Source organism: Mauremys reevesii, linkage group 12, assembly GCF_016161935.1.
Source record: "Mauremys reevesii isolate NIE-2019 linkage group 12, ASM1616193v1, whole genome shotgun sequence".
NCBI lineage: Eukaryota > Metazoa > Chordata > Testudines > Geoemydidae > Mauremys > Mauremys reevesii.
In genome coordinates, this window is record NC_052634.1 from 49,566,169 (window position 1) to 49,627,116 (window position 60,948).

At 56.1% G+C, this 60,948-nt stretch overlaps 6 non-coding genes across 6 annotated transcripts; 5 read left to right on the forward strand and 1 right to left on the reverse strand.

The window, feature by feature from the left end:
- Nucleotides 1-624: 624 nt before the first annotated feature.
- Nucleotides 625-698, forward strand: TRNAT-UGU. The gene has a single exon. It is a non-coding gene; the product is annotated as a tRNA-Thr (tRNA).
- A 21,322-nt stretch (nucleotides 699-22,020) lies between these two features.
- On the reverse strand, nucleotides 22,021-22,102 carry TRNAS-GCU. The gene has a single exon. It is a non-coding gene; the product is annotated as a tRNA-Ser (tRNA).
- A 3,772-nt stretch (nucleotides 22,103-25,874) lies between these two features.
- On the forward strand, nucleotides 25,875-25,948 carry TRNAT-CGU. The gene has a single exon. It is a non-coding gene; the product is annotated as a tRNA-Thr (tRNA).
- A 5,120-nt stretch (nucleotides 25,949-31,068) lies between these two features.
- On the forward strand, nucleotides 31,069-31,141 carry TRNAK-UUU. The gene has a single exon. It is a non-coding gene; the product is annotated as a tRNA-Lys (tRNA).
- A 7,202-nt stretch (nucleotides 31,142-38,343) lies between these two features.
- TRNAN-GUU lies at nucleotides 38,344-38,417 on the forward strand. The gene has a single exon. It is a non-coding gene; the product is annotated as a tRNA-Asn (tRNA).
- A 2,429-nt stretch (nucleotides 38,418-40,846) lies between these two features.
- TRNAN-GUU lies at nucleotides 40,847-40,920 on the forward strand. Its single transcript has one exon. It is a non-coding gene; the product is annotated as a tRNA-Asn (tRNA).
- Nucleotides 40,921-60,948: the final 20,028 nt, after the last annotated feature.

The following is a 60,948-nucleotide window of genomic DNA, read 5'->3' on the forward strand; positions in this document are numbered from 1 at the left end:
TCCCAAGGTGTGTGTGTGATTCTTTGGACAGGTCTACACTAAAAAATTAGGTTGGTGTAATTACATTACTTAGGCTGGCAATGCAGTTCTATCAACCTAATCCTGGTGTAGATAGCAGCTCAGCTGTCAGAACTTTCTGGAGCTATGAAAGGGGAGGGGCCCAGCCTCTGTAGCAGGAATGCAGGGCAGGCGAGTTCACGGCAGGCATGGTGGGATACTGGTGGAGGCCAGTTATGGTGATATAATGACCAGCAGCATTTACACTGACAATTTGTCACTTCAAGTTTGCTGCACAAAGCTCTAGGCCTCTCATCGAGGTGGTTTTATTTTGTCACCAAAACAGGGCAATTTTGTCGCCAGACGTGGCATTGCAGTGTGTGCACCAGCCAAAAGCTGCCGACCGAGGGAGCGTTGTGTGTTTTTCACACACCTGAGCAATATAATGATGCTGAAATAACTTTGTAGTGCAGATCTGGCCAAAGATATACACACACAGACACACACACACACACACACCCTCACCTGCTCCTCTGCTTTGCAGAATCCAAACACAAGCAAAGCTTGTCAGGCCCCGGTGGGGATGGCAGGGAGTCAGGTGTGGCCAGACACTGAGTTTTAGCCACAGGCACCATGGCTTAGCTGGCTAAAGCACCTGCCTTGTAAACAGGAGATCCTGGGTTCAACTCCCAGTGGTGCCTTGTTGAGTACCTCTTGGGGCACCTGGTATTGGCTACTGTCAGAGAACTAAATGGGCTTTTGGTCCAGCCCAGTATGGCTGTTTAAATTATACTGATAACAGAGTTACTGAAAGTCTGAGAGTTAAGAGCTGATAGGTCAGTGGTCCAGCCCATCACAGATGACCCCCTCCCTCTGGGACAGGGGCAGGTCTGGGCTCTCACACCAAAGGGCTCATTGTGGCTGCCAGAATCTGTGAGCGGCTCATTTAGTTTGCACCGACGGTGCACCGTGTGTGAGAATGAAAATCCTAAACCGCCCTTTGAAATAACAAATGCAGCAGGACGTGTTATTGTCCCTGCCCCAAAGCAGACAGACCAATGGAGAAATGCCGTTGAGTCCAGGGTAATACTCCACTGCCATTTTACCTTGTTTGCTGGCTAAACTCCCTCCCTAACTTGAGGACTGAGCTTGAGCTGAGATGTCTACACTGCAAATTTACCACCCCACGGCCCTAGCCTGGGAGCCTGCACTGGTACGGGGCTGCCGTGGGTGTTTCATCACAGTGTGGACATAGCCTGGCATTATGTCTACACTGCCATTAACACTCCCAAGTCACTATTCTCAAACCCTGGGTCAGTTGATTCAGGCTTGTGGGGCTTGTGCTGCAGGGTTATAAAATTACAGTGTGGCCTCCGAGACCCCACGAGGGGTGAGGGTCTCGAAGCGTGGGCTCCAGTCTGAGCTCCAGGATCCCAAATCAGATCATCCAGGCCAGCCAGGCCACAGGGATTTTATCACAGTATAGATGCCCTCTCAGGGTATGTCTACACTGCAATGTAAGCCCAGGGGTAAGGGGGTGGTTCTCAACCAGGGGTCCTGGGCCCGCTGGGGGGCCACTAGCAGGTTTCAGGGGGGCTGCCAAGCAAGGCTGGCATTGGACTCGCTGAGGCCCAGGGCAGAAAGCTGAAGACCCAGCGCATGGGGCTGAAGTCCGGGGCCCTGAGCCCCACCACCAGGGCTGAAGCCAAGGCCTGAGCAATGTAGATTTGTGGGGCCCCTGTGGCATGGTACCCCGAGAGGGGGAGAAAGTGCCCTGAGGCCTCAGCCAGAGGGTTGAGCCCTGACACACGACTGGCTCAGAGGGTCTCTGCCAGTCAGGAAGGGGGAGCAGCGAGGGAAGCCTGGCAACTGATGGTTGGAGGGGTGAAGAGGTTTGGGGTATGGTGGGGGAAAAAGCGCCTGGGACTGGATAACCTGGGGCTGGGCAGTCTCCACAGGGGACACTGGCTCCTCCTCTGCCCTTTCCACACCCTCTTGCGAGTCGATAATGACCACCCTGTCCCCACCCCCAGTGGCAGCCGTGTCTCAGGACTCTCCCAAGCTGCACCCACTAACTCTCTTCCCATTTGGGGTCTAGCTCCGGGCAACAATTTCCCACCAAGATGAACCCAGCTGGCTGCTGCCTGTTCTGGTGCCACAGGGTGGGTGAAAGGCAGAACAGCAGCACTTCTCAGGCAGAATTTATTTTCTTCATGCAAAAAAAAAAAAAAAGAAATTCTGCGCTGGACGTGAATTCTGTGCGTACGCGGTGGCCCAGAATTCCCACGAGTAACTCACACCCGGCACAAACATAACCTGCTCACTCCCATCTCTTCTCCCTGTGCGTCGAGTCCCAGAGCTGCTGCTGTCATTAATGCACACAGGCTTTCACTCCCGTCAGTGCTGGCACGACCCAATCCAGCTACAGGACTGAACCCTTATTCTCCCATCACATGGGGCAGTCTCAGCTCAGGGGGAGATGAGAGGGGAAGCGGGTACAAATGGAAAAGACTCGTTGTAGCCCTGTTGGTCCCAAGTTATCAAAGAGACGTATTTTAATTGGATCTAAAAGAAATGACCTCACCTACCTTGTCTCTCCAAGAGATCTGAAAGTGGCAGAAGGAGACAAACAGGAAGACAGAGCTCAGGACTCTAAATCAAACATTTTCAAGCCCCTGGAAGAAACAACATTTCCCTTCTGCTCCAGGTATGTTTGTGTCCTATATGAGGGACCACCCCATTCCTCTCACAGCAGCAAGGGGAGACTGCAGCCAGCCCCAGATGGTCTTTCCCCAGCCTGGGATGTGTGTTGTGAGGACGTTTGTGTGTGGTGGGTGCACGGGCTGGGTACAGCTAGACCCATTTGCAGACTGGAAAGTCAGGGCAACTCCAGCACAGCTTGGGGGCTGTGGGCAGGGGTAGCAGTTCTGGAGCTGGGCCTCTGTCCCCATAGGTCCCATGGCAGATGGCTCTGGCAGCATCAAGTGGGTCCGTCGCTGCAGGGGAAGGCAGGGGCACTGTCTGTGATTGGGGTGAGGATTGGAGGGAGGTCCATGCTCAAGAATGGGGAATGGAATTCACCTCCCCACCCCTCTGCAGAGCCCAGCAACTAGGGATTTATCCAGTGAAGTGAATTTCACTCTGGGTGACTTTGAGCCGGCCACAAAAAGATCCTTGTGCCTTAGGTTCCACAGTGGCCCCAGGAGTCGACTAGTTCTCCCTCTCCAGACTGCCGGGGGCAGCCAGGGATAATTAGTGGGTTATGGGAATTAGAAGATGAAAATTCACTAAGAACAATGATATTTGTGTGTTTATTATTAAATCCCCAGACACCCACCAATCCCAGTCCTCCTTCCCATGAGCTATAAATATCTAAGGGACTCAGCTATGGATCCTGCAGTCAGTTCCTGCCCTTCCCCGCTTTCTAAAGCAGCACTTTTAAGAACAGGCCAGGGAAACATGTAAATACTTTGAACCAAATTCCAGAAGCTGCTGAGCATGGAGAAGTTAAAATGAAACCAAGGTTCCGTCTCTCCAAGGACCTGGCCCCTACTGCAAAATTACAGACACTCCCCAGAAATCTGAAATGGCCACTTCATAACTGATGGAAGGTTATTTATCTATTGACTTCTGGGAATCACCAATAAAAAAAAGCAACTTAGTAAAGGTGATATTCTGAGAAAAGATCTCATGTGTCTTTACAAGTTGGTATAATCTAATCTGGAACTTTATACACTGAAATGCCTAATTCATAGCCCTACGGCAATTGCCTGGTGTCACTACAGGGCAGAATTAAGGTTGGTGCCTTAGCTGTGAATTTCCATCCCCTAGCATATTGCAATTGCTGTTAAGTGGGTTTGACAAAATTCACTTAGTCTATTTCTTTCTGTTAATTTCAATTGACAGCGATATTTATTTTTAAGCCCTTTTTTCAATGTTTACAATTTCAATGTTCAGAGCTGTGGGAAGTTATGGGGGTCATCAGACAACAATTATTTAACAACAGTAACTGTTGCGATTCCAAAAGTCAAATCATAGAACCGTTCAAAGAGAAATTGTCAATGTCACACGCAAAATATACAGTGTAAATATCCTTAAATCAAACTCGACTTTCTCCAGAAGCATTTCTGTATATTACCTATAGAAATAGTTTTTCATCTGTGTGCGTACAGTGAAATCAACATTTACTGCAAGTTATTCATAACGATCCAATCCTTTCAAGCGTCATTTTAAGTAATGAAGTACTTGAATTCCTTCACTTCCTGGACTGTAATGCTTCATTTCAGGATAATTACACCCTCCCTGTGATTTATTTTACTCTTAGTACCGTAACCCCCTCGTGATGTAGCTTCTGTCTGGGAGCTCTGCTGAGGGCAGTAGCATGATCAGAAGGTGACACTCTGACACGCTCCCCGAAATCTAAATAGCCCCAGTGTGAGACAGTGATTAACGCAGGTACCTTAGGGGCTGCAGCGCCAACCCCCTGCCTTGACGAGGAGGGTGAAGAATTGCAGTAAAAATCGGTTAGGCTGGCAGAGGGCACAGCTGATGTGGGACTGGGAGCCAATTTGTCCAACCGGACTAAGTAGAGGCACTTCAATGTATTTTCCACCATTAAACACCCTGCCATGTATTTAATTTAGAAACTTTTCCTTCACATTTAAACACCTTGGAGCTAAGCTGGGTTGATGCATTTCCACTTACAGTGGTACAGTTTTAATTAGGTGCTTAATCAGATGCTCATGCAACACAAAGCAGTCAATAATTGGTGTGCTTTCATGAATTAACTTGTCTTGTGCTGTGCATCGCTTTAAAAAAAAGATGGTGAGAGGGAGTGTCAAAATTTTAGGCATTAAAAAATGGAAATTAGGTGTCAGTTCAGTTCTCATACGTTTAGCCCTTTGGCCCTCAAAAGTGCTTTTGGCTCTGTGACATTGCTTTATCCGCCCCACCAGAAAATGCTGTAGGGAACCAGGTCATTACAGCCGACCTTCACGAGGTACCGTTCTACCAGCTAGGTGCTAAAATTCAAATGGTTCTGTTTGTTTATCTTTCATTCCGCTTTGCAATTCTTAGATCCCATTTACAAACTGGAACTGAAATAACCAAGGCAAGTTAAGAAGGGAGCGGCATCGGGCATAGGTGGGGGTAAAACAATAAAGGGAAAGAACTGACTATGCAAAAAGGAACATCCCAAACTATCAGACCCCCAGACTCCCGTCCAACTGAACCCACCCCAGCCAGGCATATCAAGCTGGGCCCGTGAAAAATCGCCCAGCCTGTGTGGCAGCGAATGCTGCGTGTTCCAGATGGAGCTATGGTGTGTGCGTCTGCTCTGCTGACGTGCTGCCTTGGTACGGAAGGCACCACGGCCACAGGGAGCAGAGACATGGACTCCTACAAAACAAAATCCCAGATACACCTCCAACATCCCATCCCCTTCCCCACCTCCCCACTGTCTGCCATCCTCTCCCCAACCTCCGCATGGCCATTCTCAGCCATTGCTAACAGTTCCTTCCAGCCTTCAGCACTATAAATAAATAAAACATGGTGTTACAAACGGTTGATGGTGCCAGAGAAACCTGGCATTTGATACAGGCATCTGATACAGTTCCACATGGGAAACTAGTTGTTAAATTGGAGAAGATGGGGATTAATATGAGAGCTTAAAGGTTAATAAAGAATTGGTTAAAGGGGAGTCTACAAGAGGATCATACTGAACGATGAGTTGTCAGGCTGGAGGGAGGTTACTAGTGGAGTTCCTCAGAGATCAGTCTTGGGACCAATCTTATTCAACATTTTTATTAGTGACCTTGGCACAAAAAGTGGGAGTCAGGCACAAAGCTGGGAGGGATTGCCAATGTGGAGGGCAAGAAAATCATACCAGAAGAACTGCATGACCTTGAAAGCTGGAGTAATAGAAATGGGATGAAAATTAATATTGCAAAATTATGCACTTAGGGACTATTGACAAGAATTTTTGCAATGAGCGGGGGACTTATCAGTTGGAAGTGATGGCGGAGAAAGACCTAAGTGCATTGGTTGATCACAGGATAATTATGAGCTGCCAGTGTGGTGTGGCCGTGAAATAGGCTAATGCAGTCCTAGGATGCATCAGGCGAGGTATTTCCAGTAGACACAGGGAAGGGTTAGTACTTCTGGCCTTAAAGTCTGAGAGTCTATAAACTGTGCCTTGCGTTGCACAGACACTGATGGAGATCAGGGCCCCATCGTGCTGCACACGGCAGAGACCCTGACTGAGATCAGCACCCCCACTGTGCTGGGCACTGCACAGACAGAGAGGGACAGTCCTTGCTCAGCTCTGGAATGGTCTTACAAGGGTGGCTTGGAGTCTCTGTCCCTGGAAGTTTTTAAGAGCAGTGTGACGAAGTGGGGCTCTTCTTAATGTTTCCTCTGAATACTGTGTGGGTGCCTCAGTTTCCCCTAGGCATTTCTTAAGTCTCCAGTGTGCATAAATGGCCAACACTTTGTATCCTAGCAAAAAATGGCTGGGGCCCTTCCCCCCGCAAGGGGATGGCTAAAGGTGAACAGAGAGATCAGGTGACCTCCTGGCCCGGCAAAGAGACAAAGCCCAGAGGAGGAGGGGCTGGAGGGGGTTTCAGTTTGGGAGCTGGCTGGGGACGAGGAGTGAGGGCAGATGTGGGAGTCTGCCTCGCTGGGCCCCAGAATGGACCCGGCCGAGGGGTCCAGTTCTCTGTATCTACAAGCTCAGTTTTAGACCGTGTTCCTGTCATCGAATAAACCTCTGTTTTACTGGCTGGCTGAGAGTCACGTCTGACTACGAAGTGGTGGGGCAGGACCCTGTGGCTTCCCCAGGACCCCACCTGGGCGGGCTCGCTGTGGGAAGCGCACAGAGGGGCATATGTTGAATGCTCCAAGGAGAGACCCAGGAGGTGAAGCCGTGGGAGCTTCTTGCCCTGAAGACAGTCTGCTCCGAGGGAGAGGAGGCTCCCCAAAGTCCCGCCTGGCTTCGTGGGGAGCAGTTCCAGAGCATCGCCCGGGGACTCCGTGACAAGCAGGTAGGACAAAGCTCTGTCAGAGGGAATCTACACAGACTTGGTCCTGCCCCCGCAGAGAGAGCTGGACTTGATGACATCTTGAGCTCCTGCCCAGCACTACATGTCTCTGATGCTATGAAATAGATACGTATAAAACACAACGTACAGAGTAAAACCCACAACGTCAGGCAATTCAGAAAAAAAAAACACAGCATAAAATGACAATACAAAGGAAAATAAAACAACACAATGCTCACTAATACACCCTAGGACCAAATTACACAATGAAAAAGAGCTCAACTCAAACCAGCACGACACAGGCACAAAATACACTGAGGCAAAACAAATGCACCATAAAACTATGCAACACAACATGGTGCAGTCACAAATGGCACCATGCAAAACAGCTCAGCCTAGAACAGGGCACAGCACAAAACAGAAATATTTCAGTGTAGGCCTGGAAGGGATCTTGAGAGGGCGTCTACTCCAGCCCCCTGTGATGAGGCAGAACCAAGTATCCCTAGACATTCCCAGACTGGTGTATCTCTAACCTGGTCTTAGAAACCTCCAGTGAAGGAAATGCCACAGCCTCCCTTGGAAGCCAATGCAAGGCAGACACAGCCCCAAACAAGCTGTACACACACGCTGGGCTTGGGGTTAAGGGGAGAGGCAAGAATTCAAACAATCTGGGTTCAGTTCCCGGTTCTGCCCCAAATTCTCCATGGAAACTTGAGCAAATTACTTCAGCAATTTGAGCTTCAGTTTCCCCATCTGTAAAATGGAGTCTCGCCTCCCACCATTGGCCTATTTAGCCTTTGAGCCTTTTGTGGCAAGGCCTCTCTGTCCCTGTGGGCACGTCTACACTGCAGTCAGACACCGGCGGCTGGTCTGTGCCCGCTGACTTGGGCTCACACGGCTCAAGCTGTGGGGCTGTTTAATGGTGGTGTCCATGTTCCGGCTGGGGCTGCAGCCCAAGGTCTGGCACCCTCCCACCTCGCAGGGTCCTACAGCCTGGCTCCAGCCCGAGGCCAGACATCTACCCGGCAATTAACCAGCCCCTTCGCCTGAGCCCTGTGAGCCTGAGGCAGCTGCCATGGGCCAGCTGGGGGGTTTTAACAGCAGGGTAGAGATACCCTGGGTGTCTGTTCAGCACCTGTCACAATGGGGATCCTGATCTTGGTCGGTGTCTGTGCAGAGCCCTGCACAACAGGGGGCCTGATCTCAGTTGGAGCTCTGCAAACCCTAGCATTACAGGATCCCGGATTTTGTTTGGGGTCCCTGGAGCATCTGGCAAAATGTGGGGCCAGGATCTCTGTCAGGATCTGTGCAGTGCCCAGTACAGTGATGGGACGTGATCTGGGTTGGGGTCAGTGCAGGGCCGGACCCAACGGGGTCACAGATCTCAGTCGAGGTCTCTGAAGTGCCCAGCACAATGGAGGCAGCAGTTTGGGTCGCAGTCGTGCGCTGCCCGGCACAAGGGGGGCTGTGATCTCGGTCCAGGGCTCAGTTTTACCTGGCACAACAGTGGGGTCTGATCTCACCTGGGGTCTCTGCAGCGCCTGGCAGAACAGGGCCATGCTCAGTGCGATAAGAGCCCTGATCTCAGTCACACACCTGGAGAGAAAAGCGGGAAGATTTTCAAGAATTCAATATCAGTATTTCAGAACTGAGGAGAAAATGGGGCAGAAACTAAATATTTGCCAATATAAGGGACAAGCATCAACAGGTGGGGAGATTTTGTGTCACCGTTCAACCATTTAAGAGAAAAGGGGAAATTTGAGGGGATTATACAGCGATATTGAATCAGCAACAGAATGGGATGGATTCTTGCTTCATATTCCCATGGCCGGCAGGGAGCCCTGGGTGATGTGGCTTTCACAGGGGACAGGAGTGGGGCCGGAGCCAGAAGGTCACTGGCTTTGGGGAGGGGCTGGCACTGGGGTCTGGGAATGTGACTAGCAGGTGAGGGAGGGGTCCGGGGGCTGCTGGGTTGGGCAGGGTGGGGAGGGGAGTAGCTGGACTGGGAAACCTGGGGCGGGGCTGTCGCCCTGGGGGACGCTTGCCCCCCCCGTCCTGGGCCTTCCCAGGCCCCGGTGCCAGCAGAGAGAGCCCCCCCAGCCCAGCCCAGAGGTGTCCCTGTCTCAGGGCCCCCCAGCCTCTGCCCATTCACCCTCTGCCCAGCTCAGGGATCCCTCGGGGGAACCATTTCCCACCCGCACAAGGACAAATCCCTGCAGGGGAAATGGGGGAAACCCCCAAACCCGAGCTCTGAACTGGCCATTGGCGAAGGGGAGAGAAAATGGGGCACAATCGGGGAGCAGGAACTTCTCAGGGGTTGGGGAGGGGTCACCCTGGGGGCTGCTCGTGGCTCTAGGGAGAAAGGGGGCGGGGGTCCCCACGGGGGGGCAGCGGTAAATCCGGGGGGGTCTCAGCCCCCCCCTTTCTCTCCCCGCTCCCCGGGGGTCACCGGCTCCGCCCCCCCCCGGCCCTGTCCGGGCTGCACCGACACACCCCCGCCCCTTTCCCAGCCCCCGGGACCCTCCCGCCCCGGGCTCGCCGGCAGCCCCCGCCCTGGCCGGGCTCAGGGGCGCTGGGCTCCGGCGGGGCAGCAGCTCGAGCCCCCAAGGGAGCAGGTCCCCTAGGTCCCCGGGTCCCCCCCCACGACACTGGAGCGGAGTCACCGCCGGGACCTGGAGGCTGAAGCTCCGCAGTGGGGGCGGGGCCTGGGGCGGGCCCAGGGAGGCGGGGCCGGGCGCGGGGGGGTTCAGGGGCCCCGGCACAGACCCCCGCTGCCCCGCCGGGCTCCCGGCTCACAATGGAGCAGCGCGCGGCGCTCACCCAGCAGCTGAGCACGCTCCGCCCCGCCCCCGCTCTGCGCATGCCCAGAGCCGGGAGACACAAAACTCTTCTCCGGCTCCGGGAGAGGCTCCAACGGCCCCGCACGAGCCAGGCAGAACAGCAACGGCCCCGCGCGCGTTCGCAGTCCGGCTCCGCCTCTCTCTCAACGTCACTTCCTGTCCAGGGAGCGCGATAAACTACATCTCCCAGCCTGCCCCTGGGGCGCTTCCGCCCTCCCCAGCCCAGGGAAGGGAGGCCCCCGGGGCCAGCCTGTCCCTCCCCACCGCTCCTCCTTCCCGGCCCCGCCCCTCTCAGACCCCGCCTGGTCCCGGGGAGCGGCAGAGCCGGGGGGGGCTCGTGACCCCCCGTAATAACCGGCCCCGAACAGCCCCCGGCCCCGGCCCCGGCCCCTCCCGGCAGGAGCGTGTCCGCCCCACGCGTGTCCCCGCCCCCCACGCGCTGCGCTCCGGCCCCGGCCATGGCCCCGCTGCCGCACACAGGGCGGGGCCGGGCCGGGGGCAGGAAGGGCGGCTCCTCCCAGGCCTGGCCCCGCCCCCGGGCCCTCGCAGGGGTTGGGACCCGCGGGGAAGCGGGGACCCGGAGGGGCAGGATCGGGGAGGGAGGCAGGAGCCGGGAGCGCACAGAACCGGGAGCATCAACCCCGGCAGCTCCGGAGAGACCAGACGCTGCTGCCTCCATCGGGAGCGGGGAGCGGAGCAGCTGCTGCTTCCCCAGCGGGGTCGGGGTCGGGGGGGTGGGGAGCCCGACATTAACCCCTCCGGGCCGGGCGGGGGTTTCTCTGGCTGCAGTGGGGCCAGCTCAGGTCGGGTTCTTGTGGGGTGGCTGGTGGGTTCCTGCTGGAGGGGGAGGGGCAGTAAATACTGACGAGGTGGCAACTTCTGGGGAGTTAGGTCTGGGGGGGGGGGCAGGGAATCCGCTGGGTGAGGAGAGGGAGGGGACAGAGTGTGACAAACCTGCTGGGACTTGTTTAACGTGGGCCTAGATCCTCAGAACAAACGCTTGGGTGTTGGGGGAGAAAATTCCCTAATTTGTGAAACAGGAAACAGACAAAGCAACCCCCGGGTGGGGCTGGGAAAACTGACCAGACTTCCAGTGCCAAACCCCTCAGCCTGCGAGCCAGGGGCTGGTGTGACATGGAAAGGGGCACCCACCCGGGAGGTGTAGGGAAGGTGTCCTGGCCCCTCACATCCAGCTGCTGGGGAGGGTGTTGGGTTCCTACCATGGGGCTGGATCAGCCTCTGGCTCGGAGCCGTGTGATGGATCTGCTGGCAGAGACAAGGGGTCTCTCTTTGTTCTCTCACCATGGTGCCCCCCCCCCCCGGCTGCTCTCGGCAGCGTGGGGATAGGACTGTGCTGACTGTCTCTGTCTCAGAGCTTCCATTTGATTGGGTCCTTTCCTCCATGACTAGTGGGGCAGCAGGTGTTGGACTCTTGCTCTTTCAGGGGCCGGTGACCTTCGAGGAGGTGGCTGTGTATGTCACCAGGGAAGAGGGGGCTCTGCTGGACCCCACTCAGAGAGCCCTCTACAGAGACGTCATGCAGGAGAACTATGAGAATGTGACCTCGCTGGGTAAGGATTCCCGTCCCCTCCCTTCTTAGAAGGGGAAATGAAGAGTTAAGGTTCATGGCACCCCCACAATGCCACCTCTGCTCTGCCCTGTTTCAGCATCACCCCAACATGCCAGAGAGACACACACTAGCCCTCTCCCCTCCCCGGTTACAGAGCGCTCTGGGAACAGAGCAGTGCAGCAGAAAGTCTCACGACTTCTCTGTGCTAAGATAATATTCAGGTTCGTCTCCGTCATAGCAAATAGAAGCTTCATCCCCCTGGCCTGCTCTCCGGTCCTGAACCTCCTGCACACAGACCAGCTGAGACTCGCAGTGTTACCACCTCTTTGCCCTCAACCTGCGTTTTCCTTTTGAGTCACTGCTTCACTTACCCCTCACTAAGCCCCACAGATCACTCGAACATACGCCCCCAGGGTGCTGACAACCCCCATGGCAAGAACACGCCCTTGGGCACCTTTGCTGACACAGCCTACAACACTCAGCACAGAACTGAGGCAGAATTGGCCCCCCAGGTTTCACATGCACCTCTCTGCATTGCACAGGCACAGCTCTGCCCAGCTGCTCCAACCCATCCCTCCGTCAGCCAGTCACAGCTCCAGCTGGCCCCGTGCACACAGCTGGAGGCATGCGGATAGATGCTGGGATTCCCACCTGTGAACACAGCACAGACAGTGGCACGTTCTCTTAGTCTTTCCTCAGATCGATTATAGGTTCATAGCTTTGAAGGCCAGATGTGACTATTAGGTCATCTACTCTGACGTCCTTTATACCACAGACCATATAATTCATCCCGTTACTGCTCCATTGAGCTGAATACCTGAGTCCCTGTGGCAGTTTGTTAACCTTTGCACAGGCCACACAGAACCATCCTCAGTGGTTCTTGCCAGCTGCAGGGTTAAGGGTTGGGGGCAAAGTTAAGGTTGCATTGGAGGGGGGGCGTTTATATTAACTTCTCATTTCCTGGTTCGCAGAGGTTTAAGTTTAGTCACCATCTATACCAGAGGTGGGCAAAGTACCCTCCTGCCTCCCTTGTTTTCTTTCCCTTGAGCAGGGTTTCCAGTTTCCAAACCCTACGTGATCTCCCAGCTGGAAGGAGGGGAAGAGCCGTGGGTCCTGGATCTTCAGGGTTCAGAGGAAAGCGAGATCCTGAGAAGTCCCTGGACAGGTGAGGAAACATGAAATCAACCCAGAAACTGTAAGTGCCTGAGAGAACCAGCTGGGATTCCCCACACAGACTCTGTGAGCTCAGGACAGTCCCCAGCAGATCTCACTCCTGGCTTCCTACAGATGATGACTGACAGCTTGGCTGGAGCTCCCTCCCTTCCTACTGAGTGTCTGGATGGGATGTGGGCAGGGCCGGCCGTGGGGACATGGCACCCTGGGCAAACTTGCATTTTGGTGCCCCTGGCTCCCATGGGTATGGCACCCCCCCATTCCCTCTGTCCCCCATGGGCTCCCCAGGCTCCTCCCCTCCCTCCCCCAGCCCCTGCACTGTGCCCCCTTCGCTCCAAATACCTGCTCCCTTCGCTCCTAACACCTGCCCCTCCAGCCCCTCCCAACCCCTGCCCCTCCTGTGCCCCTAAGCCCTGCACTGTGCCCTTTCACCCCAACCCCTTCCCTCCCTCCTGTACCCCTAATCCCAGGACTGTGCCCCCTGCACCTCCCACCTTCACCCTGAACCCCAGCATGGTGCAGACCCCTTCACCCCAAACCCTGCCCCTGCACCTCAACACCTGCCCTCCTGAGCCCCCAGCCCCTGCAATGTGCTCCCTTTTCCCAAATACCTTCTCCCCTCCTGCACCCCTAATCCCTACACCCCTTCAATCCTAACTTCTGCCCCTGCACTCCAACCCCTGCCCCCTCCTGAGCCCCCAGCCCCTGCACTGTGCCCCATTTGCCCCTAACCCCTGCATCCTCCTGCACCCAAGTGGGGAACCTGACCTAGATGCACAAAGCAGCTGGCATTGCTGCTCGCTCCCCCACTGGACTGCTGCTCCCCCGCCCCACGCAGCCCTGAGGGGACAGGAACAGCAGCAGCTGCACACGTGGAGCAGAGCGGAGGAGGGGCCCCTCCGCTCCGGAGCAGTCACCTGGCTCTGACGGCTGGTCGTCCAACTGCCCCCTGCAGCTCGGGTCTCTCCCACTCCCCCACGCTGCTGCTTATCTGCGCTTTCATCAGCCCAGCGAGCCTCTTGGCAGCAGGTCAGGCGGGAATCCAAACCCTGCGCCCGGCACCCCCTTGGGTGGGGCACCCATACGGCCCCCCCTAAAGGCCAGTCCTGGGTGGGGAGCAGAATTGATCCCCTCCACTGCCCTCTATGGGGATGAGTTTGGGGGAATTCAGTTCCCGATTTTTATTTTCTGTGTCCTCAGCACTTACTTGGGTTTGTTCTCTGCCTTTCCATCCCCCATTCTGAGATTTCTCCTCCCTTCTAGCAGGCGATGGGGTGGTGAGGGAGAGCGAGGAGCAGAATCCTCACCAGGAAGATGCTGAGCTCGCCGAAGCGCATGGGGAATTACTGCGAAGATCCAAAGGGAGCGTGTCCAACCCCCGTGAGCAGGGAAAAGCTGGTGAAAGTTACCCCAGACCAGAGAGAGAGAGCAGGGAAACCACTCAGAGGAGAGAGTGGATGAACCCATTAATTGTCAGGGAACTCACAGGGACCTCAAGGAAACTACATCCCAGGAGAAAATCCTCACGGAAAAGAGAGAGACTACATGCAGTGAGTGTGGGAAAAACTTCAATTACCGCTCAGCCCTTATTCGACATGAGATAATCCACACGAAAGAGAGACCCTACGAATGCTGTGAGTGTGGAAAAAGCTTCAATCGTACCTCAGCCCTTAGTAGGCATCAGCGAATACACAGAGGAGACAAACCCTATGAATGCTGCAAGTGCGGGATAAGCTTCACTCAGAGATCAGCCCTTATCTCTCATCAGACAGCGCATACAGGAAAGCGACCCTATGAATGTTGTGAGTGTGGGAAAAGCTTCTCTCCGAGCTCAAACCTTACTATGAATCAGAGGATCCACACAGGAGAGACATCCTATGAATGCAGTGAGTGCGGGAAACGTTTCACTCACCTCTCCTCCCTTATCTCTCATCAGAGAGTCCACACAGGAGAGAGACCCTATGAATGCAGTGAGTGCGAGAAACGTTTCACTCACCTCTCCTCCCTTATCTCTCATCAGAGAGTCCACACAGGAGAGAGACCCTATGAATGCAGTGAGTGCGGGAAAAGCTTCTCTCGGAACTCAACCCTTATTACACATTACAGAATCCACACCGGGCAGGGACCCTATGAATGCTGCGAGTGTGGGAAAAGCTTCAGTCATAGCTCAGGCCTTTCTAAACATCAGAGAATCCGTAAAGGAGATAAACTTCATAAAAACCTTCTCTAGAGCTGTCAGAAGATTTTTTTTCTTGAATTCTTTTGACAGTTCCCAGATAGTGACTATTAAGGTATTTGCATCTTTTGCACATTGTGGTCCCTCAGCTCCCACACATGAGTTGCCCAGTTTTGAAGCTCGCCCATCTTTGGGGTGGATCCTGTGGTCCTTTCTATCAACTCCATTGTCCTGCGAGTCATGGGAGTGGGTGTCCTTTCTACCAGGAATGTCCGTCACCCCAGGTGAGGGAGATAGGGGGTGTCTTCAACCAGTTACATTGAGATAAAATCTACCTGGGCCTCATCACTGTGGTTGCCATGGAGTTAGCTAGCTTGAGTTCACTTTTCTGATAACTATTTTTGCACTAAAGACATGGGCCATGGAAAGTAGGTCGAGTTATCTTGCACATTTCCTCCTGATCTGACCTAACCACCGTCACATTTCCTTGTCTAAACAAACCTGGAGATTCACATTTGTACTCCTCCTCCCAGTGCAAAGTTACTGTTCGAGTTGCCACATTCCTCTTTGAGGACAGATTTTCTCATTCCCAGTTGTTGTCACATTACCCTGGATTGTGCAGAACAGCAGTTATTTTGACTTTTTTTCTCATTTAAAATATATTTAAATATGATGAAGAGCTGGAGCAGTGTCAGGGAAATAAGTATCATTTTAGGCTCTGTGACACTGGAAGGAGATGGGGAAGGATGGAATCTCTGAGTCACCCCATCACCCCAGAACTGTTACCTTGTGCCTGAGCCATGCAGAGTTCACCCCTTCATGTTCCTTCACTTCCCAACGTCTCCGGTGAGGTCATGTTCTTGGCTGTCACTTGGGAATGGTGCTTGGACGTCTTTGATCCTAAATCAGAGTCAGTCTGGCAGGAGATGAAAGTGTCACAGACTCAGAAGGGGATTTCAAATGGATCCCAAGCACTGTTCAAATCCCCTTTTCCCTCTATTGGCAAAGCCACTTCTGGGAAGGTCGGCTGTTTTTTCCACCTGTTATGAAGGTGCTAAAACTTCTGTAAATAACACTAATGAGACAGCGCTGGGTGAAGCAGGTTTCAGTGGATCATTGGAGAATTTCTCATCCTGATTCTGAGACATCAGATGTAACCTAGTCTGGAATTTCACTTTAAATTAAAATGAAAGTGTCTTCTACCTCTCTGTGCTATGGGTTTTCCATCTTTCATGAAGGGTCCTTGGTCATATAACTGCATGTTAGTTGTGTTTGACAGATTGTAGCTCAGATTTATTGGGAAATTTCAGACAAATGACCATCATTCTTTACTTTAGGTTTGTTTTTTCCCCTATCCCTGCATGGTGACATGGAGAAAATTCAAATGCAGTTCAGTCAACAGGACAGAATACTCCAAGCTGCTGGACATATTATCAGAGAAACAGTTGTGTATTTAAATCTCCACTCTGAAAAGGTGAACAGCAGGAGACCCCAAATGGTGCAACTGAAGGAAGTAAGTGCACATGGTCACAGGGTAGTTCAATTGTTTAAGTCAATATTGTCTCAGATGATCCAGGGATAGAATTCCACAGCAAGTGACTTGGAACTAGGCAAAATGCCCAGGTATTTGGTTCCCAAGGTATTTGTGACCCAGTCCCTACAGGGGGTTACTCCTGAAGAGATCTCCTAGCTAATCCCAACATTTGGGAAATGCTGTCTGTGATGAGGTGTATCAACCTTGAACTGGCACTGCTAGGGTTAACTGCGCCCTGTGGGCTGAAGAGGCCACACCCCCTCCCCCTCTCTGGGCATGCGCCGACTGGAGACGGAGTATAAAAGGGAGCAGCTCAGCTCAGCCTGGGTGGACTGAGGAGGAGAACAAACCTATGTTGTGGGCTCCTGCCAGGAAACTGCTGGACCCCCAGGCTGCACCATCCAGCCACCCTGAGGCCCCTGCAGCCACCCAGTTGACCGCCAAGGATGCGACGCTGGATGCCGGGACATTACCGACTCTGGACGTAAGGGGGGAAGTGACTCAGGGAACGGGACTGTTGCAGTGAGAGATCAACCCTGGACACAGGAGTATTGGTTCCTCAAGGCCCTGGGTCAGGACCTGGTGGAGTAGGGTGGTCCCAGGTCCCTCTACCCCGCACTGCGCCCACCACTGAATGGAGTCACCACCTGAAGACAAGCTGTCTTCACCCAGGGACAGATTTCTCTCCCCCCCCCCCCCAAATCCCTGCCTTCTTCCGTACATGGCCACACACCCTGTGACAGGATGTATCAACCCCACGACACTGTCCATAATGATGTAGATGTGGAGGAAACAGAAGTGGTGTTTTTGTTGAACTCACCATTTGTGGGTGATGGAACTGTGTGTAGGACGAAATCAGTGTTGTATGTGAGATGGCTGCATTTTTAATAGAAACCTCATCTCTGTTATTTTACAGACATTCTGATCCAGGACTGTATCTGATCCAGGGGTGGGCAAACTACGGCCAGGGGGCCACATCCAGCCCTTCAGACATTTTAATCCAGCCACTGGGGAGCAGGCGCTAGGGCTTGCCACATTCCTACACTCCAGCCAGGGAGCGGGTCGGGGGCTTGCCCCGCTCCGCATGTGCTGTGGCTCCGTGCGGCTCCTGGGAGCACTGGCATGTCCCCCCTCCAGCTCCTACACATAAGGGCAGCCAGGGGGCTCCACACACTGCCCCCACCCCAAGCACCACCTCCACAGTTCCCATTGTCCGGGAACTGCATCCACTGGGAGCTGCCTGGCCATGCCTCTGTGTAGGAGCCAGAGCGGGGACGTGGTGCTGCTCCCAGGAGCTGTTTGAGGTAAGCGACAACCGGAGACTGACCCCATCCCTTGCCCCAGCCTCCCACTCTCCTAACCCCTCAGTCCCAGCCTGGAGCACCCTCCTCCACCCCCCAACCTCTCATCCCTCGCCCCACCCCAATCCCCTGTCCAAGCCCGGAGCCCTCTCCCACACCCTGAACTCATTTCTGGCTCCACCCCAGAGCCCACTACCCCAGGCAGAGCCCTCACCCCCTCCCATACCCCAACCCCCAATTTTGTGAGCATTCATGGCCCCATACAATTTCCATACCCAGATGTGGCCCTCGGGCCAAAAAATTTGCCCACTCCGATCTAATCCCTAACCACAACTGTACTCAAGGGTTCACTAGTGGAAAGGGGAATTGAAGGAAAACTGCCATATATGAGAAAGTTCTTTAATTGTTGAGGATTTATTATTACCAATGAAAATGAAATTAAACACGAAGTTACTCTTTAACGGAGAAGAGACTTAATTGTGTGATCAACTGAATTATACTGGAGAAATAAAACTTGTCTTGTTTTTCTTTTTGTTAGTAATGTAGGAAATGGGGGCTAATCCTGAAAAGCTCCTTTGATGTAACTTACCCCCCTTGGCCTAAAATGTCCGGCTGTAAAACCTCACTCCAAAGATTGGGGTGGGGGAATGTGTGTGAGAAATAGAGTAGAGGAGAAAACTGACCCAGTATCGATTTGAATGATTTGTATTTCAAATGGAACTTATTTTGATTAGCTTCAAAGTCAATTTCTACGTAGGCGTGTTAGCAAAAAGAAGGTGGTCAGGGAAAGTGTGGGACCCTTATCGAATGGGGCAGGCAACCTAGTGACAGATGATATGGATGAAGCTGAAGTGCTCAATGCTTTTTTTGCCTCGGTCTTCACAGACACGGGCAGTATAGTATGGGGAGGAGGTGAGCAGCCCTGAGTGGTGAAAGAACAAATTAAGGACTATTTAGAAAAGCTGGACATGACCAAGTCCTTGGTTCTGGATCTAATGCATCTGAGGGGCCGGAGGGAGTTTGCAGATGTGATTGCAGAGCCATTGATCATTCTCTTTGAAAACTCGCGGCGATTGGGCAAATCTAGTGCTTATATGTCTGCACTGCAATTTTAGTCTTGCAACCCAAGCCCCATAAGCCTGGGTCAGCTGACCCGGGCTTTGGGACAGGTGCCCTGGGTATTTTAATCACAGTGTAGACATAAGGTTAGGCTACGTCTACAGTGCAATGAAGCACCCACGGCTGGCCTATGTCACATTAATCAGGGCCATGCAGCTTGGGCTGTAAAGTTGCAATGTCCGTGTCTGGGCTCAGGCTCAGTCCCCTGCTCTAGGAGCCCAGAAGGGTGGGAGGGAGTTTAGCGAGTGGAAATGGTGAAACCGCAGGGGAGTATTACCCTGGACTCAATGGCAGTTCTCCACTGGTCTGTCTGCTTTGGGGCAGGGACAATAACATGTTCTGCATTTGTTATTTCATAGGGTGGTTTAGGATTTTCATTCTCACACACGGTGCACAAAGCAGGACTCAATCCTTGGTGTAAACTAAACGAGCTGCCCACGGATTCTGGCAGCCAGAATAAGCCATTTAGTGTGAGAGCCCAGACCTGCCCCTGTTGCAGAGGGAGGGGGTCATCTGTGACAGGCTGGAACACTGACCTATCAGCTCTTAACTCCCAACCTTTCATCAACTCTATTATCAGTGCCTGTGAGGGTAATTTAAATCATACTGGACTATCTAGCTTTCTGTTTTGTCCTCTGACAGTAGCCAATACCAGGTGCTCCAAGAGTTACTCAACAAGGCACCACGGGGAGTTGAACCCAGGCTCTCCTGTTTACAAAAAGTGCTTTAGTCAGCTAAGCCATGGTGCCTGCCTGTGGCTAAGGGGCACTCTCTGCCCACACATGACTCCCTGCCATCCCCAGCGGGGACTGACAAGCTTTCCAAGTGTTTGGATTCTGCAAAGCAGAGAAGCAGGTGAGGTTTTCCTTGCAAGCTCTGTGTGTGTGTGTGTGTGTGTGTGTATATCTTTGGCCAGGTCTGCACTACAAAGTTATTTCAGCATCATTATATTGCTCAGTTGTGTGAAAAACACACAACGCTCCCTCGGTCAGCACTCTTCTCTGTCCCAACCCACAGCCCCTCCTATTCCCAGTGCCCCTCAATCCCAACCTCGACGAGAGGCCTAGAGCTTTTTGCAGCAAACTTCAAGCGACAAATTGTCACTGTAAATGCTGCTGTTCATTATATCACCATAAGTGGCCGCCTCCAGTATCCCACAATGCCTGCCGTGAACTCGCCTGCCCTGCATTCCTGCTACAGAGCCATGGGCCCCTCCCCTTTCATAGCTCCAGAAAGTTCTGACAGCTGAGCCACTATCTACACCAGGATTAGGTTGATATAACTGCATTGCTGGAGGGGGGTGGATATTTTTTACACCTCTAAGTAATGTAGTTACACAGACCTAATTTTGTAGCGTAGACCTGTGCAAAGAATCACTCACACACCTTGGGAGTAAACCTTCCCCTGCTCCTCTGCTTTACAGAATCCAAACACGAGCAAAGCTTGTCAGGGCCCAGTGGGGATTGGCAGAGAGGCAGGTGTGGGCAGACAGGATGCTTTAAGTGACAGCAGGCACCACGGCTTAGCTGGTTACAGCACCTGCTTTGTAAACAGAAGGTCCTGGGTTCAACTCCTAGTGGTGCGGTGAGGAGTGGCTTTTGGGGCACCTGGTATTGGCTACTGTCAGAAGACAAGATTCAGTGCTAGATGGATCTTTGGTCTAGCCCAGAGTGTTTTTTCTTATGGTTTAAATTACACTCACAGGCACTGATAATAGAGTTGATGAAAGTTTGTGTGTTCAGAGCTGGTAGGTCAGTGGTCCAGTCCCCTCAATGCGGTTTCACCATTTCCACTCGCTAAACTCCCTCCCACCCTTCTGGGCTCCTAGAGCAGGGGACTGAGCCTGAGCCCAGACACAGACACTGCAACTTTACTCCAGGCCAAGCTGCATGACCCTGATTAATGTGACCCGGGCCAGCCAAGGATGTTTCATTGCACTGGAGACGTAGCCTAACGTTATGTCTACACTGTGATTAACACACCCAGGGCACCTGTCCCAAAGCCCGGCTCAGCTGACTCAGGCTTATGGGGCTCGGGCTGCAAGATTATAAAATTACAGTGCAGACAAATGGGCTTGAGCCCAACCTCTGAGACCCCACGAGGGGTGAGGGTTTCTGAACCCAGGCTTCAGTGTGAACACAAATATCTGCACCACAGTTTTTAGCCCCTCAGCTTTAGCTCCATGAGCCCAAGTCAGATGACCCAGGCCAGCCCTGCTGCCATCTTTATCCCAGGAGAGATGGACTCTAAGGGTACGTCTCCATTGCAATGGAAGCCCAGGTGTGGCACGCTGTGCTCAGAGCAGCACCGGGAAGCCCTATATTCACCACTCTCATATAATGATGAGATGGTTTGTACAAAGTCTGCCTGGTGAGGTGTCATTTCAAAAGTCTTGATCTGTTGAACATTAATATCGTGTTGGATTGTGTGTGTAGCATTGGTTGGGAAGTTATGAAGTTTTGCTCTGTGTGCGTTACTGAGATATGTTATGAGGTGGGGAAATGCCCCCCACCAGCCTTTCAGGTGCGACAAGGGAGGAGCCAGACTCGCTGCTGGCCCATTGAGGGGATCCACACTCCCAAGGACTATCCCAGGAACCGTGTACAATGCAGACTTCTCCGAGATAGCACAGCGACAATGGACACTGCTTGACTCACATCGTAGCAAAGGAGCTTCCTAGCAAGTTGGAAGAAGCTATGAAAGAGGGGAAGAGACATCATGACTTGGCCTCTCTCCCCCACAACTCAGCAGCTGGAAACACACCTGGAGGACAAAGACTGAACTGAACTGATTCAGAAATCAGAAGAGAATAATAACAATAATACTTGCAAACCAAAGTCCCCAACCAGACTAGTACTGGTTTTTCAGCAGAAAATTTTCAGTTTGGGGAATTTTATTTTCTGAGTCAGACCTTGCCAAGGGAAGCAGGGAGAAAATGTCTGAGTTGCCTCCTTCAGAGCAGCTTGGCCTAGACACTAGCTCTGGTTCACTGCTCTGGCCTTGCTTGGGTTGAGGGTATTTTAATAATTTGGGCAGGTCCCAGGGTGTTTGGGGGAGATGATGAGGATGTTCCCTTTTGAGATAAAAACTAAGAAATACAGCACTAGAGAATTTTGTTTTAAGAAATCTGGGATTTAGACATTTTATTTAAAGCAAGGGAGTTCTGAGTTTCTGAGAAGGTTTTTGTTTGCAAGAAGGAACATTGTTTGATCTGTCATTGTACCAAAGGGGTACATGTTTGTCTACAAAGGAGGGGCGACGACTAAAAGCATCCGATGAGGATGGGATTCGAACCCATGCGTGCAAAGCACAATGGATTAGCAGTCCATCACCTTAACCACTCGGCCACCTCATCTGAGCTGGCAAGAAGAAGACAGGAGGAGAAATCTAAGGCCAGCAGAGCTAGGGACAATAAGGAGTTTTTAAACACTAAGCGGAAGCAGGGGCTGAATGAGCTCCCCCCTCACATCTAGTGAGGAGCTGGGGGAAAGACTTCAGGAACAGACCGTGTTTGCACAGACACACCTACTCTGCGTAGCTATGCAGCATGATGGAGCCACTTTCCCAAAATGACCAGTTTTGGCTGCTGGTGGGTTACAAATCACTTTAGCATTGAGTGGAATGAAAAGTTATTATCCTTCCTGTATGAGTGAGGGGCAGCAGAACATACCTAGTCCGTCCTGATGGAGGGCTGGGTGGGTGAGGAATAGCTTTTATTGGACTGCATAGAAGCCATTGAGAACATCATCCTAAACCAGGGGTCCCCAAACATTTCACTCTGTGCCCTCTTATCCATGGCTGTGGACCCTCGGAAACCACAGTCGGAAACCGAGGCTGGGAGTGGGGCTGTTGCTTGCTGGGGAGAGGGGTGCAGACAGGGATAAGGGGGTCGAGGCCAAGCTGGGCACTAGAGCCCCAGGCTGAGGGTGGGGTTGGGGAAGAGCTGGGACAGAGTGGGGCTCAGTGCTGCTCCCTCCATGGGGGCTGGCTCAGACCCTGAGGTGCCCCTATGAATGTTCCTCTGTGTCCCCCTAGGAGTCATGCCCCACATTTTGGGAACCACTGAACCCTTCTCACTAAGCAGGGGCTAGTGATGCCAAAGCCCAGGGAAAGGGAGAACAAGTGCAGGGCCCCCAGCACTGGAACCATGTGAAGGGGCTGCAGGAGAGGAGCAATGGCTGGTGGCACAGGGAGTTAAGGGCAAAGGGGGCACAGGAGGGGGCAGGAGTTAGGGGTGAAGGAGGTGCAAGGGTTGGGGGTGCAGGAGCTAGCGGTAAAGGGGGAGTGGGGATCATCCAGGGGCAATGGGGAAGTGCCAAAGTACAAGCTTTGCTCAGGGCACCATTTTCCCTAATGCTGGTCTGAGCAAACAATTGGAAATGACCCTTCAGTGAGAACAGAACCATAGTGTAGAAAAGCCCCTTTGTTAAGTGGTGGTGGCTGAGGGCTTAGGGAGATGGGTTAAAAAACAACAAGCATCTCTCTGTGGAGGTTTGATTCTTGCCTGCTGGGCAAGGCTGGTGTGTGGTGTCTCCATGGCTGCACTTTCAGTGTCTGATCACCCACGGTGTCACAGGGAGCCAAGTCTAGACATATTCAGAGGCTCTATGCCAGGGTTTCTCAAACTTCCTTTCACTGCAACCCCCTTCAGCTAAAAAAAAAAAAAACCTTACTATATGGCCCTGGAAAGAGGGACCAAGCCCCTCCACACCAGGCAGGGGCAGGGGGGAGCCAAAGCCTGAGCCCTGCCCCAGTTAAGGGAGGGCAAAACCAAAGCTTGAGGGATTCAGCCCTGGGTGGTGGGGCTCAGACTTTTGGCTTCAGCCTCAGGCACCAACAAGTCTAATGCCAGCCCTGGCAACCCCATTAAAACAGGGTTATGACCCACTTTGGGGTCCTGACCCACAGCTTGAGAACCACTGCTCTATGCTGAGGGGAGAGAGTTTTCCTGTGGGTGTAGTTAATCCACTTCCCGAAGAGGTGGCAGCTATGTCAGTGGGAGAAGCTATATCGGTGGGTGCGCAAGCTGTGGTGGTTGCCACATTTAAAGAAGTTTAATCAAACCCCATTTTTTAAACCACTTGTGGTCTGGGAATTGCAAAGCAGCTCGATGAAGCAGGGTCTGTCCTTCAAAGTCCTGGAGATCACACTTCTATACGTGTGTTGTCATGGGGGTATAGCTCAGTGGTAGAGTGCTTGACTGTCCATCAAGTGCTCTTTGTTTTAAACCCCAGTGTTCTCTTATAACCTTTTTTCTTTTTTTTTTTAAAAAAAGGAAAACATTTTCATTTCCATTCTCCATTATGTTCAGGAGCTCCACTATATGGGGGGGCTTGATATGAATGTAAACACTCAACATTTCGCTGTCCAAATACATAAAAACCTAGCAAAGCTGTCCATCAGCTGAAATCAGTTCCAATCCTCTGTCTAGTTTATGTTTTCATCAATTAAACAAAGGTATCATATGAATGTACATTTGCAGATCCCTCTTCTCCAGGGACTGTGCTGTGCAGAAGAACAAGCTACAGTTCAGGACTCTAATGACCAAAGAGCCACCAAATGTTCTGAGGGCTTGGGAAAAATGCCTTCTAGTGAGCTATTGAAAGAGCGCAACCTGTTTAGCTTATCAAAAGAAGATTGAAAGGTGAATTCATTAAAGCATTGAAGGGCCTTCATGGAAAGAATAGATCGGGTATTAAAGGGCTCTTTAATCTAGCAGAGAAAGGCATAACAAGACCCAATGGCTGAAGGTAAAAAGAGACAAATTCATATTACAAATAAGACACAAATATTCAACAGCGAGGATGATTCGCCACAGGAACAAGCTACCAAGGAAAGTGATGGATTTGCCATCTCCTGATGTCATTTAATGAAGACTAGCTGTCTTTCTGGAATGTGTTTGCCCCAAAAGTAGCTCTTGTGTCATACAGGAGGCCTGTGATATGCAGGGGGTCAGATTAGATGCTCTAATGGTCACTTCTGGCCATAAAGGCGACTAATTTCTGAAAAACTGAGTGTAGCATTGGGAGCAGCATCTGATGTTTTCCTGTCTAGCCGGCTTGCTGCCTAGAACGAACGCTCCTTGAGTGGGGTGATACACAGGGAGCAGCTCAAACCTCCAAAGTGCCTGGCCAGGGGCAGGACATTAGCCCAGCAAGGGAGGGGTGTGGCAGTGACATCACAAAGGCCTTTTGCAGGACCTCAGACTATTGGTCCAAGGTGGTGGGGAGGTGGTGACCTCACAGAGAGATGCTGACATCAGCCAGGCAGGACAGGGGTGAGGGGTCAGGGAAACCTCAGAGACCCCTGTGGCTTTGCTTCAGCAAGTCTCCTTCTCCAGGTCTCTCTTTGAGGACTGAGAGAGTATTTGGGTTCAGGTATGTGAGCGCCAGGAGGAACCTCTTTTGAGTTTTCTCCTTCCCTTTTAGTGATTTTACTACAAAACAGACGTCCCTGTTTAGAAGTTAAGAGCCTCCTCAAGGGAAGGGGTGTCCTGGGGGTGTCAGAGTTCAGATGCTGGTGCCCCCCCATGTAAGGAAATTCCCACCACCCTGCTCTGTGTTCGCAGGGTGGAAGAGAGCAGCATCCACGGCAGTGATTTGCTCCTGGCTGCCGGAGCAGAGCAGCAGGCTCAGCTGTCAGAACTTCCCAGAGCGATGAAAGGGGAGGGGCCCATGGCTCTGTAGCAGGAATGCAGGGCAGGCGAGTTCACAGCAGGCATTGTGGGATACTGGGGAAGGCGAGTTATGGTGATATAATGAACAGCAGTGTTTACTCTGTCACTTTAAGTTTGCTGCAAAAAGCTCTAGACCTCTCATCGAAGTCGTTTTTTTTTGTCAGCAAAACAGGGCAGTTTTGTCGCCAGACGTGGCATTGCAGTGTGTACACCAGCCACAAGCTGCCGACCAAGGGAGCGTTGTGTGTTTTTCACACACCTGAGCAATATAATTCTGCTGAAACAACTTTGTAGTGCAGACCTGGCCAAAGATTCACTCACACACAGCTTGCAAGGAAAACATCACCTGCTCCTCTGCTTTGCAGAATCCAAACACAACCAAAGCTTGTCAGGCCCTGGTGGCGATGGCAGGGAGTCAGGTGTGTGCGGACAGTGTGTTTAGCCACGTACAGGCACCATGGCTTAGCTGGTTAAAGCATCTGTTCCGTAAACAGAAGATCCTGGGTTCAACTCCCAGTGGTGCTTTGTTGACTGGTTGTTAGAGCACCTGTTATTGACTGTTGTCAGAAGACAAGGTTCAGAGCTCGGTAGGCTTTTGATCTAGCCCAGTTTGCATCAAGGACAGAATAACTGTACCTGGCATTTGAGGCCTGAGAGCTTCACCCTTGCCTGAAAAGTACCCACCATTAACGGGTCTGGATTCCAAATGCAAAAACCTTGTGGGAAATAGAAATGGATGTATGTTTTGTTTTTGCATGTGCTTTTCCTGGTGCGTAAAGACAGAGGCATTTTTGAATCTCTTAGAATTGTTGTTAGTGCTGCAGTGCTGAAATCACTCTCACTAACTATATGCCATGAGTGTAACCAGCAGCCCAGCGGTAGAACACATGTTTTCCGTGTGAGGTCCTGGGTTCAATCCCCAGCATCTCCAGGTTCTTCTTTTCACCCTGCTACTTTGCTCATGCCCAGAGGGGATGTGGCCCAGCAGTCTCCCTGCAGGAGTTTCAGTCCTGCTCAGTGAGGGGCAAGTGCCAATTGCATGGAAGGTCTGGGGGCTGTTTCTGCTCCTAAGTCACCTCAGTACATGTAAGATTCCCACCCGCTGTGCTGCTTGGGACAAGGGTAGATGAGAAGGGCGAATCCTCCAGCACTGGAGGGAAAGGTCCCATCTGCACAGACTGAGAGGCAAGGAAACAGAGGGGCAGTCAGTGCTCAGAGAGGAGAGAGGTCAGTGATTTACACCCACCAGGGGACACTGTCTTTTTGAGTATCACAGGGGTAGCTGTGTTAGTCTGGATCTGTAAAAAGCGACAGAGTCCTGTGGCACCTTATAGACTAACAGACGTACAGGAGCATAAGCTTTCGTGGGTGAATCCCCACTTCGTCAGATGAATGGAGTGAGAATTCTGTGCCCGGCTAGCCAACTACAAAAGCAATTTCTCCTCCCTTGGTGTTCGCACCTCAGCTGCTAGAAGAGGGCCTCATCCTCCCTGATTGAACTAACCGCCTTATCTCTAGACTGATTCTTACCTGCATATTTATACCTGCCCCTGCAAATTTCCATGACATTCATCTGACAAAGTGGGGATTCACCCAAGAAAGCTTATGCTCCAATATGTCTGTTACTCTGTAAGGTGCCACAGGACTCTTTGTCTTTTTGAGGTGAGTGCAGTTTGCTTGGGATGGTGCTGACGATGGATAGAAAAAAGGCTGGAGTCAATGACTGATGAGACCACAGAAGGGGAAGGGGAATGGCACCCCCACAGAAGGTCCTGGGTGCTCAGATGCCCCAGTTATTGCACCCTGGCCTGTCACAGAGAGAGAAAAGACACGGAGGGACCCAGCCCCCCTACAGTGATCCCATGGACAAGAACCTGGCTGGGAGTTGGGTGAAGGTTCCCTCTGGGCAAAGGGGAGCTGAAATCCCTCAGTGTCCTGGAATTTAAGCAATGGAAGCTTCAAACCCTGCACGGGTGTGGGCTGAGGTGCGTTAGCAGAAGGTTGGGCTGGACACAGGAGGCAGGTTTGTATAATTTTTGGTCGTTCCCAGAATGGGACTAAGTCCTGCCCCACCCCACAGCTGTGTAAGGCTCTGGGGGGGAGTTTGGGTGTGGGAGGGAGAGGGATTGGGCTCTAGGAGAGAGTTTGGGTGCAGGGTCTGATCTCAGTCAGGGGATTGTGCTGCAGCAGGGTGTGTGGGGGGCAGGGTCTTGGAGAGAGTTTGGGTGCAGGTGTGGGGTCTGGGTTGGGGGTGCAGGAGAGGGTGAGGGGTGCAACCTTTACCTCGGGCATCTCCCGAAAGCAACCCGCACCCCCTTCTGGCAGCAGCCCCTAAGTGGGAGGGCAGGGGGCATCTCTGAGCATGGCTGCCCGCAGACTCCACCCCTGAAGCTCCCATTGCCACAGTTCTCAGAGTTGGCTCTCGGGGCGGGGGCAGCACATGGAGACCCCACCCCCCACCCCAGGGGCCGCAGGGACGTGCCAGCCACTTCCGGGAGTGGCGTGCCACATGGAGCGAGTGTGGGCAGGAAACCGCCTTAGCCCGCTGGTGCTGGTGGTGGCAGGGGTCCTCCGGCTCTTTTAACTTGACCGGGGCAGCAGGCAGGACCAGGGGGGACACTCCCAAGGGCCTAACGTTGCTTTGCACAACAATAAATCTTGGAACAGGACAGAAATGAAATGGCAGCAGAACCTAAGGAATTAAAAGCCTCCGGATTCTTGTGTGTGCACTGACTCCGAACGGAAACTGTAATTTGACTCGCTTTGTGTCTGCGGCTGGTAAAATATCAAGGCAAAGCCATTCCAGTGATTGTGACCCTGGGATTGAGGAGGCTTTAGTCTTATTAAAATGTAACTAGCATGTTACACTTGTGTTTTTAAAGGTGGCTTCCCCAAGCAATCCCAAGTTGTTCTTCCCACAGCTGGCTGATGGGGGGCAGGTGGGGATCTCCCCAATCTGGGGGAATCTCTCTGGGACCCACTGTTAGTTCTCCATCCTTTCTCCTCCTAATCACAGACACCCCTCCCCTCCCCATTATCAGTGTTTTGGAGTGACCCCTCCCTCCCTTTATGGGATACAGACTCTCTGTGAAGGAAAGAGAACGGGTGGGGTGGGGCAGGGCAGGGAGGCGGGGGGAGAAGACGGGCAGGAGTCAAATGGAACTAAACCGGAATCGAGGAGATTTTCTTCCTGTTAAAATGTCCTGGAGTCTCATCACTGAAAAGCTGCATCTTGAATTAGGTTTGATGCATCAGCCTTTCAATTACCAGGCAAAGGTGTGAACCCCAGAGACTGATAACTGCCTGCTTCCCAGCTTGTTCTAAAAAGCACCTGCAGTGGTGCAATTGGTTGGTATAAAGGGGGCTACTGCTGGGGTTATGAGTTCAAGCCTTGTCTGAAGCACTGGTGTTCATTATCCATGTAGTTTCCCCAGCTTGCTTTGCCCAATGCATAGGGAAAGGAGATTGAGTTTTAACATGTGGCGGTAGGTGCACAACTTGGAAACATCCCATAACACACAGCAGCATGGGATGGTTATTTTCACACTGTGGAATCCCCAATTTCTTTGTTATTGGGGCAGGAAGGAAAAAAAAGTGCTGTTACCTTAATTAGGTGAATGAGGAACTATGAGACTGCTTTATGACAGAAATGACTCAACCTACATTAAATAGTACTTGCTAGACAAGGGACATGGGTTCCAAAACCCAGTGAAGGGAGAGAGGTTGGGGACTGGTGTGTGTACCTGATGGTATGGGCCCCTTTTGAGGGCCTGGAACACAAATTGCACATCCTCCTTTCTCCACTGTTAAAGAGCAGATCTAATTTTGAATCCTTTAGGAGTCCATCTGGAGGCTGGTGACCTAAATTCACGTTGGGCCAAGGTGGCACTGTGGCTCCTCTACTACAAGTTGAAACCACTAAGAGCTGAAATCACTAAAAGAGCTAAGCTTACTGAGCTGAGATCACTGAGTGGGGGAGCCTGAAGATTGATCGCTAAGCAGCTGGCAGAGCAGAGCAGTCTGCAGCACGTTGGTGCAGCCCGTGGAACAGTGAGCAGTGTGGCGCAGTTCGCGGGGACGGCTGATGCGGTTCACGGGTTGGCTGGAGGAGCGGCACAGCTGGTGGAGTGGAGCCAGTCGTGGTGAAGGCTACAGCAGAACTCCACGGAGAAGCGGGGCAGTCGGCCCTGGCCCATGTAAGGTGTCCCTTAACACCCTGTGTGTGCCCCCACCATTTCCACCCAGGCTGGGGGGGGGGGTAAAACTCTGCAGATAAACTTTTGAACTCTGGGGTGGCACTGACCAGAGACAGAGACTCTTGGGTTGTTGGACTTTGCGGTGATTGGACGTAAGACTCTAAGGGGGAAAGGACACTGCCAAATGTACTTGGAGGTGGGTTTTTTTGCTTATGGTTTGTGTATAGTCCTGGTTGTGGTGTCTCTCCAACGTGATGCCGCATTGTTTCCCTCCTTTATTAAAAGGATTTTGCTACACTCGGACTCTGTGCTTGCGAGTGGGGAAGTATTGCCTCCTAGAGGCGCCCGGGGTGGAGGGTGGTAGATAATTGTCCCAGGTCACTGGGTGGGGGCTTGAGCCAGTTTTGCATTGTGTTATTGAAACAGAACCCCTGGATACTGAACCTGGCCCTTGTTGCTGCCAGCTCAGAGGGGCAGAAGGGTTACACTTTTCTGGGCCCAACCTTTTCACCTGGTATAGCCCTTGTTCCAGCTCAGGTGGTAGCTAGGGGATGTCTCATGACTGCAGCCACCTTTGTTCTGTTCCACCCCCTTATACAGCTTTGGTACAAGGCAGGAATCTTTTGTCTCTCTCCTGGGGAAAAGTCCCAGGTTTAAGATGGATTCCTGTACCAGGTAACATGGTCACATGTCCTGTGAGACCCCCAAGCCTTCATTCTTCCTGGCCTGACTCACAGATGGTGCAGGACAGAGCCATCTCCAGTCAATTGTCCTGGTTAATGGGAGCCATCAAGAGTCCAAACCACTATTAATGGCCCTCACTTTGCATCATTACAACAGGACCTCAGAGTTATAGTTCATATTTCTAGTTTCAGATACAAGAATGATCGAGTCATACAAATAGGATGAACACACACAGTAGATTATAAGCTTTGTAATGATACTGCACAAGAGACCTTTTGCATGAAGCATGTTCCAGTTACATCATATTCACACTCATTAGCATATATTCATAAAATCCTATGGAGTGCAACGTCACAGCAGGGAAAGGGTTTTACTGCGGCACTTGGGAGCAGTTGAGTTTCATGTTCAGGCTGTGGTATGAGTTCCTCCAGGTTTCTCGTAAGCACACAGGGACCTTAGCGGGTACTCTCGATACTGGAATGGCCCAGACATGATAAAGTGATGTAGTTTGCATTTTCCTTTTTTATTTTTGTATTTCCAATGGCATTTCTGTTTGTGATTTTGTTTTGCTTTGTATAACTGTGTTTTCTCCTGGATTTGTTATTTAACTAAAAAAAGAATAAGGCCTCAGGGCACCGGATGGAGGAGCAGGCTAGGGCTAGGACTGCTAAGAGAGCCAGAGTAGCAGGTTTTCTGTATTGTTTCCTGCTTTCATTTTCTTGATTAGTTTCTCTTCTGCATGGAATTTGCTTCTTTGAAACGTGAGCCTGACTAGCTCAGTTGGTAGAGCATCAGACTTTTAATCTGAGGGTCCAGGGTTCAAGTCCCTGGTCAGGTGAAAAGTAACCTCTCCCTGTTAGATATTTCCCCCAGAACTGATGAAGGCATCTCTCTAGGATGTTATTTGAATCACTTTTTTCCCCCAGGAATTCACCTTTCACTAGGAAGGGCCATGTACTGCCTGGGACTGAAGGGGAAACTTCCTCACATGCCCACTGGCCTTTCACAGGCTGGATTAAGAAAGGCCTCTGGGAGGTGCAGCAAACTGCTGCATGACAACTTGGTGAGCAAATGCAGGGCTGCCCCCACAGGGTCATACACACCAGAGCTCAGCAGAGGTCTGGGGGTTCCCTATTGGTCCCATGGTGTAAGGGCAGCACTCGGGACTTTGAATCCTGCAATCTGAGCTGAAGTCTCAGTGGGATCTGAGGACAATTCCTGTGCCACAAACCCTACTGGGTCTTCCAAGGCTTTATCTTGCTCTCTCCAATGCCATGAATGCCTGTCTTTCACCCGCTAGCTGTTGTGACTTGAGCACAAGAGGGGATGTTTGATCCAGAAGCCTGGCCATGCCTGGAGTCCTGTAGGTAGGGATACGAGCTCCATTTCCTGTGAGTCCTGAAGCTGGGCTGCAGCCTGGCCTAGCAGGCAGCCCTGTTGGTTCACCTACTGGCCCAAAGTCACTTGGGCGGTGTTGGTGTTCCCCAGGGATGCTGAAGGGCCTAAGGGAGGGAGGCTCAATACGCCCCCCTATCAGTCAGGGCGGAAGAGGAGGGCTGCAAGAGTGGGCAGGTTGATGGCTGGGCCTTCTAGCATTCGGTTGGGGTTGAGGTGGGGAACGCGAACTGGGAGAAATGGTTGCTGGCCTGTGAGGAATGGCTCAGCCGGTGGCGTAAGTGGACCTTGTCATTACCTACAAGGTTGTGATGCTCAAGACCCATCTGTGGGGAATTTCCTCAGCCATGTGTTTCCCCCTGCTCCACGAGTGCTGCTGAGACCGAACACGATGGCCTTCCACCTCTTGTGGGGCCATAGGACGTCCCTACCTAGTCAGGAGAAGTGCGGCTTTTCTGCCGTATTAGAAGGGGGGTTGGGCCTGGTGGGCTTTGAAGCCTTTTACGGTTCTACTGTTTTGTGTTTCAATTTTCAGTGGTGGCTCAGCTGGAGAGCAGGTCAAAGCCCAAAGCCCTGCCCCCGCCCCCCTCGCTCCACCCTTCCCCCAAAGCCCTGCCCCCCCCGCTGTGCCCTTCCCCAAAGCCCTGCCCCTGCCCCCCCTTCCCCCGAGGTCCTGCCCCGCCCTGCCCCCAAAGCCCTGCTCCTGCCCCCCCTCCTCACTCTGCCCTTTCCCCAAAGACCTGCCCCACCCCGAGGTCCTGCCCTCACGCTGCCCCTAACCCCGAGGTCCCCCTCACATCGCCTGTTCCCCCAAAACCCAGCCCCATTCCCAGAAGTCCTGCCCCGCCCCGTCCCTTCCTCTAAGGCACCACCCTCACATTGCCCCTTTTCCCCAGCACCCCACCTCACTCTGCCCCTTCCCCCGACTCCCCACTCCCACATTGCCCCCCCAATACACCCCTCCCCTGCACCCTTTCCCCAAGGACCCACCCCCACATGGCCCCTTCCCCCGAGTTCCCGCCCTTGAGCTTCCTTTCTCCTCGAGACCCTGCCCCTGCACTGCCCCTTCCTCCCTGAGACCCCGCCCCTGCCCCGCCCCTTCCCCCTGGGACCCCGCCCTGCCCCGCCCCTTTCCCCTGGGACCCCGCCCTGCCCCTTCCCCTGAGACCCTGCCCCTGCACCACCTTCCCCTGGGGCACCGCCTTCCCCTGAGACCCCGCCCCTGCACCGCCCTTTCCCCTGGGACCCCACCCTGCACCGCCCCTTCCCCTGGGACCCCGCCCTGCACCGCCCATTCACCTGGGACCCTGCCCTCACATTGCCCCTAGACTCCGCCCCTGCACCACCTGTTCCCTCTAATCCCTGCCCCGCCCCGTACCCCGTGGACCCAGGGGCTGCCCCGCCCATTCACCTGGGACCCTGCCCTCACATTGCCCCTAGACTCCGCCCCTGCACCACCTGTTCCCTCTAATCCCTGCCCCGCCCCATCCCCCTGGGACCCTGTGCCTGCCCCGCCCAATCACCTGGGACCCTGCCCTCACATTCCCGCTAGACCCCACCCCGGCAGCACCTGTTCTCTCTAATCCCTGCCCCTGCATCGCCCCTTCCCCCGAGACCCCACCCACATGCTTCCCCTTTGCCCCGAGACCCTGCCCTCACAGCGCCTCTTCCCCCAAGTCCCCAGTGCCACACTGCCCATTTCCCCCTGAGTCCCCACCCCCACTGCCCCTATGACCCCACCCCTGCACACCCCATTCACCCGAGACCCCACCCTCACATTGCCCTGAGACCCCGCCCACCCACTGCTCCTTATCCTGAGACCCCGCCCCTGCACCACCCACTAACAGGCCAGACCCTGGCGGGGGACGGGGAGAAACATGCTGTGCTCTGCCACAGACTTCCCGAGTGTCCTTGGACACATCACTCAGCCTCTCTTCTCCCGTCCAGGAAATGGGGCTGGTGGCACTTCCCGCCCTCGCACGAGCTGGGACGAGAACTACCCTGTGAATTAGGAAGATGCTCCCAGTCCCCCTGCTCCCACCTCTAGACCCACCTCTGCTCCCAGAGCCAGGAATAGAATCCAGAGGTCCTAGCACCCAGCCCCCTCCCTGTTCTGACCACTGACCCCACTCCCTTTTAGGCTCACTGCCATTTCTATCCACCCACCCCACCTGTCCATCCCTTTGCTGCAGGTTTCTGGGGTATCACCCTGCTCTGCACTCCCCAGTGCAGCCACAGGCCTTTTTCCCAACCACACATCCTCTCCCCTCATGCTGGATCATCTGCTTGGCCCCTGCCCCTCTCGGGGTGCGCTGTGCGGCCTGGCTGGGGATTGTGCAATGGCCCAGCACCAGGCAACGCAGAATGTAAACCACAGGCCCTGCCCCACCCCACTGGAGCTGCCCTCCAGGTGCATTTGAGCCCAGCACCTTGCATCTGTGCTCTCCTGCCCCACGAGGGGTGAGCTGCAGTCCCCACCATGCTCTGCAGCAGAGAGAAGAGTCAAGCCAACCAGCCCATTTAGGATGGGGGAATCAACACCCTTTTTTCTGCACAGCCACTGACCATCAGCGGGATTCCTCCTCCCTCCTGTGCCTCAGTGCAACTAAATCTCCGCACCTAGACAGCTGGTCCATCCGCTGCACCCCAGTCCCCCGTACCTAAGCCTCCCTGCCAAAGCCCTGCACCTGGCTCCATAGAATTAAGTCTCACATCTCACTGGGAACTCGACTTCTTGTGCCCAGAGAGTCTCTGCCCCCCTCAGTAGATGACCTGTCTGAGAAACACAGTGTCCGTCTTCTCTAAAGAAGTACTTGGAGAGTTTTTTCTAGTGTGACCACGTGGCCTAATGGATAAGGTGTCTGACTTTAAATCAGGCAGTTGAGAGTTCAAGTCCCTTTGTGCTTGTGATTGTGCAGTTTTACCTTTGGGCTGAACATCCTGCTCCCTTCAGGGCTGGAACCTCTTCTTGGCCGCTCAGGCCAATGCTCTGGCTTCAGCTAGAGCCCCGGGAAGGAGTTGGGGGTTGGGTGTCACAAAGGCTGGGCCATGAGCCCCAGGTGCTTCCAGTCTCACCTTTGCCATTTCTGACTTGCCAAAGAAACTGGGCGGCTGCCCGGGCTAGAGTGTGGAGCAGTTTCCCTCTTCCAAGTGTGCGCCTGTCCCTGTGCTGGAGGGTACTTGCTACATGGAGCCTGGGTGTTTCTCTGCTTCTCGAGAGCTGGGGAAAAGCCTCTTGGGGTAAAATCTCCTGCCCCACTGCCAAAGTGAGCACCTTGAGTGGGAACGGTAAGAGGCCCCACCGGGGGGGCTGGCCCTGCTTTCCTACCATCTTCTGATGTTGGCCACAGAGCATCAGCAGCCGCCCCGCATGCTGGTCTGTGGGTGGCCTTCAGTGGGTGTTTGGCATGGCAGGGAGCAGGCTGGCTGGGGGTCTTTGTCGCTGTCTGCTGGCCACGCATAGGCATGGTCGTCCCCTCCTCTGAACAGCCAGAGTGAGTCTGTGCTTAGAAAGCAGAGACACAGGAGACTGGAGACAAGAGGGTGAGAAAGATTGAGAAAGGGCCTATGCAGACAGCCCACACTACAGGGACGCTGCCTGGTTAAGGGATGTGGAGGCACCAAATTGCCCCAAATTTCCCGGTGCCCTGCGCAGCTGCGTACTGCTCCAGCGGGAACCCGATCCCCGGCTGGCTGAGCCGGCCAGGAAAGCTGCCCTGCCCCTGCTCCACCTCTTCCCCACAGCCCCCACCCCTGGTCTGCCCCCACCCCCCTCTTCCCACCCCTGCTCCACCCCATCCCCCCCGCCTTCCCCTGAGCTACATCCCGGTGGACGGCAGGAGGGATCAGGCGCACCCGGCACTCACTGGGCGGTGGGAAGTGGAACAACCTGGCCCCAGCCTGCTCTGCTCCACTAGCTCCCAGCCGCGCCACTGGTGAGTGCTGGGGGGGCGTTTCCCCCCCAACTTCCAAGGCTGGGAGCAGAGTGCAGCAGGCTGGGGCCGGATCACTCCACTTCCCGACGCCCCGTGAGTGTGGGGTCGGGCCTGCCCTGCAATTACCGGGCAGCGGGAAGTGGAGTGACCTGGCCCCAGCCTGCTCCGCTCTGCCAGCTCGGGCTGGGGGACGGGGGTGCCGTGTAGGGCAACAAAATGTCTAGGGACAACCCTGAATAGATCATTTTCCCACAGGGACCGATGGCTGTTAGACTAGAGATATTCAGGCTGCCTGTACAGGCCTAGACTTTAAGAACTCAGGTGTATTTTTATCACTTAGCTAGTGACAGGGCTATAAAAGAAAGACCCAAAATCCCAGTCTGCCTGCGTCTGGGCCTTCTCTCCCTCGGAGAGTCTGAGCCTTGTTTGTAGGCGAAGGCCTTTGGCTAAGCAGCAGAGGCAGCCATAAGCTGGGAAGCGAACGGTCCCATCCTCACCTCCCAAACCCGTCACACTGAACTAAGGTGGGGTTGGGCTGTTAAGAAGACGATCCTGTCCCGATAGTGCCCATCACCACCAGATAACGAAACAGATCTTAAGGGAGCATCCGGTCTGGCAAGAAATCCCTTCTCAATGGTTGTGGTTGTGAAACCCTCATTTCTGTAGGGTTTAGCTTTCTGGCCCCCACTTTTCTGTTGTCAATCTGTCTGGTTCGCTAATTGTTTCTGTCTGCTGCAGAATTAATTTTGCTGGGTGTAAGTTAATTAGGGGAGTGGGATGTAATTGGTTAGAGAATTCTGTTACAATAGGTTAGAATTGGTTAGTTACAATGACTGGTTAAGGTCTAGCTGAGAATATTACTGTATAAACAGGGGTCAGACAGGAAGTGGAAGAGGAAATTGGAATCATGCTAACGGGGGGATGGGAATAGGGAACAGGGACACAGACAAGGCTCTGCGGTGTCAGAGCTGGGAAGGGGGATGTGGGGTAAACACTCTGCAGTGTCAGAGCTCATAGACTCATCGACTTTAAGGTCAGTAGGGACCATTATGATCGTCTAGTCCGACCTCCTGCACAACGCAGGCCACAGACTCTCACCCACCCACTCCTGTAACAAACCCCTGGCCTATGTCTGAGCTATCGAAGTCCTCAACTCGTTGTTTAAAAACTTCAAGGTCAGAGAATCCTCCAGCAAGTGACCCGTGCCCCATGCTGCAGAGGAAGGTGAAACCCCCCCAGGGTCTCTGCCAACCTGCCCTGGAGGAAAATTCCTTCCCGACCCCAAATATGGCGATCAGCTAAACCCTGAGTATGTGGGCAGGACTCAGCAGCCAGACACCCAGGAAAGAATTGTCTGTAGGGATGTGGGGTAAACGCTCTGTGGTGTCAGAGCTGGGAAAGGGGACACTGGGGAACAGACTCTGTCGGTCTATAGAGATAAGCCCGACTGGTGTGAAGGGCTTCGGAATCTGCCTGCTTGGAAACTAACCCCAGTAAACATCCCTTTGTCTGCGCTTCCGACTTCTGGTCTTTTGCTGCTTGCTGCCTGCGTGACAAGAGCCAGGGAAGTGGGCAGGGGAAGGGAACGCCCTGTAACAATGGCTCCTTGCTCCTCTCCCTCCAGGCTCAGAGGTCAAGCAGGGGCAGGACTCCAGGCTCTGCTTGAGGGATCCTGGCATAGGGGTTGGTGGGGGAGAAAGGATTGTAGATTCTGACCTGTGCTCTGGAGAGGAGGTAATAAATGAAGGGGGCATTTTTGACTCCTCCCCTCCTCAGTGTCCCCAGGGCTGGAAGTCTACATTACGCAGGGCCAAATGAGGGGGTGATGCCACTTGGTTAATGAAAACCAGTGCTCTAGGTGAGGTTTGAATTCACAACCTCAGCATAACTCCTCTCAGCACTGCCCTATAAGTACTGTGCGCTAACCAATTGTGCCATTGGAGCACCTGCTGTGACTCTCTAAAACCCCTAGGTTGATACAGGCGAGGGGTGACCCCAAAACATTCTCAGTGGGGTTGAGAGCAGGTAGCGACAAGTGTTGGTACTCGGTGGGGTGGATTCTTCTTAAGGGTTCCGGGCACCATTTGACCCTTTTGTTCTTCCCTGTGTAATAACAGAGCTGATTAAGACTCAATGGAGAGTCTTGCTGCAGACCAACAGATCTGAAGTCACTGATAACCAGCTCTAAGCATTAGTCCTGCTTTGGGACAGTGTCTCTCATGCAAGGAACTGCCCAGTCTGCGCTAGCAGTGAGGCTCCCTCACTAACAGCTGAAATCAGGGAGAGCTGTGTGAAGTGCAGGGCCCCAGGGGTGCCGGAACAGGGGGGAACAACACCCCAGGGCTTTTAAAAATGGGAGGGCTCTGCCTTGCCACTTTGTAAAGACCGTAAGGGTGAGTGAGGGTGGGGAGGGGACGGAGAGCAGTGAGCGGGAGGAAGGATCTTGGGGTATGAGGCAGTGTAGGAGCAGGGCCTTGGGGAGGGGGTGGTGCAGGGGCGTGGCCTCAAGTGGAAGGGGTGGGGCTACTGCTTGGGCTCTGGTGGTCGCCACTTTTAGGCAGGGACACCCCGGGGGGGGCAAGTGGGGCAAAAAACCCTCCATACCAGTCCAGTTCCTTGCGGTTGCTTGTCTATCCACTGCATGCATGTGCTATACCGTAACGTGAGCTGATGCCCGGCTTTTGTGCTCAATACAGCCTTGCCCCTCCATGTCTCTGTGGCGCAATGGGTCAGCGCGTTCGGCTGTTAACCGAAAGGATGGTGGTTCGAGCCCACCCAGGGACGACGCTAACCCTGTGCTGCTTCCTTGCTTCCCCGAGGCCTGTGGGGGAGCCTCAAAGGTCCCATTTTGCTGCCTCTTGGCCTCAGTGCTTTCAGCTGGTGGTCCAAAGAGCGGGCTGGATGCCATTCAGAAACCCATCTGCCAGCAGCCGTGCCGGAGGCTCAGGCTTAATCCTCAAGGCCGAGCACAAAAACTTTCAGCCGGGAACATTTCGCTCCCTTCCCGCCTCCGCCCAAGCGGCAAGGGAGAAGCGGAGGAGACAGGCCGGCTCAAAGACGCCTCCCTCCCACTTCCCTGTATGCTGTGCAAAGCTCTTGGCCTGCCTCATGCCTCGTCAGGAAAGCATGGCCATGCGGCCCAAGCCTGAGTCACGTCCGCAGCCTGGCCCGCCCCGGCTGACGGCCGCGCAGAGCCACGCCAGTCAATGGCAGGTCGAGTCAGGAGCCTCGGCTCTTTCCCCTGACAGCCACACACACAGCGCTGCCTAGCGCCCCCAGAGCCTCCCTCGTGTTGTCCCGCAGCAGCCGCCTGCCGGGGTGGTGGGAAAAGGGGACCAGGAAGCACTGCAGCCTCATTCCAGGACAGGAGGCCCTCACCACGCCCAGGCCTGCCTCTTGCCTTCAGCCCAGGCAGCCAGAGGTGCCGGGGAGCTCCCTGGCAGGCCGCTGCCTCAGCCACCTCTTGCCTCATGACCTAGGCTCTTGGTGCTCTGCTGGTCACCGGCTCGCTTGAAGGCCCAGAGGGAAAAGAAACAAGCGCACGCGTAGCAGAGGATGGTTTCGACCCATCAACCTCTGGGTTATGGGCCCAGCACGCTCCCGCTGCGCCACTCTGCTGCTTCTTCACACCCTCCCCCTGCCACCGAGCCGCCCCTATCCGGATTAGTGCCTTACGCGCTCTCGTGCTGGCAGGCAGATGCGCAGGCTGCTAGGCAGCTGCCCTGGTCACAGGATTTTACAGCTTCTACAGGGTAAAAGGGATCTATTTGGGGTTTGGACCCCATTGGGAGCTGGGTAGCTGAGTGCCGGAGATGGGAGCACTTCTTAAACTGTTTTCAGTTAAGCTTTCAAGCTTGTGGGGGACGAGGTTCAGCCTTGGATCCGTGTCTGCAGCAGGCAAGCACGTCTGGCTCAATCGCCCCCCCCGCTGTATTAGCAGACTAAAACCCGGAGCAAACGCACACGCCTTGCAAAGGAACAGGAGCCGGGATCTCGAACAAAAGTCAACTTTTTATTAAGATGACGTTCAAAGAAAAAAAAAGTGTACAGTACAGAGTTTCGGCATAGAAGTTTCCGGTGCTCAGGGAACAACGTACAGCTTACCCAAGGGATGCAAAATTCAGTTTAAGATCGGGTGGCATAAGGAATACATAATCTACAATAGCCCTGACTGGGGGGTAAAAGGTTAACGTACAGATACTGAGTTAGGAGGGTATGTTGTCCATATGAGGGCTACGTTCGGGTGTGGAATATAACGAGCGGTTACGACGATGAGGATGGATTGACCCGCGTTAGGTGAGTTTTAACGTTCGGTGTTTTGGAATCTTTGCCACAATCTAGTTGAAGCAGGGTCAGTATGAAGTCTGCCCTGCCATCTGTTGGTGATGTGTTGTCAAGGCCTTTTGGGGCTGATGTCATTTGCATGGTTACACCCACCCCGGATTGCATGATGGGAGTGCTTGTCCAAACGGTCATTTCAGCTGCTGCGATATCCCCAGTCTCTTTGTTATTGGGGCAGGAGTAATCCAGTGTATTTTCCTGTTGATTTTGGATCAAGGACAGAGTAACTGTACCTGGCATTTGAGGCCTGAGAGCGTCACCCTCTCCTGAAAAGTGCTCACCATTTAGGGGTAGGGGTTCCTAACGGCTGCTTGTGGAGGGAGGTAGAAATGGATGTTTGTTGGTGTCTTGTAGATGCTGCTGATGTCCTTTCTGCTGTTCCTGGTGTGGAAAAACAGAGGCAGAGGCGGTTTTGAATCTCTTCAAATTGTTGTTAGTGCTGTAGTTGCTCACCCTAAGTTTATGCTGTTAGATTTCTTTCACGGTGTATTTTAGTCCTGAGGTAAAAGGTGTGTTGTTAGGGAGTGAGGTAGCAAACGTTAGTTGCAGAGGTGGTGCATGTGCCACAGAAGTCGTGTGCCCCCCCCCCCGTCCCCGCTCCTGTCCAAGAGTCCAGTATTTCCATAAACCCACCCACTGACCTGTGACTAACAATCTTGCTCTGCTAACTCTTCCAGCAAAACAGGCCAAAGAAAGTGTATGCGAGCGCTGTACCACAGCCCCGTTGCTCCTTTAGGTTCCTTCCCACAGAACTTTCGCTCCATACCAGTCCAGTTCCTTGCTGTTGCTTGGCTAACCACTGCATACATGTGCTATACCGTACCCTGAGCTGATGCCCGGCTCTTGTGCTCAATACAGCCTTGCCCCTCCGTGTCTCTGTGGCGCAATGGGTCAGCGCGTTCGGCTGTTAACCGAAAGGTTGGTGGTTCGAGCCCACCCAGGGACGACGCTAAGCCTGTGCTGCTTCCTTGCTTCCCTGAGGCCTGTGGGGGAGCCTCAAAGGTCCCATTTTGCTGCCTCTTGGCCTCAGTGCTTTCAGCTGGTGGTCCAAAGAGCGGGCTGGATGCCATTCAGAAACCCATCTGCCAGCAGCCGTGCCGGAGGCTCAGGCTTAATCCTCAAGGCCAAGCACAGAAACTTTCAGCCGGGAACATTTCGCTCCCTTCCCGCCTCCGCCCAAGCGGCAAGGGAGAAGCGGAGGAGACAGGCCGGCTCAAAGACGCCTCCCTCCCACTTCCCTGTACGCTGTGCAAAGCTCTTGGCCTGCCTCATGCCTCGTCAGGAAAGCACGGCCATGCGGCCCAAGCCTGAGTCACGTCCGCGGCCTGGCCCGCCCCGCCCCGGCTGACAGCGCGCAGAGCCACGCGAGTCAATGGCAGGTCGAGTCCGGAGCCTCGGCTCTTTCCCCTGACAGCCACACACACAGCGCTGCCTAGCGCCCCCAGAGCCTCCCTCGTGTTCTCCCGCAGCAGCCGCCTGCCGGGGTGGTGGGAAAAGGGGACCAGGAAGCACTGCAGCCTCATTCCAGGACAGGAGGCCCTCACCACGCCCAGGCCTGCCTCTTGCCTTCAGCCCAGGCAGCCAGAGGTGCCGGGGAACTCCCTGGCAGGCCGCTTCGCCTCAGCCACCTCTTGCCTCATGGCCTAGGCTCTTGGGGCTCTGCTGGTCACCGGCTCGCTTGAAGGCCCAGAGGGAAAAGAAACAAGCGCACGCGTAGCAGAGGATGGTTTCGATCCATCGACCTCTGGGTTATGGGCCCAGCACGCTCCAGAGAGGGGGATGGGCGGCACTGGGGGAGGGGGAGCTCAGGGAGGTGTTTGGGGCGGAGGCAGAGAGGGAGATGGGCGGCACTGGGGAGGGAGTTCGGGGGTGTTTGGGGGTGGGGCAGAAGAGGGGATGGGCGGCACTGGGGAGGGGGAGCTCGGGGTGTTGGGGCGGGAGCAGAAGAGGGGACGGGCGGCACTGGAGGAGGTAGAGCTCGGGGGTGTTTGGGGCGGAGGCAGAGAGGGAGATGGGCGGCACTGGGGAGGGGAGCTGGGGGTGTTAGGGGCAGAGAGGGGATGGGCGGCACTGGGGAGGGAGATCGGGGGTGTTTGGGGCGGGGGCAGAGAGGGGATGGGCGGCACTGGGGAGGGGTGCTCGGGGGTGTTGGGGCGGGGCAGAAGAGGGGAGGGGCGGCACTGGGGAGGGGAGCTCGGGGGTGTTTGGGGCGGGGTCATAGAGGGGAGGGGCGGCACTGGGGAGGGGAGCTCAGGGGTGTTTGGAGCAGGGGCAGAGAGGGGAGGGGCGGCACTGGGGAGGGGAGCTCAGGGGATGGGCGGCACTGGGGAGGGGAGCTCGGGGTGTTGGGGCGGGGAGGACGGGGAGGGCGGCACCGGGAGGGGCAGCTCGGGGTGTTGGGGCGGGGCAGAGAGGGGATGGGCGGCACTGGGGAGGGGGAGCTCGGGGGTTGGGGGCGGGGCAGGGAGGAGGGGCGGCAGTGGGGAGGGGAGCTCAGGGGGTGTTTGGGCTGCTCAGGAGCCGCCTCGCGAACGCTTCAAGGCCACGTGACGCCCTCTCGGAAACTCCGCCTCTCCCGAGACAGCCAATAGGAAGAGGAGGCAGAGCCCTGACCAATGGGAGCGCGAGAAGAAACTTTCCCCCCCCGCCCAGTTCCAGTGTGAGGTTGGGGGCTGCAGTGACCAGAGCCCCCAGCAGGGTGCATCGGGGGGGGGGGCTGCAGTGACCAGAGCCCCCAGCAGGGTGCATCGGGGGGGGGCTGCAGTGACCAGAGCCCCCAGCAGGGTGCATCGGGGGCGGGCTGCAGTGACTAGACCCCCCAGCAGGGTGCATCGGGGGGGGCTGCAGTGACTAGACCCCCCAGCAGGGTGCATCGGGGGGGGGGCTGCACTGACCAGACCCCCCAGCAGGGGGGCTGCCGGCCGGGGGGTTCCCTGCAGTCTGGTGCCAGTCACAGGGAGACCCGCAATAGCCTGACCCCCCCACCCCTGTCCGAGCTCCCGCCCTGCCCCCCAGCCCACTGCCTCTTGAGCAGCCCCCCCTGCGGTGTCACCACTACCCCCCCCGGCTGTGTCCCCGCAGCTTCCCAGCCCCCAGCTCCCCTCGGTGGCCCCCCACTTCCTCCCTGCAGCCTGGCCCATTCCCCTGAGTCCCAGCTTCACCCCCCGACATCTCTCCAACCCACCTCCCCATCGCAGCCTCTGCCCCCAGTGCCCGGCCCAGCTCCCGGGGGCTTGAGGCCCCACCCCCGGCCGCTCCACTCCCCACAATGGGCAGCTGCTGGCGCTGAGGAAGGGGTCTGGGCCAGGCCAGGTGCTGGGCGATCCTGGTGAAGAGAGACGAGCCGGCAAGGCTGAGAGGCCCTCCCTTGTCTGGGGACAGGGGCTCCACAATTTGGCCAGTGTCACCCTACCCCATCCAGAGGAGACGTCCGCTCCCAGCAGGCCGTGCTCCATCTCCACCCCGCAGGGGGGAGCCCCCAGTCCAGCAGTGCCCCCCCCCCCGCCCCCATCAGCCGCCAAGCCGGGAACCAGCCCCGTCTCCCCAGCGAGGGCTGCAGGACTCCCAGCCCCCGCAGCACCAGCCTCCCCCCATGTCCCCGGGGTGGGGTGGGGGAAGGGGGGATTCCTTCTTCCCATGGCCCAGATCCCACCCCCACCCCGGGCTGCCCAGACGGGATCCAGGGGCTGCAGCAGTTGGCTGCTTCCCCAGGGCTACCAAGGAGCCGCCAGGAGAAGGGACGAGATTCTCCACGGCGCTGCAGCCGTTCACACTGGGACCCGTCTCACACGGGGGAAACTGAGGCACCAGGGAGGGCGAGATGGGCTGCACCAGCTCAGATTGGGAGTCTGCGGGAGAGCCAGGAATAGAACCCAGGAGTCCTGGCTCCATGGGCAGCTTGGGACTCCTCCACTTGGGGAGGCTGGGCGGGCCCGGACTGTGGCCCTGCCCCAAGGCCTGCTGCCACTCAGCCTCCTCCTGCCAAAGCCCCGCCCACACGCCCCCTCCACCCCGCCCACACTCCCCCTTCAGCCCCGCCCACACGCCCCTTCAGCCCCGCCCACACGCCCCCCTCAGGACCCCTTTGTTCCACTCCCCTGACCCCCCCCGCCCACCTCTCACGTCTCTTCCCCCGAGGCCCTGCCACTTGTGCCTCTTCGCCCCCACCCCAAGGCCCCCCCCCCCAGCCACACTGCCGTTTGCACCCCCCGCCGATCCCCCCCCGGCCCCAGGTGGCCGGATGGAGCTTGGGAAAGGGCGAAGTGAGGATGGGGCCATGGGGGGAGAGGACGAGTGGGAGCAGGGCCTCTGGGTGGAGCACGGGCCAGGTGCCTCCCCTGGGCCCCTTATACCCACCGCCCCTGCCTGGCTCCTGGCCTCCCCGGCTCTAACCACTAGACCCAGCGGCACTGGGACAATTTGTATAGTGGGAGGTGCTGAGAGCCAGTGAACAAAACTGTAAACCCTGCACAGGATGGAAACCACTTCAAGCCAGGGGGTGCACAAGACTGGCCCCCACTCCCTTCCCAGAGCCAGCGGTGGGACCCGGATACCCTGGCTCCCAACCCGCACTCTAACCACTAGCCTGCACTGCCCTACCACAGCTGGGGAGAAGAACCAGGAGTCCTGACTCCCAGCCCGGCCGTGGGTGGAGCAGGAGACCTACTGGCCATGGGCTCAGCTGGGCATCACTTACCATTAGGCTGGATGGTATCCCAGTGCTGACCTCCAGCCCCACAGCTCTGCTGGTGCCCCTCACTCCTGACCCGCAGCCCCTGCCATCCCAATCCTGATCTCCAGACCCACAGTTCTGCTGGTGCCCCTCACTCCCGACCTGCAGTGACTGGGCTTCCCGCGGAGCTCCCCAGTCACTGTGCTACCGGTGCCCCTCACTCCTGACCCGCAGCCCCTCCTATCCCAATCCTGATCTCCACACCCACAGCTCTGCTGGTGCCCCTCACTCCCGACCCGCAGTCCCTTAGGCGTCCACCAGTTCTGACGGTGCCCCTCACTCCCGACATGCAGCCCCTGCTTTCCCAGTCCTGACCTCCAGACCCACAGCTCTGCTGATGCCCCTCACTCCCGACCTGCAGCGACTGGGCTTCCCGCGGAGCTCCCCAGTCACTGTGCTGCCGGTGCCCCTCACTCCCGACCCGCAGCCCCTCCTATCCCAATCCTGATCTCCACACCCACAGCTCTGCTGGTGCCCCTCACTGCCGACCCGCAGCCCCCTGGATTCCTCGCTGAGCTCCCCAGTTACTGCGCTGACGCTGCCCCTCACTCCCGACCCCGCAGCCCCTTAGGCGTACACCAGCTCTGCTGGTGCCCCTCACTCCTGACCCACAGACCCCTGGGTTCCCTTCAGCTCTACCGGTGCCCCTCACTCCCGTCCCGCAGCCCCCTGGGTTCCCCCCAGCTCTAGTGGTGCCCCTCACTCCTGACCCGCAGCCCCTGCTATCCCAGTCCTGACCTCCAGACTCACAGCTCTGCTGGTGCCCCTCACTCCCGACCCGCAGCCCCTGCTATCCCAGTCCTGACCTCCAGACTCACAGCTCTGCTGGTGCCCCTCACTCCCGACCCGCAGCCCCTGCTATCCCAATCCTGATCTCCACACCCACAGCTCTGCTGGTGCCCCTCACTCCCGACCCACATCCCCCTGGATTCCCCGCTGAGCTACCCAGTTACTGCGCTGCCGGTGCCCCTCACTCCCGACCCACAGCCCCTACTATCCCAGTCCTGACCTCCAGCCTCACAGCTCTGCTGGTGGCCCTCACTCCCGACCCGCAGCCCCCTATTCTCCCTCCAGCTCTTCCGGTGCCCCTCATTCCCGACCCGCAGCCCCTGCTATCCCAGTCCTGAATCCAGACTCACAGTTCTGCTGCTGCCCCCTACTCCCGACCCGGAGCCCCTTAGGCGTCCACCAGCTCTGACGGTGCCCCTCACTCCCGACCCGCAGCCCCCTGGTCTCCCTCCTGCTCTGCTGCTGCCCCTCACTCCCGACCCGCAGCCCCTCCTATCCCAATCCTGATCTCCAGATCCACAGCTCTGCTGGTGCCCCTCACTCCCGACTTGCAGCGACTGGGCTTCCCGCAGAGCTCCCCAGTCACTGTGCTGCCGGTGCCCCTCACTCCTGACCCACAGACCCCTGGGCTTCCTTCAGCTCTACCGGTGCCCCTCACTCCTGACCCGCAGCCCCTGCTATCCCAGTCCTGACCTCCAGACTCACAGTTCTGCTGGTGCCCCTCACTCCCGACCCGCAGCCCCCTGGATTTCCCGCTGAGGTCCCCAGTTACTGCGCTGCTGGTGCCCCTCACTCCCGACCCGCAGCTCCTTAGGCGTCAACCAGCTCTGACGGTGCCCCTCACTCCCGACCCGCAGCCCCTGCTATCCCAGTCCTGACCTCCAGACTCTCCTGACCCGCAGCCCCCTGCGCTCCCTCCAGCTCTGACGGTGCCCCTCACTCCCTACCCGCAGCCCCCTCGATTCCTCGCTGAGCTCCCCAGTTACTGCGCTGCTGGTGCCCCTCACTCCCGACCCGCAGCCCCTTAGGCGTCAACCAGCTCTGATGGTGCCCCTCACTCCCGACCCGCAGCCCCTGCTATCCCAGTCCTGACCTCCAGACTCTCAGCTCTGCTGGTGCCCCTCACTCCCGACCCGCATGGGTCACCCCTGGAGCAGGTTAAAGCTGCAGGTTGACAGTGGGGTTGCTGCCCCTGTGAACAGCTGCTGTAGCACTGCCTGGGCAGGACAGGGAGAGCCAGTTATACCCCTCCCCCGCCCCAGCCTGTATCGGGGGATGGGAGCGCTCACACCCTGGGGCCCCTGATTTGGGACGGAGGGAGGCCCCCGTGCACCAGGGATGCTGTAAGGGCGAACAGGGGCACCCACCCACGCACCCGAGATCTTCTAGGGGGGGAGAGTGGCACCCACACACCCAGGATGTTGTAGGGGGCGACAAGGGCATCCACACTCCGGGATCCTCTGCAGAGGGACGGACACCCACACACCCAGGATTCTGTATGGGGGGCAGAGGTACCCGGACACCTGGGCTCCTGGACAGGGGATGGGGGGCACCGAAATATCTGGGATCTTACCTGGCAGGACAGCGGCGCCTGCAGCTCGACATGAGACGGGGGTGGGGGGAGCAGGAGCATTTCCCAGTTCCAGGCTGTCCCCGTCTGGCCAAGGCACAGAGCTCACAAGCAGAGTTTAAAGCTCCAGCTGCCAGGTTGTGAAACAAGCCGGGCTCCGTGGCTGGTGCCTGTGATCCCAGCTCCTGGGGAGGCTGAGGCCGGCGGATCACTTGAGCTCAGGAGTTCTGGGCTGCAGGGGGCTGTGCTGATCAGGTGTCCGCACTAAGTTCAGCATCAATATGGTGATCCCAGGGAAGCTTGGGGTCCCCAGGTTTCCTAAGGAGGGGTGAACCGGCCCAGGTCGGGAAACGGAGCAGGTCAAAACTCCCATGCTGATCAGTAGTGGGATCACACCTGTGAATAGTCCCTGCAGCGTAGCCTGGGCAAGACAGTGAGACATGGTCTCTTTGTATACAGACACCCCCCGCAGAGCCTGGAGGGGGGGATGGGAGCACCCACACGCTGGGGATTCTGACTTGGGGTGAGGGATGCACCCAAGCAACATGGGTCTTGAAAAGGGGAACAGAGACACCCACAGATCCTGGATGGGAGCACCCACATGATGGGGATCTTGAACTGGGAGGAGGGAAGCACCATGTACCAGAGGTTCTGAAGGGGGAACAGGGACACTCACACACCAGGTGTCTTGCAGCAGGAGCTGCGGTCTTCATTTACACAGGGCAGTGATGGGGATTTAACCAATTCCTGCACAGAACTTGTTCCACTAGATAATTAGCCTCACGGTTAAAAAATGGTAATTTCCAGTTGGCGTTTTGTGACAGTGACTGCAAACCAAGGGGGTCGTGTTCAACCTTTGTCTGGTGAATTAAAGAACCCTTTCAAATCAGATATTCCCCCCTCTGGGAATTTTTAAAACTGTGTATTTAAAATCAGTGACTAAATCCCCTCTTAACCTCCAGTCAATGAAATCAATTGAGTTTCTTCAATCTCTCGCTGTAGACAGAAGAGACCAATGCACATTTTCCTTGTTTTTAAAGGCAAAATTCCTGATCTTTCCAAGGGGAGCTTCTGCTTCAGCTGTCAATTTGGGGAAGGATTTGGCTTCCTGGGCTATAATCTGCCCGCTGGGTTATAATCTGCGGTCTGAAGGGTCAAATTTAGATGAGGCCGTTAGTGCTGCCCCCGTGTGGCCGGAGATGGGCGCTCACAAGCAGAGTTGAAAGCTGGAGCTGGAACGGACCTGGCTGGACACGTGGGGCACAAAGGCTCTCGCGTGGGATCCTCGCTGTGCAGCAGGAGGCGGAGGGAAGCTGGTTGTCAGGGGTCAGGGCCATGGGCGCCAACTTATATGGGCTCGTGGAGCTAAAGCCCCAGGAATATTCAAAATCAGGGGCTCTGCTCCACCAATATTTGGAGCTAGGTTTTGCCCCTTTAAATCCCAGCTGCGGCTGGGAATCAGAGGGCTCTGGGCTGCCCGCAGGGGCAGAGAGCCCAGAGCCCTTTGACTCCCAGCCGCGGCGGCTGGGATTTAAAGGGCTCAGGGCTCCCCGCGGCTGCCAGCAGCTCAGAGCCCTTTGAATCCCAGCCCCTGGCCGCTGATTGCCCCCTCCCCAGACCCCTGCCCCAACTGCCCCCCAGGACCCCCACCCCCTATCTAAGCACCACTGGTCCTTGTCCCCCGTTACCCACTCCTGAGACAACTGCCCCTAACTGCCCCTTGGGACCCCAGCCCCTATCTAAGCCTCCCTTCTCCTTGTCCCCAACAGCCCCCACCAGAGACCCCACCCAACTGTCCCTCAGGACCCCACCCCCTACCTGTCCCCTGATAAACCCCCTGGACTCCCATGCCTATCCAATTGCTGCCTGTCCCCTGACTGCCCCTCCAAACCTCTGCCCCATCCAACCCCCCCTGCTCCTTGTCCCTTGACTGGCCCCTGGAACCCCCTACCCCTTCTCCAACCTTGTAATCTTGTGGTACTGACGTGTTGTAGCTTCATTTTATATCGGCGTACAGGGCGGGAGTGGGGGGGGCACCACCATTTTGGGCCCCACCAAAAATTATACAAACCTGCCGCCTATGGTCAGGGCTGCACCCTGCCATGCTGAGCCGGTGTCTGTGCTAAGGTCGGCAGCAATCAGGTGACTCTGGGAAGTTCGGGGTCCCCAGGCTCCCACGGGAGGGTGAAGCAGGTCACCCCTGGAGCAGGTTAAAGCTGCAGGTTGACAGTGGGGTTGCTGCCCCTGTGAACAGCTGCTGTAGCACCGCCTGGGCAGGACAGGGAGAGCCAGTTATACCCCTCCCCCGCCCCAGCCTGTATCGGGGGATGGGAGCGCTCACACCCTGGGGCCCCTGATTTGGGACGGAGGGAGGCCCCCGTGCACCAGGGATGCTGTAAGGGCGAACAGGGGCACCCACCCACGCACCCGAGATCTTCTAGGGGGGGAGAGTGGCACCCACACACCCAGGATGTTGTAGGGGGCGACAAGGGCATCCACACTCCGGGATCCTCTGCAGAGGGACGGACACCCACACATCCAGGATTCTGTATGGGGGGCAGAGGTACCCGGACACCTGGGCTCCTGGACAGGGGATGGGGGGCACCGAAATATCTGGGATCTTACCTGGCAGGACAGCGGCGCCTGCAGCTCGACATGCGACGGGGGCGGGGGGAGCAGGAGCATTTCCCAGTTCCAGGCTGTCCCCGTCTGGCCAAGGCACAGAGCTCACAAGCAGAGTTTAAAGCTCCAGCTGCCAGGTTGTGAAACAAGCCGGGCTCCGTGGCTGGTGCCTGTGATCCCAGCTCCTGGGGAGGCTGAGGCTGGCGGATCGCTTGAGCTCAGGAGTTCTGGGCTGCAGGGGGCTGTGCCGATCGGGTGTCCGCACTAAGTTCAGCATCAATATGGTGATCCCGGGGAAGCTTGGGGTCCCCAGGTTTCCTAAGGAGGGGTGAACCGGCCCAGGTCGGGAAACGGAGCAGGTCAAAACTCCCATGCTGATCAGTAGTGGGATCACACCTGTGAATAGTCCCTGCAGCGTAGCCTGGGCAAGACAGTGAGACATGGTCTCTTTGTATACAGACACCCCCCGCAGAGCCTGGAGGGGGGGATGGGAGCACCCACACGCTGGGGATTCTGACTTGGGGTGAGGGATGCACCCAAGCAACATGGATCTTGAAAAGGGGAACAGAGACACCCACAGATCCTGGAGGGGGGCAGGCAGGGGAAACCACACATGGGAGCTAGTTCATGGGGTGGGGGACAGAGACACCCACCAGAGATCCTGGATGGGAGCACCCACATGATGGGGATCTTGAACTGGGAGGAGGGAAGCACCATGTACCAGAGGTTCTGAAGGGGGAACAGGGACACCCACACACCAGGTGTCTTGCAGCAAGAGCTGCGGTCTTCATTTACACAGGGCAGTGATGGGGATTTAACCAATTCCTGCGCAGAACTTGTTCCACTAGATAATTAGCCTCACGGTTAAAAAATGGTAATTTCCAGTTGGCGTTTTGTGACATTGACTGCAAACCAAGGGGGTCATGTTCAACCTTTGTCTGGTGAATTAAAGAACCCTTTAAAATCAGATATTCCCCCCTCTGGGAATTTTTAAAACTGTGTATTTAAAATCAGTGACTAAATCCCCTCTTAACCTCCAGTCAATGAAATCAATGGAGCTTCTTCAATCTCTCGCTGTAGACAGAAGAGACCAATGCACATTTTCCTTGTTTTTAAAGGCAAAATTCCTGATCTTTCCAAGGGGATCTTCTGCTTCAGCTGTCAGTTTGGGGAAGGATTTGGCTTCCTGGGCTATAATCTGCCCGCTGGGTTATAATCTGCGGTCTGAAGGGTCAAATTTAGATGAGGCCATTAGTGCTGCCCCCGTGTGGCCGGAGATGGGAGCTCACAAGCAGAGTTGAAAGCTGGAGCTGGAACGGACCTGGCTGGACACACGGGGCACGAAGCCTCTCACGTGGGATCCTCCCTGTGCAGCAGGAGGCGGAGGGAAGCTGGTTGTCAGGGGTCAGGGCCATGGGCGCCAACTTATATGGGCTCGTGGAGCTAAAGCCCCAGGAATATTCAAAATCAGGGGCTCTGCTCCACCAATATTTGGAGCTAGGTTTTGCCCCTTTAAATCCCAGCCGCGGCCGGGAATCAGAGGGCTCTGGGCTGCCCGCTGCTGCGGGGAGCCCAGAGCCTTTTAAATCCCAGCCGCGGCCGGGAATCAGAGGGCTCTGGGCTGCCTGCAACCGCGGGGAGCCCAGAGCCCTTTAAATCCCAGCCGCGGCCGGGAATCAGAGGGCTCTGGGCTGCTTGCAACCGCGGGGAGCCCAGAGCCCTTTAAATCCCAGCCGCGGCTGGGAATCAGAGGCTCTGGGCTGCCTACAAGTGCGGGGAGCCCAGAGCCCTTTAAATCTCAGCCGCGGCTGGGAATCAGAGGGCTCTGGGCTGCCCGCTGCTGCAGGGAGCCCAGAGCCTTTTAAATCCCAGCCGTGGCTGGGAATCAGAGGGCTCTGGGCTGCCCACTGCTGCAGGGAGCCCAGAGCCTTTTAAATCCCAGCCGCAGCCGGGAATCAGAGGGCTCTGGGCTGCCTGCAACCGCGGGGAGCCCAGAGCCCTTTAAATCTCAGCCGGGGCTGGGAATCGGAGGGCTATGGGCTGCCCGCAGGGGCAGAGAGCCCAGAGCCCTTTGACTCCCAGCCGCGGCGGCTGGGATTTAAAGGGCTCAGGGCTCCCCACGGCTGCCAGCAGCTCAGAGCCCTTTGAATCCCAGCCTCTGTCCGCTGATTGCCCCCTCCCCAGACCCCTGCCCCAACTGCCCCCCCAGGACCTCCACCCCTATCTAAGCACCACTGGTCCTTGTCCCCATTACCCACTCCTGAGACAACTGCCCCTAACTGCCCCTTGGGACCCCAGCCCCGATCTAAGCCTCCCGTCTCCTTGTCCCCCACTGCCCCCGCCGGCGACCCCACCCAACTTTCCCCAGGACCCCACCCCTACCTGTCCCTGATAAACCCCTGGACTCCCATGCCTATTCAATTGCTGCCTGTCCCCTGACTGCCCCTCCAAACCTCTGCCCCATCCAATCCCCCTGCTCCTTGTCCCTTGACTGGCCCTGGAACCCCTACCCCTTCTCCAACCTTGTAATCTTGTGGTACTGACGTGTTGTAGCTTCATTTTATATCGGCTTACAGGGCGGGAGTGGGGGGCACCACCATTTGGGCCCCACCACCAATTATACCAACCTGCCGCCTCGGGTCAGCGCGGCACCCTGCCAGGCTGAGCCGGTGTCTGCGCTAAGCTCGGCATCACTCAGCGGACTCTGGGAAGTTCGGGGTCCCCAGGCTCCCACAGGAGGGTGAAGCAGGTCACCCCTGGAGCAGGTTAAAGCTGCAGGGTGACAGTGGGGTTGCTGCCCCTGTGAACAGCTGCTGTAGCACCGCCTGGGCAGGACAGGGAGAGCCAGTTATACCCCCCCTCCCCCAGCCTGTATCGGGGGATGGGAGCTCTCACACCCTGGGGACCTACCCACCAGAGATCTTCTGGGGGGGGGGGAGAGTGGCACCCACACACCCAGGATCTTCTAGAGAGGGACAAGGGCATCCACACTCCGGGATCCTCTGCAGAGGGACGGACACCCACACATCCAGGATTCTGTATGGGGGGCAGAGGTACCCGGACACCTGGGCTCCTGGATGGGGGATGGGGGCACCGAAACATCCGGGATCTTACCTGGGAGGACAGCGGCGCCTGCACCCTGACATGAGACGGGGGCGGGGGAACCAGGAGCATTTCCCAGTTCCAGGCTGTCCCCGTCTGGCCAAGGCACAGAGCTCACAAGCAGAGTTTAAAGCTCCAGCTGCCAGGCAGCAAAATAAGCCAGGCTCCCTGGCTGGTGCCTTTGATCCCAGCGCCTGGGGAGGCTGAGGCTGGCGGCTCGCTTGAGCTCAGGAGTTCTGGGCTGCGCCGATCGGGTGTCTGCATTACGTTCAGCATCAATATGGTGATCCCTGGGAAGCTCAGGGTCTCCAGGTTGCCTAAGGAGGGGTGAACCTGCCCAGATTGGAAACAGAGCAGGTCAAAACTCCTGTGCCGATCAGTAGTGGGGTTGTACCTGTGAGTAGCCCCTGCAGCGTAGCCTGGGCAAGACAGTGAGACACGGTCTCTTTTAAGACCACCCCCCCCGCAGAGCCTGGAGGGGGGATGGGAGCACCCACACGCTGGGGATTCTGACTTGGGGGGAGGGACGCCCCCTGCAACACGGGTCTTGAAAAGCAGAACAGTGACACCCACAGAGCCTGGATGGGAGCAGGGGAACCATACATGGGAGCTAGTTCATGGGGTGGGGGACACACCCATATGCTCCGTTGCACCATTCTTAATGAGAAGAACGGGGGCATCCGCACAACACGGATCCTTAATGGGCGGGGGGACACCCACACACTCCACTATTAACCAGGAGGGACAGGGGCACCAGACACCCCCAGTAGCGTGGAGAACACCCACATCCACCGGATCCCTCATGGGGGGTAAGACAGAGGGGATTGTAATGGGGCCCAGCGCACCCACGCACCAGGGATTGTTAAGGGTTGAAGGGACAGGGACACCCACACACACTGAGATCACGTCCTTGGAGGAACGCAAACCCTCCACAGAAGGACCTGGTCTGTTCCATGATGGCAGCCCAGCCTGGGTGAGTCAAAGTCTCTTTTTATACAGGCACGCCCCAGAGCGCCTGACTAGGGGGAGAGAGACACCCACCCACCAGAGATCCTTAATGGTCTAGGGTGCACCCACACACCAGGGATTCTTATGGGTGGGAGGAATGGAGACAGCCAGACACACTGAGATCACTTCCTCCCAGGAGCCTGGGCCAGACAGGGAGACACAGTCCCCCTTTACATATCTGCCAGACAACCTTCCTCCCACTCCCTCCACACAATGTTCTTATCTGGAGGTGAAGCCAGGGAAACCACATGGAGGATTCTTATCTGGGGAACTGGGGGGACCCACTTACCACCAGAGATTCTTAAGGGCAGGAGGAACAGGGATTCCCACCTCTGCAGCATGGGGGTGGGTCGCCTGCTGGGATCATCTGGGCATATTTCACCTCGTCAGCTCCCTGCCATAGCCTTGGGGGCCCCTTGTTCGCTGCCTCTGGCACCCAGTTTAGCCTCTTTCCTGAGGGCTGAAACGCTTTGCTCTATCTAAGGTCTGTGGGATCAATGTGTGTCATGGTGTAATTCTGTGTTATTCGGGGTCAGACTAGCTGAGCTAATGGCCCCTTCTGCCCTTAAACACCATGAAAACATTTCCCTGGTTTCTCCTTGCGCCTGACAGACACCGCGGTGAGGGGCCCAATAGAAGATCCTGGACACAGCGCTCTGGCTCTTACGTTACTTGGGGACGTCAGCACTTTCCTAGCAAAGCTGCTGCTAAAGCGCTGGATTTGGGGAACGGTTCGGCTCCGGTTCAGAGATCTGCCTGCGGGGTGTGAACCTGCCACGAGGAGCGGGAAACGCAACCAGCACCGGGAGGCGCTGGCTGAGCTCCAGGCTGGCCCCGTGTGGCCAAAGCTTAGAACTGAGCAGCGGAGTTTAAAGCTGGCGCTGGGAGGGACCTGAACACGCGGGGCACGAAGGCTCCTGCGTGTAACGCTTGTTGGGTGGGCAGCTGAGCGTAGCTGATTGCCGGAGTTCAGGGCTGCACCCCGGGGTGCTGAGCAGGTGTCTGTGCTCAGGTTGGCCTCGCTATGATGGTTTCTGGGAAGTTTGGGGTCGCCAGTCTCCCTAGAGAGAGAGGAGCCAGCCCAGAAAAGGAGGTTTTCAAAACTCTGGTACCAATTGGCAGTGGGACTGCCCCTGTGAAGAGCCGCTGCAGCCCCGCCAGGGAGAGCCGGTCTCTCTTTATGCAGCCCCCCCCCCATTCCTCAGGACGGGGGTTGTGCTCAAAGATCTGTGCCCCATGTTTTCACCTCCCTGTGAAGCGCACAGTGCAAATAACCCTCAGCACATCAGCTCAGTGCCAGGCTCAACTTCCACCCGCTCAGGCAAGATGGTGCAGAGGAGCCCCTGGGTGGCTGTGGGCCTGGGGAGGATGGCTTTTGATTTTTCGGCCTGACCGCTACGGGCAGCCAGGCCAAAAGTCAGATGGCCGGCTCTCCCGTCCACCACGCTCATCAGGAGCCCTTAGTCGACAGGCTTGGAGAATGCGGGCGGCGTCCCCCACTACCTCTCGCATGCAAAGCGAGCGCTCTGCCGCTTGAGCTAATTCCCCGCAGCTGGTCTGACTCTCAGGCACCAGGCAAAAAAAGGCAAGGGCTCTGTGGCCTTAAGCAGAACACAGCCTGAAATGGGGGGGTGGGGGCGCTACCCAGAGCTGGGGAAGGGGGTCCGAGTCCCAGCCACGCTCCTCGGCACAAACACCAACGCTCCCTCCCTGGAGTGTGTCTGGGCTGAGAGTTAGCCCCTGAAACAAGCACCAAACTTCAGAAGACAACGCAGGGATAGATCACTTGACAATTGCCTGCTCTGGCCATTGCCTCTGAAGCGCCTGGCATCGGTTACTGTCAGAAGACGTGATAGTGGCCTAGATGGACCATCGGTCTCACCCAGGAGGGCCGTTCTTATCTTCACCACTTTCCTCTAACCCAAGCAAAGCCAGGAGAGGTCCCGCGGCTTCCTTGCCGCTGGAGGACGCGGGCATTGACCCCCGCTGCCTCTTGGAGTGTGGGGGAGTCCGACTCTGCACCCCTCTTCCTGGGACTCACAGTGATTTTCAGCCAGCCAGTAAAACAGAAGGTTTATTGGACACAGGAACACAGGCTACAGCAGAGCTTGTGGGCAGAGCCAGGATCTCTCAATCTGGCCCTTCTGTGGTTCAGGGTGCTTGGATCCCAGCCTAGGATTCTCTGAACTCCCCTCACCCAGCCCTAAATCGAAATTGACTCCCCCTCTCCACTCGGCTCTCTCCTTTGTCTAGCTCCCCTGGCAGAGATGTTGACCTCCCCTCCCCCATGCCTAGCTCAGGTTACAGGCTGAATACCTGTCCCTCACCTAAAGTCCTCCCCGTCTCCCCCAACCCCCACACAGACAGCCCCTACTCCAGCACATCTCTCCCCCTTTCGAGACTGAACTGAGCGGGGTCACTCTGTCCAGTGACCCGGGGAAGTTCAGGGCCCCCTCTCCGGGACAGCGCGTCTGCTATCAGGTTGGCACTTCCCTTCACGTGGACCACGTCCATGTCGTAGTCCTGCAGGAGCAGGCTCCACTTCAGGAGCTTGGCGTTGGCTCCTTTCAGCTGGTGCAGCCAGGTCAGGAGAGAGTGGTCTGTGTACACGGTGAAGTGGTGCCCAAAGAGATATGGCTCCAGTTTCTTAAGGGCCCACACCATGGCCAGGCATTCCTTCTCGATGGCCGCGTAGTTCTGCTCCCGGGGTAGCAACTTCTTGCTCAGGTACACGATGGGGTGTCTCTCCCCCTTTTCATCCTCCTACATCAACACCACCCCCAGCCCCGTGTCTGAGGCGTCAGTGAACACCATAAAGGGCTTGTCAAAGTCTGAATTTGCCAGAACTGGGCCACTGAGCAGAGCCTCCTTCAGTGCCTGGAGAGCCTGCTGGCACTCCTCGGTCCAGACCACCTTGTCTGGCTTCCCCTTCTTGCACAGCTCAGTGATGGGGGCGGCTATGGCGCTAAAGTGGGGCACGAAACTTCGATAGTACCCCACCATCCCAATAAAAGCCTGGACCTGCTTCTTGGTTTGGGGAGCAGGCTAGTCTCTGATCACCTCCACCTTGGCTGGTTCCGGCTTTAGGCAGCCGCTCCCCACCCGATGGCCCAGGTAAGATACTTCAGCCATCCCCACCTTGCACTTCTCAGCCTTTGCGGTTAGCCCAGCCTCTCGGAGTTGGTTCAGCACTTGTTTAACCTGGGACACGTGGTCCTCCCAGGTCTGGCTGAAGACGCAGATGTCGTCAATATACGCCACGGCAAAACTCTCCATCCCCCTCAGTTGCTGATCCACCAGACGCTGGAAGGTGGCCGGCGCTCCCTTGAGGCCGAAGGGCAGGGTCAGAAACTCCTAGAGCCCCAGAGAGGTGATAAAGGCCAATTTCAGCCTGGCATCTGCGTCCAGCGGCACTTGCCAGTAGCCCTTTGTAAGATCCATGGTGGTGAGGTACCGAGCGCCTCCCAGCTTGTCTAGGAGCTCGTCAGGCCTGGGCATGGGGTTGGCATCAGATACAGTGATGGCATTGAGCTTTCGATAGTCCACACAGAACCGGATCGACCTATCCCTTTTGAGGACCAGGACCAGCGGCGAGGCCCAAGGGCTGGAAGATGGCTGGATCACCCCCAAAGCCAGCATGTCCCTGACCTCTCTTTCTAGGTCCTGGGTAGTTTTTCCTGTGACCCGAAAAGGGGAGCATCGTATGGGGTGGGGGTGACCCGGTCTCCACCTGGTGGACAATCAAATTAGTGCGCCTGGGCTGGTTGGAAAACAGCTGTCGGTACAGATGCAGCACCCCTCTGATCTCAGCCTGCTGGGCCAGGGTCAGCTGATCAGAGAGGGGAATCGCCTCCAGGGGGGAACCAGCCTTTGTCCCTGGGAATAGATCCACTAAAGGGTCATCTCCCGGCTCCTCCCAATGTCCACACACGGCCAACACCACATTCCCCCTGTCATAGTATGGCTTCATCATATTCACATGGTACACCCGGCGGTGATGAGCCCGGTTTGACAGCTCCACCACATAGTTTACCTCATTTAGTTGCTTGATAACCTTGAAGGGCCCTTCCCAGGCAGCCTGGAGTTTGTTTTTCCTCACGGGGATGAGAACCATCACTTGACCCCCGGTGGCGAAGGCGCGGGGCTGCGCCGTGCGGTCGTACCAGACCTTCTGCTTCCTCTGGGCTCGGGCCAGATTCTCCCTGGCCAGGCCCATGAGCTCGGCAAGTCTTTCCCAGAAGGTCAGGACATACTCCACCACTGACTCGCCATCGGGCAGCCTTCCCCTCCCATTCGTCTCTCATCAGGTCCAGGGGCCCCCTTACCCGCCTCCCATATAACAGTTCAAAAGGCGAGAACCCGGTAGATTCCTGGGGTACCTCCCTGTACGCGAACAGCAGGTGAGGTAAGTACTTGTCCCAGTCCTGTGGGTGCTGGTTCCTAAATGTTTTTAGCATCATCTTTAGCGTCCCGTTTAACCTCTCCACCAGCCCGTTGGTCTGGGGGTGATACACTGAGGCCCAGCTGGGTCGGACCCCACATTTCTCCCACAGGGACTGGAGCAGGCTCAACATGAAGTTGGACCCCTGGTCCGTTAAGACTTCCTTGGTGAACCCCACCCGGCTGAAAATGGTCAGCAGCGCATCTGCCACGGTGTCTGCTTCGATAGAGGACAAGGCCACCGCCTCAGGGTAGCGAGTGGCGAAATCTACCACCTCCAGGAGAACAAGGCACTCTTTCCAAAGGGGCAGCCCCGTGCCCACCCTGTAACCCAAAAACCCGGAGTCTGGAGCATCCAGCCCCCCAGAGGAGCAGACCTGGGGCCCTCCTCCCTCCTTCGCAGATGGTACGCGGCCAGCCCCCCTTTCCTGGGAATGTTGCCCCTCATCTGATTGGGTCTTTACCCAGTCAACCCTTTGCTCGGTCTGTCCCTGAGCTTGGGGCACTGGGCCCGTATGTGGCCTCGTTGGCCACAGTGATAGCAGCCCATGTCTCGTGGGTCCCCTCGAGTGGGTCGGATGGACCTGACGCTGGATGTTCCACTTTGGTGGGGGTTCTCCATAGGCCCCCGCTGGGAGGTCCCATGGTAACTTTCTCTCTGCGTTGAGGCAGGCCTGCTCCTTCGAGACGCCTCCCTGTTATCCCCTGCCCGACTGTCCACAAATTGGTCGGCCAGCTGGCCTGCATGCTGCGGGTTCTCCGGCTTCTGGTCCATCAACCACAGCCTCAGGTCAGACAGGCACTGCTCATACAAGTGCTCCAGTATGAATAGGTCAAGCAGGTCCTCTTTAGTTTGGGCCCCGGCTGTCCACTTGCGGGCATACCCCTGCGCCCGGTTGACCAGTTGTAGGTATGTGACCTCACGGGTTTTATGTTGACTCCGGAACCTCTTCCGGTACATCTCAGGAGTCAGCCCAAACTCGCGGAGCAGGGCCTCTTTGAACAGTTCGTAGTCCCCTGCCTCCGCCCCTTTCATTCGGCTGTACACCTCCATGGCGGTGGAGTCCAGTAAGGGGGTGAGAAACGGGATCCTGTCTGCAGGGTGAACCCGGTGCAGCTCGCAGGCATTCTCAAAGGCCGTCAGGAAGGTGTCTATGTCCTCCCCCTCCTTACGCCGGGCCAGGAAGCTCTTATCAAAGCTCTTTGTAGGCTTGGGTCCCCCCTCACTCACCGCAGCCGGGGCCCCGCTGCTTCTCAGCTGGGCCAGTGCCAGCTCATGCTGGCGCTGGTTCTCCTCGTGTTTACGCTGGTTCTCCCGCTCCTTCAGTTCTTGCCTCCTTAACTCGAGCGCCTCCCTGTCATATTCCAGCCGCATCTGTTCCAGGGATGGGGAGCTCCGCCGGGACGATCCCCTGCTGGCCGCCACGGTCCAGGTGCCCTCGGTATTCACTGGGCTTCCCCCAACCCCTCCCCTAGGTATAGGTGGGCAGGGTCTCGGGGTGTCCTCGGCAGCAGTCTGGCCCCTCCCAGCCATGTCAGGCCCCGGGGCCCACACTGTGTCTGCTGGGTGGCTTCCCTCTGGGACAGGGCTCGGTTCACCCAAGTGATCCTTCTCCTCCAGCTGGGCAAATAGCTGGTCTTTGGTGGACCTCCCAATGCACAGCCCCCTCTGCCTGCACAGCTCCACCAGGTCGCTCTTAAGGTGCTTAGCAAACATCTTCCTGCTGGCCACTCGCCGGCCTGTGCTCTCAGCTTCCCACCGGTTCCAGGGAGACCCCTCATGCACCAGCCCTTCTTCAGGTCACCAACTCTCTGCCAGGATCGAGCTGCAGACTCCTCCGCCCCTGGGACTGCTCCTGCACTCCCCCCCGGGGGACCCTGTTACTGCAAAGTCCTTCTCTCCGGTCACACACTCCCAGGGGTGAATCGCCTCCTGAAACTGTCTCTCTCTGTCTCTTCAGCCCACCTGGTCCCCATCAGTTCCCCCTTCATTTTGCTGCTCCCCAGTCACTTACTGCAGGAAGCGCCGTCCACGGGGTGCAGTAGGTCCCGCCGCTGCCACCAGTTGTCACAGAGTGTGGGGGAGTCCGACTCTGCACCCCTCTTCCTGGGACTCACAGTGACTCTCAGCCAGCCAGTAAAACAGAAGGTTTATTGGACAACAGGAATACAGGCTACAGCACAACCAGGACCCCTCAATCGAGTCCTTCTGGGGTTCAGGGTGCAGGGATCCCAGCATAGGATTCCCTGAACTCTCCCCCCCAAGCCCCAAACCGAAACTGACCCAACCCCCTCCAGCCGGCTCCCTGGCTTTGTCTAGCTCCCCGGGCAAAGGTGTTGACCTCCCCTCCCCCCGCCTAGCTCATGGTACAGGCTGAATACCTGTCCCTCACCTAAAATCCTCCCTGGCTCTCCCAACCCCCACACAGACAGCCCCTACTCCATCACAGCAGGTCAGTACTGGGATAGCAGGGGCTGCGGGTCGGGAGTGAGGGGCATTAGCAGAGTCTTGAGGTCAGGACTGGGATAACAGGGGCTGCTGGTCGGGAGTATTGATGGGCACCAGCAGAGCTGTGATTCTGCAGGTCAGGACTGGGATATCAGAGGCTGCGGGTCGGGAGTGAGGGGCACCAGAAGAGCTGTGATTCTGCAGGTCAGGACTGGGATAGCAGGGGCTGCGAGTCAGGAGTGAGTGGCACCACCAGAGCTCT